The following is a 66449-nucleotide window of genomic DNA, read 5'->3' as shown; positions in this document are numbered from 1 at the left end:
TCATAGACTTACACAGAGAGTGGATTATCTGTGACACAAATAATTCAGTTTATTTTATTTTATTTTATTTTTAAATTTTTTGTTTATTTATTTGAGAGCGACAGACACAGAGAGACAGATAGAGGGAGAGAGAGAGAATGGGCGCGCCAGGGCTTCCAGCCTCTGCAAACGAACTCCAGACGCGTGCGCCCCCTTGTGCATCTGGCTAATGTGGGACCTGGGGAACCGAGCCTTGAACCGGGGTCCTTAGGCTTCACAGGCAAGCGCTTAACCGCTAAGCCATCTCTCCAGCCCAATAATTCAGTTTTATTTCTTCATTTGTGCTGCTCTAACATGAAGTGATAATTTCACTCTTGGTGACTGGGGCTCCAAAATGTGCAATTTGTGTGAACCAACACTGCACATGTTTCCCAGCTATATTTAGTGGCCAGGTGTCCTAGTTTGCAATCTGCCTCAATGGGAGTCCCGAACCCAGCAAGTGTTCCAGGCCCTTGTACAAAGGGAATACTACTCCATTTAAAACTGAAAACGTGCCAGCAATGGTGGCACATGCCTTTAATCCTAGCACTTGGGAAGGAGGATTGCCATGAGTTTAAGGGCACCCTAAGAATACAGAGTGAATTCTAGATCAGCCTGGGCTAGAGTGAGACTCTTACTCAAAAAAATGAAAGCAGAGCAAAACTGAAAAAGTATATTAAATCTATAAACTAATCTTTACCGATTTGCCATAGTCCAGAGCTTGTTTGTGATTTTTCTCCAAGCTTCACAAGCTAGGAATACAAAACACCTTAATTTTCTAGAGTAGGCATCAAAAACATTGCAAATATCATACATTAATAACTGGAGTATTGAAAATTTGACTCCACAAAGGTCAAGACAAACTTCTTAACTTTGTACAAGAGATTCTGGACAGGACCCAGAGTTAGAATGGGAAAAATATGATTTACAGGTGACATAATTATGTGTAGAAAACTAATCTGTTACTAGAAATCTTACTTGAGCAAGTTTACAGGTTGCAAGGATAATAAAAATTATATTCTAGTAGAAATTGAAATTAGGAAAAAAAAACATAGTAGTTACAGTCACATCAGTGTCAAATACTTTGAAATCAATTCAAGATGTGCAAAGTTCACATAGAAAACTATGGATCAGCAGGGTGTGATATCATGCACCTTTAATCCCAGCACTTGAAAGGCAGAGGTAGGAGAATCATGGAGAGTTCAAGGCCACCCTGAGACTACACAGTTCCAGGTCAGCCTGTATGAGAGTGAGACCTTACCTCGAAAAACCAAAAAAGAAAAATGAAAACATACTGGAGAGATGGCTTAGCGGCTAAGACACTTGCCTGCAAAGCCAAATGACCCAAATTGGATTAGCCAGGACCCATGTAAAGCCAGATGCACAAGGTGGGACATGCATCTGGAGTTCATTTTCAGTAGCTAAAGGCCCTGGTGCACCCATTCTCTCTCTCCTCCCCCCCCCCTCTCCTTGCAAATAAACAAATAAATAGACTTAAAAACACAAAACACTACCTACACATGGCCATCATAATAGGAGGAAAAGATCATGACATCAAAATAAAAGAGAGATTGAGGGGGGAGGGGATATGATGGAGAATGGAGTTTCAAAGGGGAAAGGGGGAGGGAGGGCATTAATATGGGATATTGGTTACAATCATGGAAGTTGTTTAAAAAAATTAAATACAAAAGTAGAAAAATGCCAGTTCTAACTTAATCAGTTTGTAGATTAAATATGTTTCCAAATCTAGATCTGGGTGATTGTTACAAAGATGTTTATGTATTTGAAAATTCAAACTATAAAAATTTGTGATGTCTTGTGTGCTAAATAATGTGTAATATATATATGAAAAAATAAGTGCTAAAGAAATAATTCATTGATGGATATCAAGATATAAAAACAGCTAAATAAATCACTGATTTTTTTGCAGTGACATCTCCAGTGCTTTTGTTTGTTTTTCTTTTTTTAAATATTTTTGTTTATTTGTATTTATTTATTTATTTATTTATTTGAGAGCAACAGACGAGGAAGAGGCAGGCAGAGAGAATGGGTGCGCCAGGACCTCTAGACACTGCAAATGAACTCCAGGTGCATGTGCCCCCTTGTGCATCTGGCTAACGTGGGTCCCGGGGAATCAAGCCTTGAACTGGGGTCCTTAGGCTTCACAGGCAAGCGCTTAACCACTAAGCCATCTCTCCAGCCCTGTTTGTTTGTTTTTCGAGGTAGGGTCTCACTGTAGCCCAGGCTGACCTGGAATTCACTGTGGAATTTCAGGGTGGCCTCGAACTCACAACAATCCCCCTACCTCTGCTTCCCAGTGCTGGGATTAAAGGTGTGCGCCACCACACCTGGCTTTTTTTTTTTTTTTCTGAGGTAGGGTCTCACTCTAGCAGTTCAGGCATACCTGAAATTCACTATGTAGTCTCAGGGTGGCCTTTAACTCGTGGTAATCCTACCTCTGCCTCCTGAGTGCTGGGATTAGAGGCGTGTGCCACCACACCTGGCAGTACATTGTTTAATTAAAAATATTGTTATTTATTTGTAAAGAGACAGAATAAGCAGGCCAAGGCCTCTTGCCCTTACAAATGAACTTAAAACATGCAGCACCATGTGCATCAGGCCTTACATGGATACTGGGGAATTGAGCCCAGGCCATCAGGATTTGCAGAAAAGCATCTCTCCAGCTCCCAGGTCCATTTTCATAATGCTATTCCTCCACCCTATAAGTCTGGGTGTACACAAAGGTGCCTGTAGTTTTAGTGAAACTCAGTGACTTCTCATGCTGATTACAAAACCAGTAAGCACAGCCTGAAGATGGAAGGACGGCAGCCACCTGCAGCAGGCTGTAGCTAGCACCGTAATGAACCTAAAAGCCGTGCCCTCCAGTAAAGGAAGCAGGGGGGATATCCAGGGAGCCTCCACACAGTACTCTAAGAAAGCACTTCCTGAGCGTGTCAGGATTACTGTGTACCTTGCTGAAAATGTATAATTTGAGGTCATAATTAATCATAGATGGCACACAAATTCCTGAACATGCTAAGCTCAAGACCATGGAACATTTGAGAAAAAATGACAGGAACCTTCCAAACATGCTCAACTGTGGGTCATACATGACAGAGGGGAACCTTCCCAGCATGCTCACCCGTGTGTCATACATGACAGGGGGGAACCTTCCCCGCATGCTCACCCGTGGGTCATACATGACATGCTAGGTCAAGCAGATCTCCCTGGGGGACCTGAGGGCCCTTTTCTAAGCATTGAAGTTGTTTCCTGATGTCAGGGACAGACTGGGACAGGAAATGGGTATTGAGAACTATCATGCCCTCTTGGGAGCAGGGCCGAGGCGAGTGTATGGGTGAGTGCCTCAATGAGGCGTCCCATAAACTCCGCTGGATTTTCAGTAGGCCTCTGGGTAAGTGTCCGGAGTTTGTCAAAATTGACAAGCTTATGGGATGCATTTGGAGGCCAGCCAAGAGGCAGAGAATCATTCCATCACAGGCCATCCTTACCGGGGAGTTAGCAGGAGCATGGTATTCCCAGAGTCCTCTCTGGGGACAGCAAGTGTCCCCACTGTGAAAGTATTATTGGTTACAGGGCCTCATCAGCATGAGCCTGAGCAGCCACCCAGACACATTCTCGTTCATCAGGAGGGAGAGTGGAGGACAGAACTACAAAGAGATCATGCCAGGTGAGGTCACAGGCCTGGGCGAGGCGGCGGAATTCCTTGGTGTAGCGAGTTGGATCAGTGGAGAAAGACCCTAGACGTTTCTCAGTCTGGGATACATCAGACATGGAAAAAGGAACTTGAACATGAACAATTCCTTCAGCGCCTGCGACCTCACACAAAGGGTGCATTCCATTCCTGTGAGAACGAGGACATTGGGTAGGAGGGGGTGGGGAGTGAGGATATGGGAGATGGTGGGGGACACAGAGATGGTGCAGGGGGTAGATGAAAGGAGGGAGGAAGGGTGTGGGCATCGGGCAGCAGGTCAGGAGAGGCTGAGGGAGCTGGAGGAGCTGGAGGAGCTGCTGGGGCCAGATCACCTACGGCGTTCAAGTTGAAAGCAGAGGGTGAGAATGAGTATGGGGGGGGCTGAATTGGAGTGCACTTTGAGACCTTGGCTAAAAGGGCCTGGTGAGAAGGACAGGTAGAGCAGAGAGAAGGCTGGGCATGCAGAGTGAAAAATGCTTGGATATAGGGTATTTTGGACCACCTGCCTGTACACTGGCAGAAGTTTTCTAAATCAGTGAGAAGTTGGAAATCAAAAGTACCATTCTCAGGCCATTTGGACCCATTGTCCAGTTTATACTGCGGCCAGGCAGAGTTGCAGAGAAAAATTAGACAATGAGGTTTGATGTCGTCCAAGAGTCATAGAGGTTTTAAGTTCTTAAGGAGACAGGCTGGGGGGTTGTGGAAATTGGTTTGAAGGTTTTATTCCCCATGGAGGTGTGAGAGTATAGTGAAAGGGCTGCTGAGAAGACACAGAGAAAGAGCAATACAAAGGTGGGGGGAAGAAACCAGAGCTTAAGCTTGGTTTTCACAGGATACCAATATGACCCCCTGGCCCATTAGGGTGAACGGGGCATGCACCTTCTATGTGGGCAGAAGCCATACAGGTCACAACTGTCGGCTTTTTAGCCTGTTAGTGGGCAAGAGGGGTACCTGTGCTCCCAATGGCAAAAGTTGCTGGCTGTGAAAGGTTAAAGTGGCAGGCAGTGGAAGATGACAGCTGAACAGGGAGAGAGGAGGGAGGGAGAGGGAGTGCCCGCGATGGTGCAACCGAACCAAAGGTCACGCCTTAGGGTAGGTAGACCAGAGCGTGAGAGACCCGAGGTTTCAGGAGTGAGTCTTTCTCGAGACCTGGGGTTGGGTCCTAGTGGCAAAGAAGTAGCCTGGCATGCTGGCATGGCTCCCATGAGGAGGGGTGAAACCCGAAAGCAGCCAACCTGGGAGGGACACTTACAGAGAAGAGAGGAGACAGGGAAGGGAAGAAGAACAAGGCCAAATGTGTGGTGGGTGTGAGAGCCTGTATCAGGCAGAGGTGGTCCGAAGCCTTCAGAGAGTCGAATGGTGGCTAAGTGGTCTGGTCAGGGCAAAGGAGGTCTGACCACTGAAGAGGGCAACCAGAAGCCTTCCCATCTGAGTCAGGACACCCGATGTAAGGTTCAGGAGCAACCAAGATCATGGAGACCACTATGAGGCAAAGATGGAGGTTTTCATTCGGGAACAATAGCTTCCAGAACTGACTCCCAAGTGTGGGGCAGTCCAATTTAAGATTACGGATAGTGCGCTATATAGGGCTCTTCAGTTGGGGGAAGGTGAAGGAGGGAAGGAACTCCTTTGTTCTTTGCATTAGGCATAGGGTATGAGACCAGAAGTGACCAGGTGGGAGATCAGGGGCAGGAATCCTAGACGTGGGGCACTGTTAGGCAAGGAAGGGATAACAGCTGGGCAGTTTCTGGAGGAATGTGGACAATCCACTTCCTTGTGTCTGTCGCCATCCTATTGTCTGTGGGGACTCATTTTTGGGAAGCCCTTCTTGAACTAATAATAACCTTGAAAAGTAGGTTCCTTCTCCAGTCACCTCTTTCCAAAAGAGTTTGCATTTCTATGATACTCTTTCCTCAGGCATCCTTATTATTGTTTTAATGTAAAGCAGTTGGGTCATCTTCCTTAAGATTGCTAATGTGTTTGATAATAGCAGCTTCAATAACCTAAGACCAGTCTCAATGTCTGTAATTTTAACTTCCTTATAGTTTTCCAGCTTAAAAATCTTAAATCTCTCAATCCAATTATCTTTAGCCAAGCACATCAGTCCATTATAAATTTAACCTTGATCAAACTTTCTGGGCCTGGGCAGTGGAACGCAGCCAGCCCTTGTGCCAGTATCCCAATTCCAACAAAGTTCTCTGCAGTCTTTCCTTCCCATTAGAAAGCTCATAAACTAAGCCTCGAAGTTCAACACTGTCTGCACTTAGCATTCTCAAACTCGTATCAGAATAGTCCATAAAACTTGGCTTACCACTCCAGAAGACATCTTCAGTTGCAAGCACCAAGTCCATGGCTATTCCTCCAAAACAAAGGTTCCAAAAGATCAACATTCACATGGTCAGGTTCATCTAACCCCACTCCTGGTACCAACTTCTGTAGCAGACAGCTTCAGGTTCACTGACATGAACTTCCATACCAGGCACAGTTATGGAGGAAGGGATTTATTGAAACTTACAGATCCAGGGGAAGTTTCATAATGGCAGAAGAAGCTGGCCTGCTTTCACAGGACCAAACAGAGAGAGAGAGAAAGAAGCACAGGCCTAAAAGCCAAAAGCCACACAGCACAACACACTTCAAGAACTCTAGCAAGACACACTTTGCATATCTTAAGCTGAAATCTGAAACCCACCACCACACCTTAAGATCTGCCCAGTGACACCACCTCCAGCCAGGTGGCTGCAGATGCAAATAACAAACTAATAAAACACTGAATATATTGGGGGCCATCTATGCAAACTACCACAGACTTCACTGAGGAAGAAAATGACTAAAGGTCGCACCAATCTGTGCATAATCAGAACATTGGAAAGCCTGAAACTTACTCTTTGAAAACATAATGGGTGTGTTAGTAATTGTTTGAAGGGTGTTTCTAAATATGGTTTCAGGGGCTGGAGAGATTGCTTACTGGTGAAGTCTTTTGCCTGTGAAGCATAAGTGGACCAAGTTTCACTTCCCTAGTACCTACATATGCCAGATGCACAGGGTGGCATATGTGTCTGGACTATGTGGTGGCTAGAGGCCCTGGTGTGCCCATTCTCCCATTCTTTCTCTCTTTCTCTGTCTCTTTCTGTCTGTCTCTCTCAAAAAATATATAAAATACAAGATAAAAAAGTAAATATAGTTTCAAAATTATTTATTTTATTTAGCTTTAAATCAGAAGAAAATCCTTTTACCTGGAATGTTGGTCAGATACATATATGTACACACACACACACACACACACACACACACATTCAAGTGATCCCTGCATTCCAGACTCCCAAGTGCTATAACTATAGACCCATGGCCCCAAGCCAAGCTTGTAATGTTGTTTCTTGTTGTAGAAGCGATTTTTGTTTTCATAAATACTTCATGTAAATATGTGTGAATTTGAAAAATATAAATTAATTGTTGTACTTTATGTTCTGGAATTTCTGTGAGTTCACATGAACTTGGGAATTGGAGGCCAGCCTGAGCAGTGGAGCAAGATCTTATCTCAAAACAAACAGCTTTGTGTGTGTGTGTGTGTGTGTGTGTGTGTGCGCACACACACACACACACACACACATGTTTATGCACACAAAACTGTGTCAGTGTCTCTTGCTGCTGCAGGCAAATACCCATCTGGTTTTATGTGGGGTGGCTTTGCAAGCTAGTACCTTTAACAGCTGAGACATCACTCCAGCACCCTAGCCTCTTTGGACTTTTATTACATTCTTATTTTGTATTTTTCTGCCTTTATTTCCTTCTTTCTTTCTTCCTACCTTCTTTCCTTTCTCCTTCCTTCCTTCCTTTTTTTCTTTTTCCTTTCTTCTTTCTTTTCTCTTTCCTCCCTTCCTTCCTTCCTTCCCTTCTTTCTTTCTTTTTTTCTTTTGGGCAGGATCGCATGGAGCCTAGGTTTCCTGTGAACTTCTTGTAGCAAAGACTTTTTTAAAAAGCATTATTGACAACTTCCATAAGTATAGACAATAGACCATGATAATTCCCTCACCCCTTTCACCTTTGTCACACCACTCTCCATCATATCCCCTGCCTCTTTCAACTAGTCTCTCTTTTACTTTAATGTTATTTATCATCTTTTCTTCCTATTATGAGAGTCTTGTGTAGGTAGTGCCAGGCACTGCAAGGTCATGGATATCCAGACCATTTTGTGTCTGGAAGAGTATCTTGTAAGGAGTCCTACCCTTGATGAAGAGCCTTGGCAATTTATGTAGCTAAGATTGAACTTGAACTTCTGATCCTCCTTCCTCCTCTTCCAAATGCTGGGACTCCAGGTGTTTACCCTTAAGTCCTGTGGACTTTTATTTTTTTATTTTTTTGTTGTTCATTTTTTATTTATTTATTTGAGAGCGACAGACACAGAAAGACAGATAGAGAGAGAGAGAGAGAATGGGCGCGCCAGGGCTTCCAGCCACTGCAAACGAACTCCAGACGCGTGTGCCCCCTTCTGCATCTGGCTAACGTGGGTCCTGGGGAACCAAGGCTCGAACCGGGGTCCTTAGGCTTCACAGGCAAGTGCTTAACCGCTAAGCCATCTCTCCAGCCTGACTTTTATTTTTGAAGTTATGTTGCTTATTGAACTGTGGTTCAATGTCATATGAGTATTGTTGGTGAGATTATAATACTTGACTGATGGACAAAGGTATTAGGAAATGGAGTTTAGGAACCTTTGATTCCCCAGAGGCTCCTCTAAGTGACAGAACCATGTTTGTTTTGCTATAAGATAGTTCGGCCGAAGGGTTCAGGTGCTGGCCTAGATAGTGAAGCATTCATCCTCATCCAGAGGGAAGTTAAGTCTTCACTCCGGAAGGTCTGATAGAAGAGTCTTTGTTCAGCAGGGGCTGGCCATGCCAGGACAACCAGCCAAGTCACCCAGGTGGGTGCTTTCTGCCACTGCAGTACCAGCGTACTTGGAAACTTGAGTTCCATCTCATGGACAATCTTCAATCGAGCCTATATAATGAGACTGCAAGTGAAACTCTGGACAGATAAGTAGAGGCGATTGTCCCCATTGGCAATATCCAAGCCTATAGTCACATGTCGCAGCTGGGAGGGTAATTGAGGCAGCACCCTGACCGCGCGGGGGTTGACAGCAGCAGCCTTGTTGAGACTGTCCAGACTTTGTCCTGAGAGCTTGTTGTACTTGGCTGGCTTTGATCTGGATCCTTTGCCTGCATTAAACAGAACTGCCAGGGTTAACAGCTGCCAGGGAGTTTTCCAAGCAGCAGTTTTCTTCAGCAGGCCTATCCATCAACAGAAGGTGGTTTGGGAACCCCTCAAACTGGCAACTGGTGTGTCACCGGTCTTTAGGACTGCGCCCTCAAAAATATGTCAGTTTAGGCTGTGGTGGTACACATCTTTTTTTTTTTTTTTGGTTTTTGAAGGTAAGGTTTCACTCTAGCCAAGCTGACCTGGAATTCACTATGGAGTCTCAGGGTGGCCTTGAACTCACCGCGATCCTCCTACCTCTGCCTACGGAGTGCTGGGATTAAAGGCATGCAACACCATGCCCGGCTGGTGGTGCACATCTTTAATCCTAGTACTGGGGAGGCAAAGGTAGGAGGATGGCTATGAGTTAGAGGTCAGCCTGGAACTACAGAGTGAGTTCTAGGTCAGCCTGGGCTAGAGTGAGACTCTTTCTGATAAAAAAAATAAAAATAGGGCTGGAGAGATGGTTTAGCGGTTAAGTGCTTGCCTGTGAAGCCTAAGGACCCCGGTTCGAGGCTCGGTTCCCCAGGTCCCACGTTAGCCAGATGCACAAGGGGGCGCACGCGTCTGGAGTTCGTTTGCAGAGGCTGGAAGCCCTGGCGCGCCCATTCTCTCTCTCTCCCTCTATCTGTCTTTCTCTCTGTGTCTGTCACTCTCAAATAAATAAATAAAAAATTAAAAAAAATTAAAAAAAAATAAATAAAAATAAAAAAAAACTAATTTAAGAAAATAAAAAGAGAAAAAAAATTAAGAAATTGTTTTAGAACTGGAGAGATGGCTTAGCTAGCAGTTAAGGCACTAAGGACCCAGGTTCTATTCCCCAGTGCCCATGTAAGCCAGATGCACAAGGTGGTACGTGCATGTGGAGTTCATTTGCGGTAGCTAGAGGCTCTGGCACTCTCTGCCTCTTTCTCTCATAAATAAATGAAACATTTTTAAAAAAGAAAAACTGAATAAAAAAGCAAAAAAAAAAAAAAGCAATGAAGATTTAAGAGTACCTCAGTTTAACTGTAGGCAATGAGATAAGAAAAAAGGTCAAACTAGTTTCTTCTGCTATTTCTAAATACGATAACATTTCTTTAAAAAGACACTAAGCAAACACAAACATGTACTTTACGCAAGTCAAAACCACAATGTGACTTCATGTCTAGTAGAAAGGTTATACTAATAGAGACAGATGCTAATTGAGCGTGGGGGTGTAAGTGGGGTGGGGTGGGGAGACTGGCAGGGGTGTATAAGGGTGCAGCTACTTGCGAAAATAGTCTGGGGTTGGAGAAATGGCTCAGTGGTTAAGGCCCTGGCCTGCAATGCCTAATGACTTGAGTTCGATTCCTTGGTCCCCACCTAAAACCAGATGCACAAAGTGGTGCATGCATCTGGAGTTCATTTTGCAGTGACTAGAGGCCCTGGTGCACCCATTCATTCTCTCTCTCCCCCTCTCCTTGCAAATAAGTAAATAAGATTTTAAAAAGAAAACGGTCTGGTAATCCGTCCCTCAAATGTCTAAGCAGGGAGGCATGAGACCCAGCAACTAATTCTGGTCCTAGATCTAGAAAGAGAAATTCAAATATATGTCTACTCAAAAACTTGTATGTGAATGGGTGCAGGATTAATTTTAAGAGCAAGTAATAATACCCAGCACAGACGAGTGGAAGAAGCAATGTGGCCACACAGTAGGGTATTACTTGGCAATAAGTGAGATGAAATACAAATATATCACACGCGATGGACCACCTTAAGGCCATGCTGAAAGATGCCAGACGAAACAGCTGCATGTTACGTCCGCACTTACAGGTGCCCAGAACAGAACCTTGCCCAGTGCCGCTGGCCTTAGATCCCAGCATTAGGGATGCTGAGGCAGGAGGATCACCGAGAGTTCCAGGCCAGCCTGGGCTTCACTGAGGACCTGCCTCAAAAAGCCAAGAAAGAGGGCAGGGGAGGTGGCTCAGCAGTTAAGTTGCTTACTTGCAAAGCCTGATGTGGTTCAATTCCTCAGTATTCACAGGATGCCAGAGGCGCATGTCTGGAATCTGTATGCAGAAATTCACAATTAAATGAAGACTTTGAGAGACACATACACACAGAGAAAAAGAGAGGTAGAGACAGGGAGGGAGAGGAGAGGAGAGAGAAAGAGCGATAACCAGAACAGGCAAATATATAGTGTCTAGGCCTGGGGTGTGATTAATGAAAGATGACAGAGTTTTGTGTCAAATTGGTGGTAATGACAGTTGCACAACTCTCTGTCAAAAACCACTGACCACTTTAAATCGCTGAATTGCAAGCTTAGGATGCGTGAATGAAATCTCCCTAAAGTGCTAGAGGGATAGCCCATCGGTTAAGGTGCTTTTGCTTGCAAAGCCTAATTGCTGGGTTCGATTCCCTAGTACTCACATAAAGCCAGACGCACAAAGTGGTGCGGGCATCTGTTGTTCGTCTGCAAGGGCTAGAGACCCTTAGGCACACCCATCGTCTCTCTTTCCCTCTCTCTCCTGGAAAAAAAAAAAAAAAAATCAGCCGAGAGTGGTGGCGCATGCCTTTAATCCCAGCCCTAAATCATTTAATTGTACACTCAAAAAGGGTAGATTTAGGCCCAGCGTGGTGGCGCACGCCTTTAATCCCAGCACTTGGGAGGCAGAGGTATGAGAATCGCCATGAGTTCGAGGTCACCCTGAGAGATAGAGTGAAACCCTTCCTTAAAAACAAACAAACAAACAAAAATCTAGGCTGGCCCTGGTAGCAAAAGTTTACGCTTTTAATCCCAGCACTCGGGAGGTAGAAGTAGGAGGATCACTGTGAGTTCGAGGCCACCCTGAGACTACAGAGTGAATTCCAGGTCAGCCAGACCTTGCTCGAAAAACAAAACCAAGCCACCACGACGAGGAGGACAAGAAATCCGCAGAAAGCCGGCTTGTTTTGTGGTCGTCAGGTGCACTCCTATCTGGGCGAACCGGGAATATCGCAGGGCCGTTTCCAGCGCGCCTTAGGGTGGCAGAAAGCGAAAGTGAGCCGGGACCATTTTCTACGGAACGCCGGGAGCGCGCGACATGGCTGGCACCTTGGGATTTCAGAGTGGGCGCTGAACGAGACCCCAAAGCTATCACTTGCGTGCCAGCCGGGGGCGGGGGTGGGGACAGCGAACTGGCGGGAACTGGGGTCTGGAGCGCCGGGGCGTGGGGGGGGGGGAGGGCGGGAAGGGGGAGGGGGGCGATGCCACCTGCGCACACCCAGGGTCCCCCCCCCCATGCCCAGGACGCGTTCCATCGCGTGGGTGGCGCACCCCGGGAGCGCGCGGCAGGGGGCGTCGGTGGGGACCGGGTCCTGGGCGGGGGCGTGGCGGCCGAGCTCGGCCCCCCTCCCGGGCCCACGGCGGCCTCCGCGCAGCCCCGCCCCCGGGGCTCCTCCTCTTCCCCCTCCGCCCGCCGCCGCCGTCCCGCCCTCGGCTGCAAAACCCAAACAAGTCGCCGGGCCCGCGCTGCGCGTGACCGATCGCCGGTCGCCCGGAGCCTGCGCCGCCCGCGCCGCGCCGCGCCATGCTGCTGCTGGCCGCCGCCTGCCTCGTGGCCTTCGTGATGCTGCTCTACATGGTGTCCCCGCTCATGAGCCCCAAGCCCCTCGCCCTGCCCGGAGCGCACGTCGTGGTAAGCGGCCTCCCGCGGCCCGGCTCTCCACCACCCGAGCCGCTCGTCCCTTCCCTCCGGGCCATGGTGTCCACCCCCCCCCCCCCCCCCCGGCGAGGTCCAAAACGGACAAGTGGGGAAGGACGGAGGGAGGGTCACCAGCCGGACGTGCATCCTGGCCCGGGGACCGAGCGCCTGGCCTCCGGGACCCGCCCTCGACCTCCGTGATAATCTGGCTCTTCCCTGGGCTGGGTGAACCGGGGCAGAGCCAGCCAGCCCGTACTTGGGGTTCCAGGAGCCCCCAGAACATCTCTGGGATGTAGATGTTTCTCTGGGAGCCCTCCCCCACCAAAGCATCTCTAGGATGTGGGTATTTCTAATGGATAGAGCACAGAGTGGGTATATCTCTGGGAGCCCCCTCCCCAGACATCTCTAGGATGTGGGTATTTCCCAGCGAGCCCCCAGAGCATCCCTAGGATGTGGTATTTTGGTCCCTACTTTTCCTGATGGGTCAACGGAGAAGGCCTAAGAACTTTAGCAAAGACAGCCGTGGGCGGCGTGCAGGGCGCGGACGCGATCCGGGTTGGGGGACAGCCCCCGAGGAGCTCTTGGGACCCAAGGCCTGTGCGAGTGACCAGAGGGATCCAGGGAGTGACACCGAGCTCAAGGTGGGCTGGCCGTGTTGGGCAGTGAGCGGCTGGAGCACTTCTGAGCGCCGCTCCCGGGCCATCCGGACTCTCTTTTCAGAGTCGGAAGGACGAGCAAATCACATGGTCAGGGAGCTAAGACTACGGGGGATGTAAAGGATTTGGTTGGTTTCTGGGCAGCCGAAACTCGTGCGTTCCGAGCTCCCTATTTTGCAAGCATGGCACCTTTCTCAAACCCCAGTGCGCTTCCTCCCTTGTGCCCATGACTGGCGTTCTCTGCGTACTTACCTGCACCTCAGAGCCGCAGACCCACCGTGGCAGGAGCTGAGTATGGACAGCCACTCCCAGAGTTGGCAGCAGGAGCCCCCTGTGGTCCCGTAGGGTCACTTGGGTGTCCGCTGCCATCTGAGTCCTCATTCAGCTGTCACCAGAGAAGGTGATCGTTTACTTCAGTGCGTTTTAAATCCGAACGCGCGTTGGTGGGTGAGAAAACGTGTTTCCTTCCATTTGTATTTTGCAAAACGGTGTTAGTTTATTTCCAGCTGTTGGTATTCACTGCACGGAAAGAGAGATCAGTGTAGGTTCATCACAGAGAGAAAACGAAGAAACTAAATTATGAAGGTTTCACCTCCCAGGAGAACTCAAAAGCCCGGCTTTTTACAAGTTGAATTTATTTAAGAACCTGGGCAGGCGGAGGATAACTTGAGAAGGAAAAGGAAGGGAAGCTCAAGTAAGAATGAAACTTTGGATTTAGTATTTACAAGACAATCTCAGTTAATACTGACGTTAGTCTTTCTGTTCCCCTCATCAAGATCACGGGTGAGGCGAGTTCTGTTGAGATAGACCAAACGTTTCTTTCATTCTTTCTTTTTTATTTTATTTTATTTATTTTCTGAGGTAGGGTCTCTCTCTAGCCGTGGCTGACCTGGAATTCACTATGTCATCACAGGGTAGCCTCGAACTCACAGCGATCCTCCTATCTCTGCTTCCCAAGTGCTGGGATTAAAGGCGTGTGCCACCACGCCTGGCCAAACATTTCTTTTAAAAAATTTTTGCTTATTTATTGGAGAGCAAGCGAAACAGATTGAGAGAGAGAGGTGAGGAAGAGAGAATGGGCACACTAGGGCCTCCAGCCACTGCAAACAAACTCCAGATGGCATGCACCACCTTGTGCATCTGGCTTACCTGGGTCCTGGGGAATCGAACCTGGGTCCTTTGGCTTTGCAGGCAAGCACCTTAACCGCCAAGCCATCTCCCCAGCGCCAAACATTTCTTTAAAAAAACATAATTTCGGGGCTGGGGAGATGGCTTGTCGGTTAAGTGCTTGCCTGTGAAGCCTAAGGACTCCGGTTCGAGGCTCGGTTCCCCAGGTCCCACGTTAGCCAGATGCACAAGGGGGCTCACGCATCTGGAGTTCATTTGCAGAGGCTGGAAGCCTTGGCGCGCCCATTCTCTCTCTCTCCCTCTATCTGTCTTTCTCTCTGTGTCTGTCGCTCTCAAATAAATAAATAAATAATGAACAAAAAATATTTTAAAAAATAATTTCGGGCTGGAGAGATAGCTTAGCGGTTAAGTGCTTGCCTGTGAAGCCTAAGGACCCGGTTCGAGGCTAGGTTCCCCAGGTCCCATGTTAGCCAGATGCACAAGGGGGCGCACGCGTCTGGAGTTCGTTTGCAGGGGCTGGAAGCCCTGGCGCGCCCATTCTCTCTCTCTCCCTCTATCTGTCTTTCTCTCTGTGTCTGTTGCTCTCAAATAAATAAATAAATAAATTTTAAAAAAATTTCATTTGAGACAGAGGATAAAAGGCAGACAGAGAGAGTATATGAGTGTGCCAGGGCCTCTTGCCATTGTAAACAAACTCCAGATGCATGTGCCACTTTGTGCATCTGGCTTTACTTGGGTACTGGAGAATTGAACCTGGGCCATCAGGGTTTTCAAGCTAGCACCTTTAACTGCTGAGCCAGCTCTCTCTCCAGCCCCCAACATTTCTTATCCAACATCTTGTTTTAATATTATAAATGATAAATGGTGTGTGTGTGTGTGCACATAAATATCACATCAATAATGAGAGCGTGGCATGAGTAATTCATGTTATGTTATCGTCATGTGACATGCCTTTTTAAAAAATATTTTTATTTATTTGCAAGGAGAGAGAGAGTGCGCGTGCACGCACCAGGGCTTCTTGCCAGTACAGCTAAGCTCCAGATGCATGTGCCAGTGTGTGCATCTGGCTTTACATGGGTGCTGGGGAATCAAAGGCAGGTCATTAGGCTTTTCAGGCAAGTGCCTTAACCACTGAGCCATCGCACCAGCCCCCATCTGCCTTGTTTAATATCCCAAGAAGAGTAAGTGTGATTTCTTTGAGGTTTGTTACCAGGAGAGGGAGCTGATCCGTCGCCGTGTCTGCCAGCGTTCCCGGACCGCCCTCTTCTCATTCAGCGCAGCTTCGTGTTTTTAGGGCAGTTCTCATGCTGCCGCTCGCTGTCTAACTGGTAGAGAAGCTGAGCCCGTCTCCCATGCTAGGTGCTTACTGCAACCCTCCCTGTTTTGGATGACTGAGAGCGGCTCCCTGGGCATCAGGCAAGCTCCTGGCGCCCTTCCTCAGAACTGTATGATGTGGTTAAAAATACAGAAATAATATCTGCAATGAATAGAAAGAGGTAGAGAAAAAAAAAATTGGGACTGGAGAGATGCCTTCGTGGTTAAGGCATTTGCCTGCAAAGGCAAAGGACCCCACGTTCGATTCCCCAGGACCCACGTTAGCCAGATGCACAAGGGGGCACATGCATCTGGAGTTCGTTTGCAGTAGCTGGAGGCCCTGGTGTACTCATCCCCCCCATCCCCCCCCTTCTCTGTTAAGTCTCTATTAGGAGCAAGTGAGGGCTAACGAGAAATGAGGGCTGTCTGCAGGTCACATGCACATACAGCATTTGCATGTGTGGGTTTCATGATGATACTCACATCATAGTATGGGAAATGTTCATTCCAGTATGGTTTACATGGAGTAGTAAAATATTTAAAGTAATCCACATGTCTGACTATAGGGAAATGGCTAACTTTATCTTTCTCCTCTCTCTTCCTTCCTTCCTTTCTTTCTTCCTTCCTTTTAAATTTTCTTATTTTATTTATTTGAGAGAGAGAGAAAGAGATAGAGAGAGAGAGAAGGAGAGAGAATGGGTGCAGCCAAGTTTTTAGCCACTGCAAAAGTACTCCAGATGCATGTGTCAATTTGTACATCTGGCTTATGTGGGTGCTGGGGAATCCAGCCTGGGTCCTTTGGCTTTGCAGGCAAGCGCCTTAACTGCTAAGCCATCTCTCCAGCCTGCCTGCCCTCCCTCAATCCCTCTTTCTTCCCTAGTCTGTGCCTAGGTTTTTTGGGTTTTTTTAGTATTTTTATTTATTTATTTGAGAGCAACAGAGGGAAAGAGGCAGAGAGAGAGAGAGAGAGAGAGAGAGAGAGAGAGAGAGACAGGGAGAGGGAGAGGGAGAGAATGGGCACGCCAGGGCCTCCAGCCACTGCAAATGAACTCCAGATGCGTGTGCCCCCCTTGTGCATCTGGCTCACGTGGGTCCTGGGGAATTGAACCTGAGTCCTTTGGCTTTGCAGGCAAGCACCTTAACCATTAAGCCATTTCTCTAGCCCAAGTTGTGATGTAACTCTTTAATGCAATACTGTGAAGCCTTTTAATTTGTCCACTTGATAGGATAACGTGTGTGTGGTGTGTGTAATTGAAGTTCACACCCAGCACCCTCACACATGTTAGGCAAGAGTTCTACCCCTGACCAGTACTCCCAGCTCTATAACACAGATTTTTAGACCTCAGCTTTCATAGATGTACAGGTAAGAAAGGAAGTTAATTTGGATTTGGAGTCTGAGGCAGACTGATGTATTTTTTCTCTGCTAGAGTTAGAGGCACATCCCCCTTGGTGAACTTGGACAATTCTGTTAGATGGTAGTTTGTAGTTCAGTACTGAGAACAGCCCTGGCAGGAGACCCTGCCAGGGATACTCCTTCATGCTCGTACCTACTCCAGACATGAACTTTGGCATGCAGAAGCTGCATACTTAGAGGTTTTGCTCATTTGTATGATTTTTTTGGAAACAAGTATTTTTTTTTTAATTTTAATTTATTTATTAGAGAGCACGAGAGAGAATGGTCACACCAGGGCCTCCAGCCACTGCAAACGAACTCGAGATGCTTGGGCCACCTTGTGCATCCGGCTTGCGTGGGCCCTGGGGAATAGAACCAGGGTCCTTAGGCTTCAAAGGCAAGCGCCTTAACTGCTAAACCATCTCCCCAGGCCCCACAAGTATTTTTTTAAATTAATTAATTAATTAATTAATTAATTTGACAGAGAAACGGGGGGGGGGGGGAGAGAGAGAATATGGATGCACCAGGGCCGCTAGCTACTGCAAACAAACTTCAGATGCGTGTGCCCCCTTGTGCATCTGGCTAACATGGGTCCTGGGGAATAAAATCTGGGTTCTTTGGCCTTGCAGGCAAACACCTTAGCCACTAAGCCATCCCTCCAGCCCACAAGTATTTTTAATAAACTTAATGGCCCGTGCTTCAATGCTCTTACTGTTTTGGTCCGCAGGTTACAGGAGGCTCCAGCGGCATCGGGAAGTGCATTGCCATTGAGTGCTACAAACAAGGCGCGTTTATCACTCTGGTCGCAAGAGATGAGGTCAGTCCTTAATGCTGATGTTCTTTCTCTCTGTCTCCCTCTCACTCTTTCTTACCTTCTTTATTGGTTTTTTGAAGTAGGGTCTCACTCTAGCTCAGGCTGACCTGGAATTCACTATGGAGTTTCAGGGCGACCTCAAACTCATGGTGATCTTCCTACTTCTGCCTCCTGAGTGCTGGGATTAAAGGCGTGTGCCACCACTCCCAGTTCTTTTAATTTAATTTATTTACTTGAAAGAGAATGGGTGCACCAGGGCCTTCAGCTGCTGTAAAGGAACTCCGGACGCATGTGACCCTTGTGCATCTGGCTTACATGGGTCCTGGGGGATCGAACCTGGTCCTTCGGCTCTGCAGGCAAGCGCCTTAAGTGCTAAGCCATCTCTCCGGCCCTGCTGATGTACTTCCTCACCTTCCGCCTGGGAGGCTGCGGGAAGTGTCTCGGTATCCCACCTGTGCTGGCAGGGGCTCTCTCCCTGACTGAAGGTGTGTCAGGGCCGATGACTTCTCTGGGGAAGCCTTGTCAGCTCCATGCACGCGTAGGCACTTAGAGCCGCTGGCGCATCGGGCACCACTCTCCGAGGCAGCGCAGGTCTGGAGCGGAGCGGCATGCTGCACCTGGCTGGGGAAAACGAGCTTTGCAGTCCGCGCAGTACAGGAGCCTGCGCCAGACGGTGCCCGGTGCCGAGGTGTTCATCTGCCGATTCCCCCGTAATTTACATAAGGCGTGATAGGCGCCTGTGATGAAATCCACGCACTCAGGGACGTCTCATCCGTGCGCGTATATGTACAACAGTGTTTTTTTTTTTTTTTTTTAATCTCAGAAATATAATATTGAATGAAAAAGAAAAAGAAAGTTTGAAGATATAGCAAACAGTATTATTGTATGGCTATTCCTCTGAATTTAACATTCACTACTGGACGGAGGGGGGAAGCTCAATGAATCTTACAAGGTTCAGGAAGCTCATGATACTTACAAGGCTCAATAAGCTCAGAAGGTTTGTTTTGTTTTCGAGGCAGGGTCTCGCTCTGGCCCAGGCTGACCTAGAATTCACTGTGTAGTCTCGGGCTGGCCTTGAACTGATGGCAATCCTCCTACCTCTGTTTCCTGAGTGCTGGGATTAAAGGCATGTGCCATTATGCCCAGCAAGGCTAGTTTTGTTTTGTTTTTTTTTTTTTACTATTTTTATTTATTTGTTTACAAGGAAAGAGAGAGAATGGGTGCACCAGGGCCTCTAGCCATTGCAAATGAACTACACACGCATGCACCACTTTGTGCATCTGGCTTTACGTGGGTACTGGGGGATCGAACCCCAGTCATTAGGCATTTCAGGCAAGGACCTTAGCCTCTGAGCCATCTCTCCAGCCCAAGGCTAATTTTTGATGTCACACCCATGAGCGAGCAGGCAAGAGGATGGTGTCGCAGGTGATGGGAGCCCACACAGGGGCCCATGTCACATGTCACTACAACTGAACGTGCCAGAGAGCCTTTGGCATTGAGAATTTCTGTTTCTAATGTAGGTTGTTTTTTTTTGCAAAGTCACATGTTTATCTTTACTGATAGAATGATGCTATTTTGTCATAGACACACTCAGGTTTGGAAAGTCTATTTATCCTTTGAAAAGATGAGTTTTCCACCTCTTGTTCTTTGTGTGTGTGTGGTGTATGTGATGTGTGTATGTATGTTGGCATGTGTGGGCACACATGGGGGTGCATGTATGTGCCAGTGTATGTGGAGGCCACAGGTGGATGTCGGGTGTCTTCCTCAATCACTGCGCCCTTGTTTTATGAGAGAAGGTCTCTGCACCACACCTGGCGCTCGTAGATTCAGCTGGTCTGTTCAGCCAGCAAGCCCCAGCTGTCCTCCTGTCCCCGCCTCCCCAGCCCGAGGGCTTCAGGTGTGTGCCACCAACCCTGGCATTTTACGTGGGTCCTGGGGGGGGGTCCCTGCGCAGGCCTTCATCCTTGGGCAGCAAGCACTTTACCCACGGAGCCATTATCAACCTTGTTATTTATATGTGTTATGTTATTTATTTTCTTTGAGGCAGGGTCTCTTCTATCCCAGGCTGGCCTTGAAGGTACTGTGTAGCCAAGGATGACCTTGAACTTGTGATCCACTGCCTCCAGTGCTGAGATTTTGGGCATGTGCCAACTTGCTTGGTTTACATGGTGCTGGTAACCAAACCTGGGGCTTTCACACGCCAGGCCAGAACTCTACCAATTGGGCCAATATAATTGATTTGCTTCATTGTCCTATCCTCTTTTGTTCTTTTGCAGGTCTCATAACATATTTAAGTTATTTCTTGACAAATTTGGATTCTGTAAACGAATATATTTTCTTGAGCATAGACAAAACAAAATGGAGATCTTGGGAGAATTTACTAAATTATCTGACTACCTTAGCTGATCTGAAAACCATTTTTTTAAAAAAAGTATTTTATTTATTTGAGAGAGAGAGAGAGAGCACGTGCGCACACACACCAGGGCCTCCAGCCACTGCAGATGAGCTCCAGATGCATGCGCCCCCTTGTGCATTGGGCTTATGTGGGTCCTGGAGAATTGAACTGGTATCCTTTGGTTCTGCAGGCAAATGCCTTAACCGCTAAGCGATCTCTTCAGCTTCTGAAAACCATTTTTGAAAGTAGTCAGACATAGGTTTACTCAGTCCATCTAAAAAAGTAATTGTTATTTAAAAATATTTTTATTTATTTGATGGGGCTGGAGAGAGATGGCTTAGTGGTTAAGTGCTTGTCTGTGAAGCCTAAGGACCCCACTTCAAGGCTGGATTCTCCAGGACCCACGTTAGCCAGATGCACAAGGGGGCACATGCATCTGGAGTTCGTTTCCAGCAACTGGAGGTCCTGGTGCGCCCATTCTCTCTCTCTCTCTCTCTGCCTCTTACTTTCTCTGTCTCTCGAATAAATAAATAAAAATAAAGTAAAAAAGAAAAAAAAAAAGAAATAGCGTATTTGGGGGCTGGAAAGATGGTTGAGTGGTTAAAGGCAATTGTTTGCAAAGCCTAAAATCCTGGTAATCCAGGACTCAGACCCCAGCACACACTTAAAGCCAGATGAACAAAGTGGCACTTGCATCTGGCGTTCGTTTGCACTGGCATTTTAGAAGTAACGATCACACCACCAAACAGAATGATGAAAGAGGTTTCCAAATACGCACTCCTCTTAAGCACTTGTTTAAAGTTTCAGAAGCAATTGAGCTGAAGTCTCCTCAATGTCCCTGGTGTGCCGCACTCATTCTTAGTCTGCACCTTTCGGGCTCCGAATCTCTTCCTCTCTCAGGTTCAGAGCTAAAGTGAGAAGTAGCACGTTTGAAAATTCATTGCAGAGGAAGATAATAGAAAAATAAATGAACCTCAGCACCCTAATTCCGTATCTGTATGTCGGCTGCTGCTTGATGTCACTACTAAGTAAGGTTAGATTAAAACCTCTGAAAGAGGGCTGGAGACATGGGTCAGTGGTTCAAGGCACTTGCTTGCAAAGCCTGATGGCCTGGGTTTGATCCCCTGGAACCCACATGAGGCCAGATGCTCAAAGTGGCGCACGCATGTGGAGGTTGATTGCAGTGGCTGGCACATATTCGTTCTCCGTGTGTCTCTCATTCTGCTTGCAAGTTAATAAATAAATAATACAAAATGTCCATTAGGACTTTCTCTCGTTTGCAGACATGTAGGTGACTGGCAGATCTGATTTTTCTGTGTTGCTTTCAGGACAAGCTACTGCAGGCGAAGAAGGAAATTGAAAAGTGTTCTATTAATGATAAACAGGTAAGGTCCTTCCACTTTTCTTTTTTAAAAGAATATTTTATTTTTAGGAAAAAAACCAAAAAAAAGATTAAAAAATATTTTATTTTTAGTTATTTATTTGACAGAGAAGGGGGGAAGGGAGGGAGAGAGAGAGGGAGAGAATGGGTGTGCCAGGGCCTCCAGCCACTGCAATTGAACTCCAGATGTGTGTATCTCCTTGTGCATCTGACTAATGTGGGTCCTGGGGAATTGAATCTGGGTCCTTTGCCTTTGCAGGCAAATGCCTCAACCACTAAGCCATCCCTCCAGCCTACTTTTCTTTTCTTTTCCTTTAAGTTTTCTTTTTTCTTCTTTTTTTTTGAGATAGGGACTCACTAGCTCAGACTGACCTGAGCTTGAACTCACAGCCATCCTAATTCCTCTGTCTCTCAAATTCTAGGATTAAAGGTGTGCACCAGGACACTGAGCTAAAGTCCTTTCTTCTTTGTTTCTTTCTTTTTATTTAATTTTTATTTATTTATTTGACAGAGAGAGAGAGAGAGAGAGTGGCAGAGAGAGGGAGATAGAGAATGGGTGTGCCAGGGCATCCAGCCACTGCAAACAAACTCCAGGTACATGTGCCACATTGTGCATCTGGCTTATGTGGGTCCTGGGGAATCAAACCAGGGTCCTTTGGCTTTGCAGGCAAATGCCTTAACCACTGAGACATTTCTCCAGCCCTCTCTTTCTTTTTTCAAAATAGGGTCTCACACTAACCCAGGCTGACCTGGAATTCACTATATAGTTCCAGGGTAGCCTTGAACTCACAGTGATCCTCATACCTCTGCCTCCCAAGTACTGGGATTAAAGGTATATGCCACCATGCCTGGCTTAAAGTCCTTTCTTTTTAAAAATATATTTATTTGAGAGCGAGAAAGAGGGAGGGAGGGAGGGAGGGAGAGAGAGAGAGGGAGAGAATGGGCTGCCAGGGCCTTTAGCTGCTGCAAATGAACTCCAGATGCAAGCACCAACTTGTGCATCTGGCTTATGTGGGTCCTGGGGAATTGAACCTTTGACGTTGCAGAAAAGTGCCTTAACCACTCAGCCATGTTTTCAGCCCTTAAAGTCCTCTCATATAGGATGCATTTTCTGTTCTGAGCAACATAGTTGCATAAATGGAGAGAACAGGGTTACTTCAACAGTGAGTAGACCATTGATGGCATATGAGTATTTCCTGATTAAAATACATATTAGACTTTAAAGAATGCTGCACAAGAGAGACCATGCTAAAGATAGGAAGAGAAAATTAACACTTTGAGGTGGTTCTCCAGTCTCCACGAGCATGCCATGCACACCCATGCCCACACACACACACACACACACACACACACACACACACTAAAATGAAATAAAATAGCAAAATTGTTTGAAGTGTTGAGGAGCTCAGGTATTACAAAAGGTATATAGATGGCTGCAGATAGCTACAAATGGCCAAATAACAGTATTTTAGAAAATGATTTCATTGCAATTACTTCTAATTTTTTTTTTGATTTTTCGAGATAGGGTCTCACTCTAGCCCAGGCTGACCTGCAATTCACTATGGAGTCTCAGGGTGGCCTCAAACTCATGGCAAATCACCTACATCTTCCTCCTAAGGGCTGGGATTAAAGGCGTGCGTCACCACACCCGGTACTCAAATAAAACATTTTAAAAATAGGAGTACATTGATTTAAAAATAATGAATTTAGGGCCAGAGAGGTGGTTTAGCAGTTAAGGTGCTTGCCTGCAAAGCCTAAAGGCCCAGGTTTGACTCCCAAGAGCTCTCATAAGCCAGCCACACAAGGCGATGCATGCCCACAAGGTGGCACACGTCTGGAGTTCAGTTGCAGAGGCTAGAGAACCCTCGAGTGCCAAATCTGTCTCTCTCAGGTAAAAATAAGTCAATATAAATGAATAAATAAAATAAATAAAAGTAAATTAGTGTTGACAGACCAGGCACAGTGGTACTTGTCTATAATCCAAGTGCTCAGGAGCCTGGTACAAGAGGATCAGTATGAGTTTAAGCAGTGTGAGCTGTATGGCGAGCTCAAGGCCAGTTTACACTGCATAGCAAACCACTCACAAGAGACAAATGAGGGGCTGAAGGATGGCTGAGTCAGCCAGTGCTTGGCGCTCAAGCATGGCGACCTGAGTTCAGATCCCCAGCATCTGCGTACAGGCTGGTGTGGTGGCGCACGCCTGTCCCCCTACACCAGGAAGCAGACACAGGAGGGGCCCTGTCTCTTGATAAAGTGGGGAGTGACTGAGGAAGACATGCAGTGTCGTCGTTTGGCCTCAACATGTACCCGCACACACGCGTACAGATGTGGGGGTGGGGGTGCTCGTTCATTTTGACGTTGTGTATTTCTGATCGCTTGTTTCCCCTCACAGGTGGTGCTTTGTATCTCAGTTGATGTGTCTCAAGACTACAATCAAGTAGAAAATGTCATTAAACAAGTAAGAGGCTGGGGTGATTTCAGTTCTCTGCTTGACTTTCTAAAAAGTTATTTATTTGAGAGAGATAGAGGGAATAGGCACGCCAGGGCATCCTGCCACTGTAAATGAATTCTGGACACATGCATCACTTTGTGCATCTGGCTTTATGTGGGTAACTGGGGAATACAACCCGGACCATCAAGCTTTGCAAGCAAGCACTTTTAAGTGCTGAGCCCTCTCCCCAGCCCCGACTGTTTGACTTTATTTTATTAAATTTAAATTTTTTTTTTATTTGAGAGAGACAGAGAGAAAGAAGCAGAGAGAGAGAGAGAGCGCGAGCCGAGAGAGAGGGAGAGAGAATGGGCGCATCAGGGCCTCCAGCCACTGAAAATGAACTCCAGATGTGTGTGATCAACCAGAAACAGTAGTATCCAGTTCCTTTGTGAATCTGAACTTTGAAATGGAGGAAGACTATGAAATAATTGCAGAAAATAAACAAAATCCAGTCTCTGTTCCATCGTAGAGTGACAGGACTATAAAACGTTTAACCCTAAACTTGTACCAGGAACTTTGCACATTTTCTGTTCATCGGGACTTAAAGCAGTTATTTAAATTTTAAGTTACCTGGGAAGGGAAACTTATGTTCTAGCTATCAGAGTCAGATCTGAGGTTTGGGTATGTGTACTATGCTTTTGCTACATGTCAATTTAGTGCTTTTTGTTTCTTTTGGTATTGCTGGGGATCAAGCCCAGAGAGTTGAATTATTTATTAAGATTATTTTGTATATTTAAGAAAACAAGATAGGTTGTTGATTAATGATACTTGAAGCTGATTATCATATATATATATATATATGATAATATATATATTATATATATAATATATAATATATAATATATATATAATGTATATATATATATATATATCATATATATATATATACAAATTAAAATGAAGGTTCCCTCCCAGATTTTAGTATGCTTTGCTTGCATTTAATATACATAACCATTAACTTTACACTAAGGATGGTTCAATGAGTGTGTAATAACAGATGCAAGATGGAAGCAGTTTGAAATTTCTTTCATCAAGAATATTTTGTGGAGTCAGGCCTTTAATCCTAGCACTCGGGAAGCTGAGGTAGGAAGATCACCCTGTTCAAGGCCACCTTGGGAAAACAGAGTGAATTCCAGGTCAGTCTGGGCTAGAATGAGACCCTATCTGGAAGAAAAAAAAGTTTCAATATACTATTCCTAATATTGATAGGCTTCCATTTAAAATTTATTTATTTGAGAAAGAGGCACAGAGAGGGAGAATATGGGTGTGCCAGGGTCTCCAGCTGTTGCAAATGAACTCCAGATGCATGCATCACTTTGTGCATCTGACTTATGTGGGTCCTGGGGAATTGAACCTGGGTTCTGGCTTTACAGGCAAGCACCTTAAGCGCTGTGGCTTCCATTTTCAATACAAGTCACTAAATCTTATATTCTTTTCAATAGTTATTCTAGAAATATGTTTACTAGTGTGTTTGTAAAATGTTGATACCTACTGATCACTTTTTAAGCTCTTCATGCATCCTATTTTCAAAACAGCTAAGGGATGGAGAACTGGTGACAATATTTTGTCATTCACCATTTTGAAGTAGAAGTTGGACAGTTGAATCATTTGTCTATTTCCATATTTGATTATCTACTTAGGTAACAAATTTTAGGAAGCTAATTTTGAAAACAGAATTCTAAAATAATATGTATAGAACCTTAGAAATTATCTTTTTAATTTACTGATTTGTAACGAAGGGCTGGAGAGGTGGCTCAGCCATTAATGTGACGACCTGATTTGTAACTAAATGTAGATGAAGAACCGTGTGAACAGTGTAGAGATGTTGATCTTAAAAGCTTTCTCAGACATTGATGATTATGTTAACAGCTTTCTAAAAGCTTGAGGTTTTCAGTCTTCAATTTGTACCTTAAAAATAATTCTAAGCATACATATAACACATTTTGGAAACCTATCAATGAAATGCTTAACTGGAAGTTGAATTTTTTTTTAACTGAAAATTGAAACTTCAAGTCATAATTTTAGTTCACTTGAAATTTGGAGAATTTACCAAGAAAGAACTCTTCTTATGAGTCTTTAGTACTATGGACTCATGATATAGTGATTTATAATTTGTGACAGTAATCTTTTCATTCATGGACATAAGTACATAATTTGGTGCTTAATAGATTAATCTTCAGATTACATAATCAACGCCACATTAAATTATAGTTTACTAACAGCTGTAAGGCCTGCTGGCCTGACTTCTTCCCCATTTGTTTTTGACTTTGAAATAGTACCAACTCAGATAGGATTTGATTACAAAATGAATGCAGGTTTGCCCAAAGGTAGACTCTTCCCCTTTAAAGTTCTAGTATGTAAAAGTTTACCTAGAAACTTCCATCACAGCAGAAGGAAGATAAGTGATTTATGAAAATTTAATGTTTCTTGAATTTTACTTTTGTTGTTTGTCCCAAAGTAGCCAGTTTGTAATGTTTATAGTTGTTCACTGTGCCTTAAATTTTTTATACTTTTGTTTATGCAAACTATAAAATTTCCCACAAATGTAAAAAAAAATTTTTTTATTTATTTGAGAGTGACAGACAGAGAGAAAGAGGCAGAGAGAGAGCAAGCGAGCGAGCGAGAGAAGGAGAAAGAATGGGCACGTCAGGGCCTCCAGCCACTGAAAATGAACTCCAGATGTGTGTACCCCCTTGTGCATCTGGCTAATGTGGGTCCTGGGGAATCGAGCCTCAAACTGAGTCCTTAGGCTTCACAGGCAAGCACTTAACCACTAAGCCATCTCTTCAGCTCCCAACTGCTTGACTTTTAACTGAGTCTTACCCTTTTGCTTATGTGTCGTGGAATTGGTGAATGTTCCTATAAGTTTCATGTATTTATCCTCCTTGTCTTGCTACCTATTGGTTTGTCCTTCTCTCTCATAATGTCTGCCTTGGGACATTTTTCTAGGCCCAGGAGAAGCTGGGTCCCGTGGACATGCTTGTCAACTGTGCAGGAACGTCGTTGGCAGGAAAATTTGAAGAACTCGAAGTTAGTGTTTTTGAAGTAAGTAAAAGTGTCTGTCCATGTATGAAAAGTAGAACATGCTTTAGGTGTGGACTCAACACTGAAACAGGTGGATGCATCTGCCTGGTCCTGGCAGCTTGGGAAGTCCGAGAAAGTCCGACATGCCTTTGGTCCTGGGTGAACGCTATCGAAACTCAAGAGTTTAGACAGGTCTCTAAACCTCAGTTTTTCCAGTGAGAACAGAATATCAAATGTGGCGTAGATGAGTGATTCATGGAGGCCGTATTTAAGACAGCACTAGGTAGACCAGCTGTGGCGGATGTTTGCATCAGTTTTCAGCATTATTAACAAGGAGCAAAGCGGGGCTTTAATCCCGGCGCTTGGGAGGCAGAGGTAAGAGGACCTCCATGAGTTCAAGGCCATCCTGTGACCACATAGTGAATTCTAGATCAGTCTTGGCTAGAGTAAGACCCTACTTCAAAAAACCAAAAAACAAAATAAAATAATGAGCACTCAGAAAGATAAGAAGGGGCTATAGGCTGGGCATATGGCTCAGCAGTTAAAGGCTCTTGTTTGCAAAGCCTTCCGGGCCAGGATTGTTCCCTGCCCCCAGTGGCAAGAGTCTGGCATGTGTGTGCGCGTGTGTGCGCACGCGCACACACACACACACACGCATACAATCTCTCTCTCTCAAATAAATAAATAAGTAAATAATATTTTAAAATTTTAAAAATTATTTCTTTATTGGAGCAAGAGGGAGAGAGAAGCAGATAAAGAAAGAGAGAGAATGGGCACACTTCTTGCCACTGTAGATGAACTCCACATGCATGCACCACTTTGTGCATCTGGCTTTATGTGGGTACTGGGGAGTTGAAGCTGGGTCCTCAGGCTTTGCAAGCAAGTGCCTTTAATTGCTGAACCACTGCTCCAGCCCAATAAATAATATTTTCGAGACAAAAAGGGGCTGCAGAGATGGCTAACCAGTTAAGGGTGCTTTCTGCAGTAGCATAAAGGCAGAAGGGGACCCGAGGCTGCCATTTAAACGCTGGGCCTGGTCGTCACCCCAGTCTTTCAAAGGGGAGCAGAGGCTAGGGAGTCTCTGGAGCCCCAAAAGCTCCAGAATCAGTTAAGACTCTGGCTCAAAACCAGACCGGGCAGAAGAAAGATGGAGTCAGATGTGTGACCTGCTTGGCTCCTTCTAGGAGTCCTCCCCTCTTCAAAACAGGCCAGCAAATGGGGTGCCACACCATACTACACACACACACACACACACACACACACACACACACACACACACCACGCCCTTGCTTTTCTTAACCTTGAATCAAGATCAGAAGACGTATCTCATTTATATTTTAACACAGGCTTACCAAGGAACCTCAATTAGTCATTTAGTTCCACACCAAAGAAGTGGGCATTAGATATGAAATCTAAGTGCAAGACATTTTTATACTTGGCAGTACCTCAACTGTCTTTTTCTTAACTCTCTGTTGAGCTTTCTTCATGGTAATGGATTTGGAAAGCTTGACTCAGTGAAGTTAAATTACTTTCCTTTCTTATGGAAAAAGAGACTGCTGAGCTGGGCGTGGTGGTGCACGCTTTTAATCCCAGCACTCAGGAGGCAGGGGTAGGAGGATTGCCATGAGTTCGAGGCCACCCTGAGACTACATAGTAAATTCCAGGTCAGCCTGGGCTAGAGCGAGACCCTACCTCGAAAAACAAAAACCAAAACAAACAGAAAACAAGAGAAACTGCTGGACCCGTATTGCGACTGTCTTGCTTCTTGCAGATTGTGGGAAGGCACCTGTCATGGGATACTTTTTCCCCCAGGAAGACACAAACACGCATCTGCTCATCCCAGCTAGGGCTCAGACGACAGGCCGAAGTACAGTTGTCCCAAGATCAGTTTTGGCGAGCCGATAAGTTTATGGGGGTTACTTACAGAATGGGGTGAGAGGTTTCTTATGGGAGCTGTGGAGACCCCAAGGCGGTCACACCACTGAGATGTCTCATCCCATCCTGGAAGGCTGCGGCTCCCCTTGGCCGGGTCGGTGGGGCTCCCTACGCCCCGCCCTCGGTCTTAGAGTGAGGTCCAACTCACAGAGCCTGGGGGCCCCACAGCAGCTGTGCCCCGGAGAAGCCCCGTCCCAGTGGGGATCATGACCTCCCCATGGCCGCTTCAGTAGCATTCCCGGTGTCAGCTTTCCTCCTGGGGTGCTCCTCGCTCCGCCCCAAGGTGACTCGAGCACAGCTGCGTCACTGGAAAGCCACCCTGGCTTAGGTGGTGGCGCGCTGAAGCCGCGTCTCTGGAGCTCACGGCACAAACTGCAGGCAGCCCGGCTGGAGAGCCCCGAGCGCACTGTGTGACCCGCAGGCAGTCTTTTAGATCTAGGTTCAGAATTCTCTTTAGTTATTTATTTGCAAGGAGAGAGGGAGAGAACGGGCTCACCAGGTCCCTCTGGTAGCTCAAACAAACTCTAGATGCATGTGCCACTTTGTGCTTCTGGCTTCATGTAGCTACTGGGACTTGAACCTGGGTTGTCAGGCTTTGAAGGCAAGTATCTTTTTTTTTTTTTTGGTTTTTCGAGGTAGGGTCTCACTTTAGCTCAGGCTGACCTGGAATTCTCGAGGGTGGCCTCGGACTCACGGTGATCCTCCTGCCTCTCTACCTCTCTAGCGAGTGCTGGGATTAAAGGCGTGCACCACCACGCCCGACTGAAGCCAAGCATCTTAATCTCTGAGCCATCTCTCCAGTCCCCTAGGCAGTTTGCCCCTGATAGAACCCTAGGGTGGGGTCTTGCAACCTTTTCCCCAGACTTGTTGACGCCCTGAGCCTCCTGAGCTTCCGTCCCCTCCCAAGGAGGGAACGTTTCAATTCAGAGGAAATTGCTATACAGCGACCCCTTGAACTCACCAAGGTACTTCAGAGTTGCAGGATGGCCACGGGGGAGGAAAGAAACAGACTGTCTTAAGGCTCCTTGTGTGATTGGGCCATACCAGAGCACAGTCAGAACCTGACCCCATCTGGAAGGAAAGGAGGCAGGCATTTGGAGACAAATAAGAGCTGGGTGAAGAATCCATTTAGTGGTTGTGGTCCAAGCCATGACGTGATGAAGCAAGATACTTGGGAGATAGCCAGGCTGATAGGAGGAGGTAGGTGTGTGTGTGTGTGTGTGTGTGTGTGTGTGTGTGTGTGTGTGTGATGAGTATGTATGTGTGCATGACACTTAACGATGGTGCGGAGTGACAGTATTCGGATTCTACTCACAGGGGGTGAAGAGTGGATTACGGAACAGGTAGCGACACGGTTTGAAGCTAGGACCCTGGAGGTGAGATGTATCCGTGGCAGGAGGAATGGGGGATATTTACGTGCGTGTGTGTGTGTGTGTGTGTGTGTGTGTGTGTGTGAGATGGGATGCCATTATAGCCACATGGATGTTTTATGCAGATGTGAGTATGAATGAAGGAAGCCGAGCGGGTGGCTAGGTGAGTGTGTGGCCTTGTCGACGACGAGGAAATACACGACTCGTGAGGTCACAGCTCAAAGCTGGAGGAGAGCAGTAGGTCCCATGTGACTCCACTGGGAGAGGCTGTTGCAAGCGCACCGGGTCCATTCACTCCGGACTTCGCTCCTTGTCTCTTCCCTGTGCCCATGTCTCGGTATCTCTTCCTCATAATAAACCTTACGACACTCTTAAACACTGAGTACTTTACACCTGGTAGTGACTCACCAAGCCTTACTGGTTCTGGGGCACCCTGATATATTTCTCTTCATTTTTCTTTTTCTTTCTCTCTCTCTCTCTCTCTCTCTCTTTTTCTTTAGTTTTTCAAGGTATAGTCTCGCTCTAGCCCAGGCTGACCTGGAATTCACTATGTAGCCTCAGGTTGGCTTCAAACTCCTACCCTGGCCTCTCAAGTGCTGGGATTGAAGGAATGCACCTCCACTCCTGGCTCACTTTTCTTTCTTTCTTTCTCTCTTGTCTCTCTCTCTTTTTTTTTAAAAAGTATTTTTATTTATTTATTTATTTGAGAGCGACAGACACAGAGAGAAAGACAGATAGAGGGAGAGAGAGAGAATGGGCGCGCCAGGGCTTCCAGCCTCTGCAAACGAACTCCACATGCGTGTGCCCCCTTGTGCATCTGGCTAACATGAGACCTGGGGAACTGAGCCTCGAACCGGGATCCTTAGACTTCACAGGCAAGTGCTTAACCGCTAAGCCATCTCTCCAGCCGTTTTTTTTTTTTTTTTTTAACAGGCCTGCACCAGCACACCTGGCAACTTTCTTTCTTTTTTTCTTTAGTGAGCAAAAGAGAGAGAGAATTAGTGCTTCAGGGCCTCAGCCATTGCAATCGAACTACAGACGCTTGCACCACCTAGTGGGCATGTGCGACCTTGCGCTTGCCTCACCTTTGTGCATCTGGCTAACGTGGGATCAGGAGAATAGAACATGGGTTCTTAGGCTTTGCAGGCAAGCGCCTTAACTGCTAAGCTATCTCACTAGTCCTTCACTTTTCTTTTTATTGGTTTCTTTTTTCCTTTCTTCCTTCCTTCCTTCCTTCCTTCCTTCCTTCCTTCCTTCCTTCCTTCCTTCCTTCCTTCCTTCCTTCCACTCTATCTCTCTTTCTTTCTTGAATCAGGGTCTTACTGTAGCCCAGGCTGACCTAGAACTTACTTTGTAGCCCAGGCTGGCGTCAAATTCATGACAGTCTTCCTACACGGTTTCTCAGGTGCTGGGGTGCAAGGCGTGTCCCACTACACCTGACCTTAGTTTCTGGGGGTTGAACCTTGTCCTGTCATAAGCTGTGACTATTTATTTGTAAGGTTTTTTTCTTTTTTATATATCCTCTCATCTGTTTCGTGTGTCTGTTTATTTCTTCTAAGAGGACGATGACTCTCTTGTGATGGTGGCTTTGCTGGTATATCAGCTCTGTTTTTATTTCAGGGCACCTAGCGGAGAATTGTGTGTCTGTGGGTCGAGTTGTTTGACTTGGGACCCTCTGTAGGGGTGGTGGTTTGAGGAATGTCTTGGGGCTCGTTTCGGGGACAGTATATAGAGGTCTTTTTTTTTTTTCCTAAGTTGGTTATAAATTCTGAAGGAGAGTCTAAGACTTCTGTCTGGGACATGTGTGCCTGTCCCTAGTGTCCTAAGAGTGTTGTTGGTGAGGAGAAAAGTCTCTGTGCTCAGTGTCTAGACAGGTGTTCCAGGTAAAGTGAGTTCTAACTCACCGTATCTAGACTGATTCTCTCCAGACAGTAACTTCTGTCTTCTGCAGAGCTGGAATTGGAGCATAGGTTCGCTCTAAGGCAGGGAGACCTTGAGGATCCAACTGGTTTATTTATTTATTTTTGCTATTGTCTTGTATCAAGAGTTTTAAAAAATGAGTCAAATTTTTATTAAATTTTTTTCCATTTCTTTACAAATTTTTATTAACAACTTCCATGATTATAAAAAATACCACAAGGTAATATCCTCCCTCCCCCCACTTTCCCCTTTGAAACTCCATTCTCCATCATATCCCCTCCCCCTCTTGATCAGTCTCTCTTTTAATTTTGATGTCATGATCTTTTCCTCCTCTTATGATGGTCTTGTGTAGGTAGTGTCAGGCACTGTGAGGTCATGGATAGCCAGGCCATTTTGTATCTAGAGGGAGCATGTTGTAAGGAGTCCTACCCCTCCTTTGGCTCTTACATTCTTTCCGCCACCTCTTCCGCATTAGACCCTGAGCCTTGGAAGGTGTGATAGAGATATTGCAGTACTGAGCACTGTGGTCATTTCTTTCTATCACCATGATACCTTCTGAGTCATCCCAAGGTCACTGTCATCTGAAAAGAGAAGATTCTCTACCCAAAGTGAGAGTAGCATTAATATAAGGGTGTGAACATTAAGAGAAGTGCTTACTGGGCAGTTTGATAAGCATAGTATATACATTTAGCCAGACAACAGCTGGGGAGGTGACTCAGTGGTTAAAGGTACTTCCTTGCCAAGTCTGAAGGCCTGAGTGTCATTCCCCAGTACCCAGTACCCAGAAATCCAGGTGCCCGACGTGGTGCATGAGTCTGGCGTCTGTCTGCAGTGCAGGAGACCCTGGTGCGCGTGTGTTCTCCCTCTCCCACATACATAAATGAAAATATTTTTAAAGTACATATTATTCACTTGTTTGTTTGAGACAGCTCCTCACAGTGTAGCTCAGGACAGCGTGGGCCTCCTAAGTGCTGGGATGACGAGAGCACACCACACCAGGTGGTACTCGCTGTTTAGAGCGAGCAGTTCGCAGGTGCTGAGCATGTTACGATGCTGCATAATGACCACCTATAATTCCAAGACGCTTTCATCTCTGCAGAGGGAATCCCCGTAACTAATAAGCAAGTGTTCTTTTGTATCTGGAAACTTTCTTGTATCATTAGTTTTTTTTTTTTTAATCAAACATTTTATTATAAAATGTTAATTATAATATCAGGTTACATCATTGCATTTTTGTACATGAATATAATGTATTTTATCACATTCACCCCTATTATCCTTTCTTGTTTCCCACCACTTCCCTTTCTTCTTTTACTTTTTTTTTTTTTTTTGAGGTAGGGTCTCACTCTAGCTCAGGCTGACCTGGAATTCTCTATGTAGTCTCAAACTCATGGTGATCCTCTTACCTCTGCCTCCCAGTGCTGGGATTGAAGGTATGTGCCACCACGCCCAGCTTCTACTTCTACTTTTTAAAAAATGTTTTTATGTATTATTTGAGAGAGACAGGAAAAAGCAGAGAGAGAGAGAGAGAGAGAGTGAGTTTGGGTACACCAGGGCCACTGCAAACCAACTCCAGATGCATGCACTACTTTGTGCATCTGGATTTATGTGGGTACTGGGGAATTGAACCTAGGCTGGCAGGCTTTGCAAACAAGTGCCCTTAAAGGCTGAGCCATTTCTCCAGCCCCTACTTTCACTTTTTAAAAACATTTTACTGACACTTCCATACATATAGACAATATACAAGGATCATAATCTTTTCCCACTACCCTCCCTTTTCCCTTTCCCAAATCCCACCTCCGCTCAATCCCTTCTTTCCAACATTTTTATTTTAATATCATCATTTTTTTTTACCCTTTGATCTCATGTAGGTAATGTCAGCCACTGGTGAGGTCATAAATAGTATGACCACTTTGTGAATGAAAGACAGTTTTGCAAAGCACTCCTCCCCTTCATTTGGCTCATAAATCCTTTCTTTTTAAAAAAATATTTTAGCTGGGTGTGGTAGTGCATGCCTTTAATTCTAGAATTTGGGAGGCAGAGGTGGGAGGATTGCCATGAGTTCGAGGCCACCCTGCAACTACATAGTGAATTTCAGGTCAGTCTGAGCTAGAGTGAGACCCTACCTCAGAAAACTAAAACAAACAAACCTACCCACATACATCATACATACATACATACATACATACATACATATACATACACATAATTTATTTGCAAGCTGAGGGGGAAAGAGACCCATGGCCTCATGCCACTGCAAACAAACTCCAGATGCATGGGTACCTTGTGCTTGTGGCTTTATGTGGGTACTGGGGAGTCAAACCCTTGTTGTCAGGCTTTGCAGGCAAGCACCTTACCTGCTGAGCCATCTCTCCAGCCCTGGCTCTTAACATTCTTTCCACCAACTCTTCCACAATGGTTCCTGAGCCTTGGAGGGTGTGACAGAAATGTCTCAGTTAGTAGCATCAGGGTTGGTAGGTTTGTTTTAGGATTGTATTAGTCCTTTGCTCCTTTTTGGTTTTTGGGATTTTTGTTTGTTTGTTTTGGGTTAGAGTCTTGCGCCAGCACAGGCTGACTTGGAACGCACTGTGCAGTCTCAGGCTGGCCTTGAACTCATGGCGACCCTCCTACCTCTGCCTCCTGAGTACTAATGGTGTGCATTATGCAAAATAAAATAGTTATAGTTACAGTCTAAACATTCTGTCTTCTGCTTTTTGAAACCGTAAAGCTTAAATCTTTCCTTCTCTCTGGTGCTTCTTGCTCAGCACACTGTAAAGTTCCTTAATATTCTTTCATGTTAACGTCATGACTTATGAATAGGCCCCAGACTGAGCTGTCTGGTTTATAGGATGTTTGAATGAGACTGTTAATTCAGAAGTATGTCTGTACAAGGATCCTTTCCTTTTCAGTTTTAAGAACCTGCAGGATGAGGAAAGTGTGTGCTTTTAGTACTTGTGCAAGCTCTTTTATTTTTTTAAATTTATTTTATTTATTTGAGACAGAGAGAGGGAGAAATAGAGAGAGATAGTGTGTGAGAATGGGCGTGCCAGGGCCTCCAGCCACTGCACACAAACTCTAGATGTATGTGCCACCATGTGCATCTGGCTTATGTGAGACCTGGAGAATTGAAATGAGGTCCTTACGCTTCGCAGACATGTGCCTTAACTGCTAAGCCATCTCTCCAGCCCCTTGTGAAAGCTCTTTACCCATCACAGTGGAAGAGCTCATGTGTGTTGAGTGTTTACTGTGGGCCAGGATCCACAGTGCTTAACTTGTGGGTTTTTTTCCCCCCTTTTAATCCCTACCATAATATCCTGAGGTAATTCCAAGATTAACCTCGTTTTCAGCTGAGAAAATGAATCTGGTCTGCTTCCATCATTCATGACAGAGGTAGTGAGTGGTGGAACCAAAGGCTTAAACTCCACGTCTATATGGTTAGCCAACATACTGTTTTCTTTCCTTTGGAACTATGTGGGGCTAGACATATTTAGAAGCTCTGTCCTGCTAAAACTGCTTTTCAAAAAGTATTTCCTGCAACACTGTACTTTAAAAAATATATATATACAGACAGAGAGAATGGGTGTGCCAGGGCCTCTAGCCATTGCAAACAAACTCCAGATTCATGTGCCACTTTGTGCATTGGGCTTTAGGTGGGTCCTGGGGAATTGAACCTAGTCATTTGGCTTTGCAGCTTTGCAGGCAAGTGCCTTAACTGCTGAGCCATCTCTCCAGTTCCAATACAGTTTACTTTTTAAAAAATATATATATTTTATTAATTTATTTATCTGAGAGAGAGAGAAGAATATGGGTACGCCAGGGCCTTTAGCCACTGCAAACGAACTTCAAATGCATGTGCCTCCTTGTGCATCTGGCTTACGAGGGTCCTGGAGAATTGAACCGGGATCTTTTGGCTTTGCGGGCAAACGCCTTAACTGCTAAGCCATCTCTCTAACCCAGTTTACTTTTTGTAAGAAGAAAAGTAATTTTTTTTTTTAAAAAAAAAACTATTGCTGGCCATGGTGGCCCATGCCTTTATCTCAGCACTTAGGTGGATTGCTGTAAGGTCAAGGCCAGTCCAAGACTACATAGTGAATCCCAGGTCAGCCTGGGCTAGAGTGAGACCCTCCCTCTGGAAAAAACATATTTATTTGTAAGCAGAAAGAGGGAGAGGATGAGAGAGGAGGGATGGGTTCAACAGAGCATCCTGCCAATGCAGATGAACTCCATATGTTGTTACATTCCACTTTATGCATCTGGCTTTATATGGGTACTGGGGAATTGAACCTGATCCCTTAGACTTTGCAAGTAAAGGCCTTTAACCTCTGAGCCATCTCTCCAGACAGGAAAGCCAGCTGTGACCACGTTCCGGCAGAGGTGGAATGACTGTCACTGTGAGAAGGCCAGACCAAATTGAAATCAGCTGGGGGAGGGAGAGGGGGAGGGGGTCCTAAGTGACACGTCTCCCTTACAGTGTCATTCGGTCATCCGTTCAACACGTCTGCTGGGCTCCCTTGTCCAGTGAAGAGAGGATGTCTGAGAGAGACAGAATTCCCATCGAGCCAGGCTCAGTTAAGACCTCCTCACCCTTTCCCCTCTCCCCACAGAAATTGATGAGCGTCAATTACCTGGGCAGCGTGTACCCCAGCCGGGCAGTCATCACCACCATGAAGGAGCGCCGCGTGGGCAGGATCGTGTTCGTGTCTTCCCAGGCCGGCCAGCTGGGGCTGTTCGGCTTCACGGCCTATTCGTCGTCGAAGTTCGCCTTGAAGGGCCTGGCCGAGGCGCTGCAGATGGAGGTAACGGCTGGTCCGGAGCGCGGGGCTCCCTCTCCGCCCACCACCGGCAGCTGGATTATTTGCACGAGGCTGCCAAAGTATAGATTTGACCGTAGTGTCAAAAAGGAAAACCGACGCAGCCCTAAGTTCTGCAGTTAAAATTTCATTTATTTATTTGCAAGGTGAGAGAGAGGGCATGAGAATCGGAATGCCAGAGCTTGCTGCCTCTGCCAATGAGCTGCAGACCCAGGCGCCACTGTGCATCTGGCTGTCCGTGGGTGCTGGGGACTTGCCCCCGGGCTGTCAGGCTCTGCAAGCAAGAGGCCTCAACTACGGGGCCGTTTCTCCAGCCCACACAATTGCCATTTCTTATTGCGTAGATTGCACTTACGGCAGAGGCAAAGTGATGTGAGATTTTCTCTGGTGGACATACATAGTGCTAGTGATAGATTCATGGTGTTAGTGGTCTAACGCGTGAGTTAGCCAGGGATGTCAGCCTGTAAGACCATTCATTGGTTTTAAAAAAAAAAAAAAAAAAAAATGGTCTTTGTGACTAAATAATAAAATGAGTGAATGTTAGCTAAGCATCGTGGAGCATGCTGGTTTTCCCAGCATTGAGTCTGTGGTGGCAAGGTTGAATGTTCAAAGCCAGCCTGGGCTCCACAGTGAGACTGCAGCTCAAAAAAAAAAAACAAAATTAGTAACTGTTCAAGGGAATTGTTTGGTTGTTTGGGTGGGGGTACTAACTAGTTTTGGAAGAAGTCACTTAGCTTGGTCTCTGATTCTTAACCTTTTAATTTTTATTTATTTACTTATTTGCAAGCAGGGAAAGAAAGACAAAGTAGGATGGGTGCAAATGATCTCCAGACGCATGCAGCACTTTGCATCGGACTTTACATGGGTCCTGGAGTATTGAACCCGTGCAGGCAGGTGCTTTTAACCACTGAGCCATCTCCCCAGCCCTCCTTTCCTTTTAAAATGAGAGGCTGGAGTAACAAAAAAATCATTTGAGTCTCTTAATACTTACATTTCCACATCTTAAATGTTGAAGACACTGCGTGCCTTTTGTTTTCAGTTACTAGAGCCTTTTGTTGAAGAATGGTATAGCTTAGTTTCAGAATGTGCTGGTTACGGTGTGAACCATCTCACCACTCAGTTGTGTGAAGTAGATGTCTGTGTTGTCACACAGGGCTGCTTAGAAAGTGTCACCTAAATATCCCAAACCACATGCTGAAAAAGGCAAGGTTGTAAGAGCCACAGGGTGGGTAGAACTACCTTAAGGCACAGCCAGTCCCCACCAGAGACTGACCGAGGCCTTAATTAGCAGATAGTGGACACCAAGGACTCTACTGAGGAAGGCTGTCAAGGAATTGGTGACAGGTTAGAGGGATACAAGACTATAATCTATGTGTAATATATATATATGTGTGTGTGTGTGTGTATGTGTGTGTATATATATATATGTAATATTTATACACATATATATGAAAAAGAAAAAGTCAAGGTGGGATTTGTCTCTTGCTGTGTATATTAGAATATAACACTACCACATGATGTTAAAGTCCAAAGACCATATCTAACTCTTTTTTTTTTTTTTTTTTTTTTTGAGGTAGGGTCTCACTCTGGTCCAGGCCTACCTGGAATTAACTATGTAGTCTCAGGGTGGCCTTGAACTCACGACGATCCTCCTACCTCTGCCTCCCAAGTGCTGGGATTAAACGTATGCACCACCACATCTGGCTTTCTCTCTTTTTTAAAAAAAAATTTATTTATTTGAAAGCAGAGAGAGTGGGAGGGGGGGAGGGTGGAAGGAAGGAAGGAAGGAAGGAAGGAAGAGAGAAAGAAATGGCTTGCCCAGGCCTGTAGCCACTGGGCAGGCTGAGGTGGAGGTCTTTGTGAGTTGAAGGCCAGTCTGGAGCTACAGTGAGTTTCAGGTCAGCCTGGGCTAACGTGAAACTCTACCTAAAAAGAAAAACAAAGGTGTCATTGAAGCTGAGGAGATGACTCCACAGTTAAAGAGCTAAAGGCATTGGACTGTAAAGCCTACTGGCCTAGGTTCAGTTCCCAGCCACTCATGTGAAGGCAGACGCAAAAAAGGTGGTGTGACACTCTGTGGTTCACGTGCCATGGCAAGGGGTTCTAGGGCACACATGTGCATGCGTGTACACACACACACACGCCTGTGTGTGTGTGCAAATAAATGTTCTTTTTAAATGTCATCACTTAATCACAAAACGAAATATGTCATGGAGTATAGACTGCTGTTTTATTGGGAAGATAAATTGCGTCTTTAGAATCTACCTGGTTCAAAGGAGAACTTGCATCAAACCAGTTATTTTCCGTAGACATTAACAGTTGGCCCTTGGGGGCGCACACCGGGTAGGTGAGACTGGGCACACCAGGGCCTCTAACCACCGCAAACGACGCTAAATGCATGCGACACTTTTTGCATCTGTCTGGGGTATCAAACCCGGGTCGTCAGGCTTTGCAGGCAAGCACCTTGACTGCTGAGCCATGTCTCCTGCCCAAAATTAAGGTGTTTTCGTTGTTGTTGTTTATTTCACTATGTAGTCATAGGCTAGACTCGAATTCATAGTGAGATCCTCCTACTTCCTCCTCCCGAGTGCTGGTCTTAAACACATGTGTCACCACACCTGGGTTTTTCTTGCCTTTTCTAGATCAGAGAGGGGTTCCCACTGCGGTCGGTGGTCATTCACGGACAGGATCACCCCAGTGGCCTGATGACCACCTTCTAAGAATTAGGGTGGCAGGTTGGGGGGAGTTAGATCACACGATCATGTCTCATTTACTAAAGGTGCCACCCTTGTCTGTGTGCATAGGTGAAGCCTTACAATGTCTACATCACCGTGGCCTATCCCCCGGACACGGACACCCCCGGGTTGGCTGCAGAAAATAAAAGTAAGGTCAGTATTCCTTCGCGCCCTGTTCTCTTGTGGAAGACAACCTCAAACACCGGTCCTTGCCTTGCACCTTGAGGGACGCGTGGTCTCTCTCGTTTGCCGCCCTGCACGTGAGCCCGGCCGGCCTGTGGGCTTTCAGACTGGCCCCTCTCCACCTCCCGCTGACTTGGGAGAATTGGGATCACAGTCACGCACACCACTTGTGTCTGGCTTCACGTGGGTTCTGAGGGTACAGACTCTGATCTCGGAGCTTGGGCAGCAAGCTTTGCGACCCCGAGCCATCTTCCCAGTGCTGCTTTGTGTCTTTTTATTTATTTATTTTAATTATTTATTTATTTATTTGAGTGCAACAGACACAGAGAGAAAGACAGGTAGAGGGAGAGAGAGAGAATGGGCGCGCCAGGGCTTCCAGCCTCTGCAAATGAACTCCAGACGCGTGCGCCCCCTTGTGCATCTGGCTAACGTGGGACCTGGGGAACCGAGCCTCGAACCGGGGTCCTTAGGCTTCACAGGCAAGCGCTTAACCACTAAGCCATCTCTCCAGCCCCTGCTTTGTGTCTTTGATGCACCCTCCTCCTGGCTTTCCTCGCCCTTCTGCAACTTATGGTCCTTCACCGGTCAGCAGTGTTTACTGTGGGGAACGGAGACTTCTAGCCATCTTTAGTATTATTATTGAGAATTTTAATTAATGAACATATTGCAAATTGGTCATATTCCCATTGGATTATACTCTTTAAAAAAAAAAACCACATTCTATTTATTTATTTGCATGCAGAGAGAGAGAAGGAGGGAGAGAGAGAAAATGGGTACCCCAGAGCATCTAGCTACCACAGACGAACTCCAGATGCATGTGCCACTCTATGCATCTGGCTTTACGTGGGTCCTGGGGAATCGAACCAAGGTCGTTAGGCTTTGCAGGCAAATGCTTTAACTACTGAGACATCTCTCCAGCCCTGGGTTATACTCCTATCTACACCACCCGCCCCCCTCCTCCCCGCCTGCCAGATGTTTTTTAAAGAACAAAAAGCTAGGATTTGGGGTTGAAGCCTCAGTGTTGCCTTCTAAGTGCCTCCTGTTTGAGCATTCCGTCTCTGCCGCCTCCATTGGACATTTAAGACACTGCTAGTGGCCCTTCACAGGGCCTGGGTTGAGCCTGACCCGGCCTCAGTCATTTCCGGGGGGGTGTTGGGCAGAGTGGGAATACTGTCCTGAGAGAGGTTTGCTCAGGACAGAGGTCCAGCCTCTGTCCACACCACCAGGCAAGTGGATTCTTCCATAATGGTACCCACCAGTGTGTTCCCACGACAGCTTGGAAAGCCTGGCCGGCGCGCAGGCTGTGCTGGGCTCCACGGAACGGTGGGCTTCCTTGTCTTCAGTTAGCAGAGGAGAATGAGTGCTCCGTCCAAACCACACGGAGATGGACTTGCAATCCAGTCGGGCCTTACTCCTTGAGAGGTAATAAGTCAGGAGCCAGGAGTGGTGACGCACGCCTTTAATCCCAGCACTTGGGAGGCACAGGTAGGAGGATCGCAGTGAGTTCAAGGCTACCCTGAGGCTAGAGAGTGAATTCCAGGTCAGTTTGGGCTAGAGTGAGACCCTACCTCGAAAAACCAAAATAAAGGTAGAAAAATCAGAATTACGTGTAAGTTGGGAGCCATAAGACTTATTTTTTTTTCTTTTTCCTTTTAGCTTTTCAAGGTAGGGTCTCACTCACCTGGAATTCACTTTGTAGTTTCAGGGTGGCATGGAACTCAAGGTGATCCTCCTATTTCTGCCTCTCCAGTGTTGGGATTAAAGGCATGTGCCACCATAACCAGAAGCCTTAATTTTTTTTAATTTTAATTTTATTTATTTACTAGAGAGAGAAAGAGAGAGAATGGGCATGTCAGGGCTTCTAGTCACCACAAACGAACTGCAGATGTGTGTGCTACTATGTGCATCTGGCTTACATGGATTCTGGGGAATTGAACCCAGGTCCTTAGGCTTTGCAGGCAAGCACCTTAACTGCTAAGCCATCCCTCCAGACCCCCTTACTTATTTTTTGTTGTTGTTGCTTTTTCATGGCTGGGTCTCAAGCTAGCTCAGGCTGACCTGGAATTCACTATGTGGTCTCAGGGTGGCCTCAAAACTCACGGTGATCTTCCTACCTCTGCCTCACGACCCCTTATTTACTTTTAATGGGCGTTGATGTGCACATTTTTTTCCCTTTTAGCCTTTGGAGACTCGACTTATTTCAGAGACCACAGGTGTTTGCAAGCCAGAACAAGTGGCCAAACAAATTGTTAAAGATGCCATCGTAAGTAACTTCCTTTTTGTTTCTGTACTTTTCCAGGTTATGCTTTCTGTACTTTTCATAGTAATAATGCACTTTGGAAAGATACTTAGGGACTTATTTAAAAGCAGAATTTACTGCTGCTTTTTGTACAGTTCATCACGTCTACCATTTGTCTCTACCTTTCTTTTTTTTATTATTAAAAAAAGCAAGGTATAGTGGCTCACACTGTTATTATTTTTAAATTTTATTTTATTTTTTGAGAGAGAGAGAGAAAGAGGAACATATATAGAGAGAGGAAGAATGGGTATGCCTTGGCCTTCAGCCACTGCAAATGAATGCCAGATGCATGCGCCACCTTGTGCATCTGGTTTACATGGGCCCTGGAGAATTGAACCTGGGTTCTTTAGCTTTGCAGGCATGCACTTTAACTGCTAAGCCGTTTCTCCAGCTTTCTTTCTTTATTAAAAAAAAAATTTGGGCTGGAGAGATGGCTTAGTGGTTAAGCGCTTGCCTGTGAAGCCTAAGGACCCTGGTTCGAGGCTCGGTTCCCCAGGTCCCATGTTAGCCAGATGCACAAGGGGGTGCACGCGTCTGGAGTTCGTTTGCAGAGGCTGGAAGCCCTGGCACGCCCATTCTCTCTCTCTCCCTCTATCTGTCTTTCTCTCTGTGTCTGTTGCTCTCAAATAAATAAATAAAAATTAAAAAAAAAAATTTTTGTTTAGTTATTTATTTGCGTGCAGAGAGACAGTGGGGTGGGGGAGCAGAGAGAGAGGGAGAGAAAGAATATGAATGGAGTCTCAAACCTGGGTCATTAGGCTTTACAGGCAAATGCTTTAACCTCTGAGCAGTCTTTCCAGCCCCTTTTTAGTTTTTTTTATTTATTTATTTATTTATTTTTTGTTTTGCTTTGTTTTTTGAAGTAGGGTCTCACTCTAGCCCAGGATGACCTGGAATTCTCTGTGTAATCTCAGGCTAGCCTCATACTCACAGTGATCTTCCTACCACTGCTTCCCGAGTGCTGGGATTAATGTAGAGGCACCATCATGCCCAGCTATTTTTTAAAATATTTTTATTTGTGTGTGTAAGAGAGAGAGTATGCATGTATAGACGTGCCAGGGCCCCTTGCCAGTGCAAACAAACTCCAGGTGCATGCACCACTTTAACTCTGGCTGGCAGGCTTTGTGAGTAAACCACTGAGCTCTCCTCAGCCCATCTTCAAGGTATTTGATCATCCCCGATTGCTCCTCCCATTTTGACAAGAATCATCTGAGGTGTCTTTCAGATTTTTTTTTCTGGTGACCACATTATACCTATGAATTATTGGCTAGCCCAGACAACTTTATTATGTAGTCTATATTTCTCAATGCTTTCCATGTTAAAAATTTATGGTATAGTTTTAGCCGGGCATGGTGGCCCATGCCTTTAATCCCAGCACTCGGGAGGCAGAGGATTGCCATGAGTTCAAGGCCACCCTGAGATGACAGAAGTTAATTCCTGGTCAGCCTGGACCAGAGTGAGACCCTACCTTGAAAAACCAAAAAAATTTAAAAATAATAAAAATTATGGAATAATTTTAAAGATCTTTTTGGAGACTGGGGAGCATAGCTCAGTGGCAGAGCGTTGGTCTAGGGTGCGTTGGGCCTTGGTCTTGCTCCTGTCACGAGCCATTTCAGGGCTGGCAGTAACAGAAATCGCTTAGATTCTCATGTGTGCCTTTGGGGAATCTGTTCTTTTGATGGAACCATTTACAGAAAATCCAGGGTTGGAGAGATGGCTTAGTGGTTAAGGTGCTTACCAGCAAAGCCTAAGAACTCATGTTTAAATCTCCAGGTCCCACATAGCCAGACACACAGTGATGCAAATGCATAATGTCTCACAGGCATACAAGGGAAAGCATGTGTCTGTAGTTAGTTTGCAGAAGGCTGAAGGTCCTGGTGCACCCGTTTTCTCTCTTTCTCTTTCTCTCTGTCTCTCAAAAATAAAACAAAGAACATCCAACTTTACACAGGTACATAGTTGGGAGAGAGAAAAGTATTTTATTAGACTTTTCACACAATTATGAACATCATTTTCTTTTTCTTTTCTCTTTTTTATGAGTGAGCGGGAGAGAAATGACATGCCAGGGCCTCTAGCCACTGCACCCCCAGACACACGTGCCACCTTGTGCATCTGGCTTATATGGATACTGGGGAATCGAACCTGGGTCCTTAGGCTTCACAAACAAGTGCCTTAACCACTAAGCCATCTCTCCAGCCTTTATTTTCTTTTTTGATATTAAACTCAAACTTGATGAATGGTGGTTTCTTAAAGGTTGGTTGCAGTGCTGAATTTAGAAAGCACATCAATGAACATTTTGTTCTGTGTGACATTATTAAAGTGCACCGGCCTCTCTCGTACTCTGAATAGACCTTTTACCCATTCATCATTTTGTAGCATGCACTAAGTCATGTGGAAAATATGGGATCGTTGGCTTATGAAATGAATGTCCTATTTGTCAAATGTCACTGCTGAGCTTACCATGAAACCATGTATTGGGATCCATAGTCTCATGCTGGTGAATACAAGTGTTCATAGATCTTAATTTTTCCTTAAAAGCTCAGATGTTATCAGTGCCCACAAACCCATCAGCTTCTTTTTCTCCACGCAGCGGCCTCTCTGCAGTCATTCATCATGAGTCTGCCATGTGCCCAAGCTCTGGCAGCTGTAGGGTGCCAGCTAACGGGTATTTCACAGCTTTGAACGGTCCACAAGGGCTTTTCTTCGAGACACCCAATTAAACAGAAGGACTCCATTTGAATTTGTGGCATAAAGCACAGCTGCCCCCCCTCTCCCTTATTCTCTGGGGTGATGATGGTCCAAGACCCCCCATGGATGCCTGGAACTCTGGATGCTACTGAACCCTATATGTACTGTACCTTCTCATGGATACCTTCCAGTGAGAACGTTTCACTTACGGACTGAGCATTTGGGTACACTGAACAAAGAAAGGAATGGCTCGTGTTCTGATAGAACAGAGCTGGACAGTATGATATATCATTGTGCTACCCAGAACAGCATGCAATTTAAGACATGAATAGTTCACTTCTGGAATTTTCCATTTAGCTTTCCAGACTTTGGTTTGACTACAGATAACTTAAGCTGAGAACAAGAGGGACCTTTTGTATTGAGAAGGCGGGTCAGCAAGGGTTGTGACTTAATCAAAGAATCAGAGCTTCTGCTTTTTCAAGGACATTTTAAAGTAAAACACACTTAAAAAAATTAAACAGATATTTAGGTGTTGCATTTTCTCCTGCTTCTCTTTCAGCAAGGGAATTTTAACAGCTCCATTGGCTCCGATGGCTACATGCTCTCCTGCCTGACCTGTGGGATGACCCCGGTCACCTCCATCACCGAGGGACTCCAGCAGGTGAGCTCCCCTTGGCCAGTGGGCAGGTGGTAGATGGACGGATGGGCGAGACAAGAACTGTCTTCTTAGACTTCTTCAGGAAAAGGCTAAGAGGAGATTAGGTAACTTCATTTCAGAATGAAGTTTGGGGGCTGGAGAGATGACTTAGTGGTTAAAGTGCTCGCCTGCAAAGCCCGAGGACCCAGGTTTGATTCCCCAGGAGCCATGTCAAGCCAGATGCACAACAGGGTGCATGAGTGTGCAGTTCACTGGCGGTGGCTAGTGGCCCGGACATGTGTGTTTGCTCTCTCTCTCTCTCTCTGCCTCTTTCTCTCTTCTCTCCCCCTTTCTTTCAAATAAATAATTAAATTTTTTTTGAAAAAAAATGGAAGAATGAAATTTCTCTCTTTCTCTGCCAGCAATAAGTAGATAGGAGTTGGCCAAGAACGTAGCTAAAGGGTTGCAGGCCGGGAAGTTAAAGGCTGGGCTCTGCAGGCAGATGACGTTCCCTCTGGGTTTTCGGAATGCTCGCCTGCGTTCCAGGGTGGGTGACCATGAATGTCTTTGTCTAGAGTAGCTTAGGTAGACAGCTTTGTCTGTAGATAAGGAGATAAAAGATTGGCAACCCTTTTCGAGGTATATTTAGTCACCAATCCAATCGTTATGCCGAAGAAGACATAAATCACGGATTAGGGCTGCCTCACCTTTATGACGCTTATAGTTTTACCCAGGATGTGATAAAGTTTATGGCTCCTCGATGCAGGTGCTAGAGCCCGGAGAGTTGGGGTAAGGGGCTCGCTAGCCTCAGGGTGTTTGCGGGGCAGTGGGAGAGACGGTGGGTGGTGGGTGGTGGTATCGAGCGTGGTTAAAGCTATAGCAGAGGCGAGGTGCAGTCATGGGTGTTTGATAACGGAAGTCGGCGGGGACAGCAGATGACTTCCTGGCCTCTTTTCCGGAGGGCTTTTCTTAAGCCTCTCTTCTTCTCCCTTTGAAATATCCCCAGGACCACTGAGCAAAGATGAAATTCCAACTCATGGCACAAGCTGACCAAGCTGCCAGTCTTTCTGTTCCCCCCGTTCTTTCTAGAATGCTTTCTGTGTCCGTTATCCCCACGTCTCCTTTCCCAGGTGTGTGCAGAACCTGTCCCTACTTCAGCTCTGTGTTAGCCTGCATCATCAGCGCTTTTCTGTTTCCAATGCTAGTATTAATTTACAGAGAGAGAAAGAGAGAATGGGCACGGGGTTACAGAGAGAGAAAGAGAGAATGGGCACGGGGACGGCAGGGCCTCTTGCCTCTAATGAACTCCAGACGTATGTGCCACTTTGTGGTTATTGGACCCTCAGGCTTTGCAAGCAAGTACCTTGAACTACTGAGCCATCTCTTATGCCCTGTAAATGCTTTTCCTGAGGGTTAGCTCCATTAGTTTTGCTGTTGCTTTTTATTTATGTGCGTGTGTGTGTGTGTACACCAGAGTCTCTTGCTCTGAAGAAACACCAGACACTTGTGCCACTTTTCATGTCTGGCTTTATGTGGGTACTAAGGAGTTGAACTCAGACTAGCTGGCATTGCAAGAAAGCTTTCTTAGCCTCCGAGCCAGCCCTCTAGCCCTATTGCTTTGTTTTGAAATAATAGACTGGTTGTTGCTTTTTGGTTTGCAGCAACCTTACTGGAAAGCACAGAGTCCCTATGTTATCCACGTCAAGCACCACGGTCCGCATTGTTACTGACACCCCAGTTAGCGTGGACCCTCGTTTCTGCCGATAGCTTATGCTGACACATTCATCAGCTGGGCCTGCCTGTGCTTGGCTGCTCTTGCTGTCGTGCTTGTCTGTGGCCTGCAACACGTGTGTAGCATCTGGTCCTCTGCCACAGGGTCGGGCCAATAGCGTCACTCCCTAAAGTTCCCCTTTGGGACATTGTTTTTTCATCCCTTTCTGATCTCTGGATGGATTCTCTTTAACATTTTTTTTTTTTTTTTGAGAGAGAGAGAGAGAGAAAAGAGGTAGATAGAGAAAGAATGGGTGCACCGGGCCCTCCAGCCACCACAAACGAATTCCAGAGGCATGCACTGCCTTGTGCATCTCCCTTAACTGGGTACTGGGGAATGGAACCTGGGTCCTTAGGCTTCACACACAAGCACCTTAACTGCTAAGCCATCTCTCCAGCCCTCAACTTTTATTTATTTATTTATTTATTTTGAGTTAGGCTGACCTGGATGGAATTCACTGTGTAGTCTCAGGCTGGCCTTGGACTCAACTGTGATCCTCCTACCTCTGCTTCCTGAGTTCTGAGATTAAAGGTGTGCGCCACCACATCCAGCTTTAATTGCCAGTTTTTAGACATGTATATAATGTGTTTTGATCATAATCCCTTCCCATTACCTTCCTTGGTCCCTCTCCCCTCTCTTTCTCACCGAATCCCTTCTTTTTAGAAGTAGACTCTTCTGCTTTCATACTGTCTCCCGCCCCCGCCCCCACTCCACCGCCACCCATGGCAGAATGTTGACGTGTCCGGTGTGGTTCAGGTCTTGTGCAGGTAGTGACAGTCTCTGTCGAGTCATGAATATAATGGCTACTTCCTGTTTTGATATTTTTATTTATTTGCAAGCAGAGAGAAATGAGAGAGGGAGGGAGGGAGAAAGAGAAGGAGAATGGGTGCACCAGAGCCTCTTTCTGCTCTAAAAGAACCCTAAGCACGTGCACGCCTGAGCTGGTAGCCTTTGCAAAGAAGCACCTTTAACCACTGGGCCATCCCCCAGCCCTCCGCTTTATGTTTTAAGGCTCTCCTTCCCAGCCTCTGGCTCTTTCCACCACCTCTTCTGCAGTGTTCCCTGAGCCTTGGAGGGGGTTTGCTACAGACATTTCTCTTTAGCCCTGAACCCTCAACAGCCACTGCAGGAAACCCTCTTGCAGTCACCTTCTGCACCGGTCTTTGAGGCTGTCACCCTGTTACTTTATTGGAGCCTCTCCGGACTAGCCCGCTCTCTGAAGACGGCACTCCCACATCTCTGCACACCCACTGCACTGCTGATGCAGGAATTTGGGGGTTCCTTGACAATATACCAATATATTTATTCTCAGAGTCTTATGAATTTGAGGAGTGAAGTCCACAGACCAGAGGATACGGTTCAGAAAGATTTTATTATAGCATAGAGCTTTAGAGGGAGAGCTCTAAGTGAAGGGAGACTGAAGGAAGACATAGGTGTTGCCCAAGGAGGCAAAATAGGGTTTGGGGAGTCCCAAACTTAAGAGGAGGAAGCAAGGCAGAGCTCTTGCCTAGGGAGGCAAGAAGGGGTTTGAGAAGCCCACCCCAAGCCTCAAGTTTGATTTGTTCAATGTTTAAAATATTTTTTATTTATTCATTTGCAAGCAGAGAGACAACACAAGGGGAGAGAGAAAGGGAAGGAGGAGAGACTGAGACTAAATGGACACACAGGGTCTCCTGCCGCTGCAAACGAACTCCAGATGCATGTGGCCCTTTATGCATCTGGTTTTACCTGGTACTGGGGAATTGAATTTGAGACATCAGGCTTTGCAAGCAAGCACCTTTAACCACTGAGCCATCTCTCCAGCCTACAAAGTGTTTTGGAGTTTTTTTGTTTTGTTTTGCTTTGCTCTGTTTTTATGATCCCTTTGAATGGGAAGCTGGGTTAACCAGTTAGTCTTGATATCCAGTGTCTGGGGTCAGGATTTTTGGAAAGGGCAGTCTTCTCAGAAGGGAGTGGAATAACTCCCTCAGGGACAGAGATAAGGAGAGGCCAGACCCTTCTGACGTCTCTGACCTGTAGCAAACTGTAATGACCTCGATTCTCCCCTGCAGGCCCAAGGATGATCCCTGCACTTAGCCAGGCCATTAGGGTCCGTCACCTCTAAGCTGCCTTGCCGCTTGCTTTCTGTCACCTGCATTTCTTGGTTGGTTCTTCCTGTCCTCGCCTTCTCCCTGGCTTTTCTGCGTGCCGCCTCTTCCCACCCTCATTGTGCCGCGTGAATTGTCTGGTCGTGCAGCTTAGGTCCATATTTGAAAAGATAAGTTTTGTGACTTTTTAAAGTGTTTTTAACAGCTGAATGTCACCTGAGTTTTTTCCCTTTTCTTTAAAAAAAAAAAATCTTTTGGGGGCTGGAGAGATGGCTTAGCGGTTAAGGCGTTTGCCTACAAAGCCAAAGGATCCAGGCTCTATTCTCCAGGACCCATGTAAGCCAGATAATAATGAAATAATAGACTGGGGGCGCATGCATCCGGACTTCATTTGCAGTGGCTGGAGGGCCTGGTGCGTTCATTCTCTCTCTCTTTCATAAATAAATATATGAAATATATTTTAAAAGCCTTCTCTAGGCCGAGCATGGTGGCAGATGCCTTTAATCCCAGTGCTCGGGAGGCAGAGGTAGGAGGTTCACCATATGTTCGAGGCCACCCTGAGACTACATAGTGAATGTCAGGTCAGCCTGGGCTAGAGCGAGACCTTACCTGGAAAAAGCAAAACCAAAGCAAAACAAAAAACCTTTTTATTTTCTTTCAAATTATCTTCAGCCTTTCTCTGCGTGGTGTTCATTTACTGTTAAATTCTGTGTTGTGCTGGCTTTAGTGAACTCTGTCAGGGTGTTAGGAACACCAGGGCTTGGGACAGTCCATCTTTAGGAAAGAATTCCTGAGGAGCCTGGGACCTGCTGGTCACCACGGGGCTGGCATAGCTGGTACCAGGATTCCCTCTCACTTCTTGGTGGTTCCGGGATATAGTTTTGCCCCTCCTTTGGTGGGATCTCTTGCTTCCTGAATCACATGACAGAGTCTGTCTCCTTGGAGACCCCCTCACTTTTTTTTAACCTTGTTTTTTTTTTTTTTTTTCTGGGTACTTGGGAGGTGAAATTTTTGAGACCTTGCATTATGTAAAATTGGGCAACTTTTCTTGATCCCACTGGAAGTTGCTTTGGTGAGAATCTGTTAGTGGAAAGGGTGAGTGGCTATGGTTAATTACCTCATGATTACCTTTTGATTCATTGTCTTTCCGTTTAAGAAGTAAACTCTAGCCAGGGGCCAGCCCTTCCTATAGTGGCAGCTACTTGGGAGGCTGACACTGAAGGAATACTTGAGTCCAGGAGTTCAAGACCAGCCTAGGCAATGAAGTGAGACCTGTCTCACCTGTCTCAATAAATAAATAAGCTCAGAGACGACAGGGATATTATCTTTGTTGCCCATTACTCTCAGTACTTGGTATTTGAGCTCACTGGTCAGAAAATAAATCTTAGCCAAAGAAGCCTCGATTGTAGCTTGGCTACTTGGAATGCTGGAATGGCTCTCTTCCATAGCTATTAATAACATTGTGTTTAGAATGCCTGTTTGGGGGGCTGGAGAGGTGGCTCAATGGTTAACTTGCTTGCCTGCAGAGTCTGTGGTCCTGGGTTCGATTCTCCACATAAAGCCAGGTGTACAAAGTGGTGCATGTGTTTGGAGTTTGCAGTGACTAGAGGCCCTGGACACCTGTATTCTCTCTCTGTCTGCTCCCTGCCCTGTCAAATAAATAAAGTATTTTTTAAAAGAATGCTTATTTGGAATTTACTCATTTGGACAAATATTGCTATCTCTCAGGCAGGCTCAGTGTTGCTCAGTGGAGCAGAGCAGACCACAGTCTGCCCTCAGAACGGACTGACATTTGGAGTTTTCATTACATGTATTTTCAGAGTAGACTAGATGTGTCCCAAAAACTGTCTACTAGAGACCCAAATACTTGAAATGGGGCTGGAGAGATGGCTTAGCGGTTAAGGTGCTTGCCTGCAAAGCCTAAGGACCCAGGTTCGATTCTCCATGTCCCACGTAAGCCAGATGCAGAAGGTGGCGCATGCGTCTGGAGTTTGTTTGCAGTGGCCAGAGGCCCTGGCGCACCCATTCTCACCCTTTCTCTCTCTCTCCCCTCCTCTCTCTGTCTGTAATAAATAAATAAAATGAAAAGAATGTTTTTTTCTTCTCAATTTTTATTAACATTTTCCATGATTATAAAAAATATCCCATGGTAATACCCTCCCTCCCCCCACTCTCCCCTTTGAAATTCTATTCTCCAGCATATCCCCTCCCCATCTCAATCAGTCTCTCTTTTATTTTGATGTCATGATCTTTTACTCCTCTTATGATGGTCTTGTGTAGGTAGTGTCAGGCACTGTGAGGTCGTGGATATCCAGGCCATTTTATGGAGCCCTACCCTTCCTTTGGCTCTTATATTCTTTCTGCCACCTCTTCTGCATTAGACCCTGAGCCTTGGAATGTGTGATCAAGATGTTACTCAGTACTCCAGTCACTTCTTTCCAGCACCATGATACCTCTGAGTTGTCCCAAGATCACTGCCATCTGAAAAGAGAAGATTCTCTACCCAAAGTGAGAGTAGCATTAATATAAGGGTATGAATATTAAGAGAAGTATTTACTGGACCATTTGATAAGCATAGTATATACATTTATCCAGACATCAGCAGTTGTTACACCCCTAGGGCTCATAACTACCCCGGTTTTATGAAAAGAATATTTTAAAAAATACTTGAAACAGACTACTGCACTGCACGGCCAGATGAGCTGACCAGTCCCTTTGCTTTCCAGGTCGTTACCATGGGCCTTTTCCGCATCATTGCACTGTTTTACCTTGGAAGTTTCGACAACATAGTCCGTCGCTGCAAGGCTCAGAGAGAAAAAGCTGGCATTGTTGATAAAACTGCCTAATTCTTACCCCTCAGACAAGAGACGGTTTCTGAATCACGTGAAGAGCTTGCTGCTACAGTGGGACCCGATTTTTTTGGCCTACAGATTCTTGTCTTGTTTTTTGAGTGTGTGAGATTGGACCAGTGCCCTGCAGAAACGCGGCTGTAAGCAAAGGGGTAGAAATTCAAGTCCAGACAATGTTAGGAATACTATGCAAATACACAGTGGCAGACCTTTTGATTTTCTGGGCTCTGAGGTGAAACGGTGGTAGTGTGAGAACTCTTAGATGGTAAACAGGGTAAAAAGACAGACTTCCAGAATGGTAATTTGATTTTTTTTTGGGGGGGGTACTTACTCTCCCTACCCCTTTGCCCTAGAGATCTAATTCAGAAATGTACTTTGTGGCACAAAAAAAGTTTGGAGAGGTTTTTTATTTTATTTTATTCTAAACTTTCCACAAAAGGCAGTTTTTGGTGTCTTTCTGTTTGTTTCCTTTTTGCTTTGTTTTCAGTCTGAATGTCACCAACGTCTTGGTGTCATGTTCAGGAACCTCTACTGCTGGTGAAAACCCTTGACATCTCTCTCTTTGATCCCATTACGCTACCAAGGGGGATGAGAGAGACCAGTCCAGGGGCAGGGCCGGAGGCGAGCGGTCCTGGAGGCTAACGCTCGGGCCGGGGAAGCAGCCTCCTTACGTGCTCTGCGAAGAGAAGTGGAAGTCACGGACGCTCCCAGGATCACGGTGTCTTCAATAGCCGCGGTGCCCCGAAACCCTCAGTTCCCCTCCCCTGCCGTGTCTGCTGCAGGATCGTCCTCTCCCTCCCCTCCCGAGTTTGCTTCTCCTGCTGTCCTACTTTAAGATGAAGACCAGCTAAGATTTTTTTTGGACTTGACTTTTTAAATTCAGTTCTTGAATTCATTAAAACAGACAAACAACACTACAAAGTGTGTCCTTCTTATACTAGTAGCACACATGTAGCTCTTAGGAAAGGCTGACAATGATTGTCTATTTCCCAGTTTCACTTGTCAGGAAAGAAACGCGTGGTGCGTTTTGGCCAATCCTCGTGCTGGAATCCGGAGGATCGGTCCTCGGACGCGGACCGCAGCAGTGCTTTCATGCCAAGTGGGAGGGAACTCGCCTGTCTAACTGTGCTGGCCGGGCCTGGAAGCCCTCCTTTCCTGGGAATGTGCTTTCCAGGTTGCGGGTTTCGTTCCATGGATCTCCACACCAAGTGCCTATGATGAGTCGCAGCTAGCATCCTCTGTTGTTTCCTGTCCGTCGTTCCTTCTCCTCGAACCCAGAATGACGACTACCTTCCTCTTCTCATTTTACCCCTGTTTCTGGCATGTCCACGAGCGCATTCCAGTCCATCCCAGTGGGAAAAGACCTTGACTTTTAAGAAAAAAAAAACTTTCAAAATGTGGAACTAGATAAATAAGAGCAAAAGCAACCAAATACTTAGAAATTATTATTATTTATATGGGACAGAATCTTGGTGATCTAGGCTGGCCTGAACTCATCATCCTTCTGCCGCGGGCCCCCGAATGCTGAGATTTCAACTGTGCACCACCACATGCAGCAAGCGAGGCACTTTATTTTATTTTATTTAGCCTTGGCGTTTTTGGAGCTCTTGACTTCAGAGTGACTGAGATTGGTTTGTAGGATACTTAACGACCCGAGGAAGGCGGATCTTAGCTGCTGGTAGCAGAAGGCATCTGGTTCTTGAGCACACACGTTTCTTGGAGTGATTTCGACTCTGAAGAGAAGTGGGGGGGGTGATACCGCAGTGGTCCGAGGACTCCTCTTCCAGGCTGACCCAAACAGGTTAGCAGGTTGTGTGGGGTCCCCTTGTGCAGATGCCAATATGGAAGAGCGGCTGTATGTTTCCAGTTCACCAGAATCAATTACGTTGGTATCTGGATATTTTCCTGTCTCCTTCTTATAAATGTCCCTTCAATGCTGCTGGCACCTTCTACCACCGGTCCGTATTAAAATCTAGAACAAGATGGTGCCTGACCTAATAAAATTAACTATTTAGCAGTAATTTTGGTATATATATATATATTTTTTAACGATCCTCAGTGAGAGAATTGCTACTACAGGTAATCTACTATCTGAGCAAGTGTTTGGTGGCAGGGGACAGTGTCCCAAATTCAGTTTACATGCAGGTGTAAGAGCAGATTTGCAGAGATCAGGATGCCTTTTTGTCGAGAGATGTCAAAGCCACCCATCCCAACTTGCTTACTCCAAAACGTTTAGAATGGAGTGTTTCTCTAAAGTCGGTTCCATCCTTCGTTCGTTAGAAAAGCTTAAACTGATGTGAGAGCATTGTGGCTCTTCTTTTTTTTTTTTTTTAATTTTATTTACTTATTTGAGAGCAACAGACAGAGAAAGAAGCAGAGAGAGAGAGAGAGAGAGAGAGAGAGAGAGAGAGAGAGAGAGAATGGGCGCGCCAGGGCCTCCAGCCACTGCAAACAAACTCCAGATGCGTGCACCCCCTTGTGCACCTGGCTAACGTGGGTCCTGGGGAATTGAATCTCAAACAGGGGTCCTTAGGTTTCACAGGCAAGCGCTTAACCACTAAGCCATCTCTCCAGCCCTTTGTGGCTCTTCTTTATACCATAGTATGAACCTGTTTGTTAAGTCCACCTGAAAATATATCAGTGGGTTTGATCAGCGTTATCACCCAGACATTCTGCAAGTATTTTGAGCTATCCAATATATATCTCAGAATTGCTTTTGAAAAACCCAACCATTATGAACTTTGAAACACATTGGCACAAAAGGGTTTGGAGAAAACATTTAGGTAGTACTCTGTAAAGCTCTGACTTCACCCAAAATGTGAATATATTACAAGGAAAACTGTTTTGGCTCAATTCTTGTACAACATGTTTTTCTGCTCTGGAAAGATCAGGGGTGAGGGGAGAGGAGGGGGAACGGAGAGTCCCTCAGTCCATTTGTTAAGGAAACTATCAACTTTTTAACTCCCCCCCACCTTGGCTGAGAATTGAACACACACTGAGCCAGAGCTCTTCCAGTGGGTTATGCCCCAAGCTCTGGAATAATAGTTCTGTGGAAATGTTGAACTTCAGTTCTGAAGCGCCTGTCTTGCTGGTTTGGGCTGTACTATTTTATTGTAATGTGTTTGTGTGTTTATTTGAAAATTAGTGTTATTTAGCTATATGAATTCAGACCTTCTCTCATGGTCCTCCAGCACTGACAAGGAACAGAAAGCAATCCTCACTTGTGTTTACAAAGACAGAAATCCCATGACTCCATGGAAGAGGGCTTTCCTTGATATGTGTGGCCGTGGGTTTGATCCCCTGCACAATTAAAAAAAAGAGAGAGAGAGAGAGAGAGAGAGTTGGTCTTTCCAATAGTTTTAAAATTTAGTAATTTGCATAGTTACAAAGAAAAGTTAGCTGGGATGGTGGTGTGTACCTTTAATCCCAGCATTCAGGAGGCAGGGGTAGGAGGATCACTGTGAGTTTGAGGCTGCCCTGAGACTACATAGTGGATTCCAGGTCAACCTGGGCTAGAGGGAGACCCTGCATGAGAAAAAAAAAAAAAAAAAGAAAACATTTAGAATGCTGTTGGTGGTGGTCTCTACATCAGTTATTGTAATAGTTGGACATACCTGCCTGGATTTGTTAAACCATGTGTCATTGATACCTTGCAGGTAAAACTTTAAAGCTGTAATATTTACATGAAGAAAGCATTTCATTCATAGTGTTTGACTTCAAAGCATTGTTTCTTTTTGTCTTTCAAGAGGAGGACAATACCCTAATTTTCCCCCTGAATTACGTTGTATCCAATTTTACTGTGTTACGTTCCAAATTACACTTGTGTCATTCACTGGAGCCGCTTTGAATAACCTTGCTTTTTGCTGTAAAATGCTTGGTGTCTTTCTCATGTCCCTCAGTTCTTAGTAACTCGGCTTTGAAGAGAACCAGGTGGCCGTCCCGTGCCGTTTGGACTGAATCTGATCGGATTGTAGGTTCGTGGAGTGACTGGACGTGCTGTTTGGAAGAGGAGATAGTTGCCATTGTAGTTTACGTGCGTTTGGCGAGACAGCTCGGGACATTTTTAAGCCGACGAGAGAACCCCTGGCCCTTTCAGAACTCCTGCCGCTTGCCATAGGAGCTTTGGTGGCAGAATTGTAACCAAATTTTCATATCTTGTATTTCTGAATCACAACAAAAAATAAATGGGGAACAAGCTTTACAGATCTGAGAATTTCTTTTTTCTAGAAATGTGGGGGAGAGGGTATTTTTTTAAAAAATAAATTTATTCATTTATTAATTTGAGAGAGAGAGAGAGATTGAACTGGCATGCCAGAGCTTCTTGCCCCTACAAAACAAATTCCAGACAAATTGGCCACTTTGTGCATCTGGCTTTACGTGGGCACGTGGGAATTGAACCTGGGCCATCATGCTTTGCCCAGCCATTTCTTCAGCCCCAAATGGGCACAACAAGACCTCCTACAGCTGCAAATGAACTCCAGATGCATGCACCACTTTGTGCATCTGGTTTTACGTGGGTACTGGGGAATGGGGTCGTTAGGCTTTGCAGGCAAGTGCCTTAACTGCTGAGTCATTCTCCAGCCCCAGAAAAATCCTTTCTTGATTTCTTCTCTCCTGACTTTATAATCTCCGTTTTGACTCGTTCCACAAGTATTTGTTGAATACCAGCAATGAGCTTAGTAGGAGTAATTCTGCATAATTTTGTGATCACCCTCCTGGAGATTACATGTTTCCTTCCCCAGCTCTGCTCCTTCATCCTTCTGATGTCTCTGCTATACCTGTATACATCTTCCTGATCAAAAAGAAACCAGCACCCCATTCGCCTTTTGGCTAAAAGCCTTCGAACTGTATGCCACAAAGACTTGAATGTCAAGTGCCTTTTTTTTTTTTTTAGGCGGGGAATACACCAGGGATCACTGATCCCTGACATCAAATAGTTTATAATCTAGTAGAGAAATGTGACAGAAATTGCACTGTGATTGGTAGTAGATACGATTCAGTCAGCACGGCTTATGTTGAGAAAAGGCACAAGTCAGTGGAGAATGCATTGCAGGTTTTGCTCACTAAAGTCATGCACACATCTGTGAGGAGCAGGGCTTGCGTCTGCCTCTTGAGCGAGGGTCTGTAACTAGCCCAAGTCGGTGGAGCCTGGACTCCATGTCGGGTGTCTGGCTTTCGGGATCCCAGCCTTTGTGTAGCAGACCACTCGTAATCCTACAGGTGGAGGCCAAAGGCTGATCGGAAAAGGCAGGGCTGCCTCCACAAAGCACTTGATCTGAAACTCAAGGAAGGAATATGATTTTGCCAGGTTTTCGGAAAGGTTGGATACTTTTCAAAGTGAGGAACAGCTACGTGAAGGTAAAAAGTGTCAGAAACATGTCAGAAAGCAGCAGAAGTTAATATACCTATGAGAAGGGAAGGGAAGGGAAGGGAAGGGTGGATAGGCTTGTCATATAAAGGAGTCAGACTGTAGCCTTTGGAAAAGTTAAAAAAAACAAACAAACAGAAATGGGGAACAGCAAGATGTTAGTTTCAGAAAGATCATGGCGTCCCTTTGTAATTCTGTTTTGAGGTTGCCTAGTCCTTAGACATTGAAGTAAATAATCCTCATTAGTTGTAAAGATATTCTGAGGATACATACTATGCATCAAATTGTCGCCTCAAAAGAGGTGGAAGCCAGGCTGTATGGCTCGTTCCTACGATCTGAACACACAGGAGGCTAAGGATTGGAGAATCACCGCGAGTTGGAGGTCAGCCTGGGCTACAGAGTGAGTTCCAGATCAGAGGGAGAAACTGTCTCAAAAATAAATAATAAGCCGGGCGTGGTGGTGCACACTTTCAATTCCAGCACTCGGGAGGCAGAGGTAGGAGGATTGTCCAAGTTTGAGGCCACCCTGAGATTACAGAGTGAATACCAGGTCAGCCTGGGCCAGAGTGAGACTCTATTTTGAGCAAAAATAAATAAATAAATCGATGTTGAAGTAAGTCTGTTGTTGTTTGTCGAGGTAGCCCCGGCTGTGGGCTAGAGCGCTGGCATTAAAGGCTTGTGCCACCATGCCCAGCTTAAGTAAGCCTGGCTTCTACATGGTATTGTGTGAAGGCCCCGAGTTGGTGGAAATTTGTCATGGAAGCCCTGGGAAACAAGCACATTGAGTCGGAGATTTCTGTTCTCATCAGCGGTTGACATCGGAGAGATGCTGTGCATTCCGCCAAGTTGCACAGAGGCAGGAGAAGTGAGTTACTGCCCACAAGAAAGAAATTCACCAACGCCAGGGCTCTTGATGGTTCTGGTATTTCAGTTTCAATCCGAGGAGAGCTGTAGATGCTCGAAACACACAACTCCCTGCCCTTGGCCTTGTTAAACCGTAATACCAAGTTCTTCATTTGAAAGGCACGAAAGTAAATTTCCTGTGCTTTCTTTTGTAAACCAAAAGTAAACATTTTTGTTGTTTTGGTGGTAGGGATCAAACTCAGGGGCTCTACCACTCCGATGCACCCTGGATCTTGCCCGTTGCTAAACCTGCACACCACTGTGATCTGTTTGTTGTTCCTTGCCTGATCAAGGTTGTTTAATTATTGAGATGGTTTTTTGAAGTTTGGGACCCATCGTGAACTAGTCAGGTGAGTTTCTGAGTTAGCTAAGGCTTACTGGAATAGATCTAATGAAAGTGTTTCCTGATTAACAAGGATTGGGGAGTACCGAGCAGACAGCTGGGTGTGATTAAACAGGAGAAAAAAGGGTTCCCAGCCTGAATGAACTGGGAACAGAGCTATGTATGTGTGTTTGGGGGGGGCAGCGTTTTATGGCTCTATTCAACACAGGAGTTTATAATGTATAGGATACTCGAAATTGGAAGCTAACATTTTGGATTACATATTAAAACAGATTACTTTACAGTATTTAGTCTTTTCCTGTTGCAGGCTTAGGGATACCACTTCTACACTCCTCTCTCTCTGTTTCTCTCTTTTTCCTTTGATACAAGGCATCATGTTAGTGGAGGATGACTTGGAACTTTTGATTTTCCTGTCTCTCCATCTTTCAAGTGTTGGGGTTACGGGCAAGTGCCACCACACATGGTTTTTCATTTTGTTTATGGATTTATTTCTATTGCACATGAGATTGTTGGTTTTTTAAAATATTTTATTTAATTGCAAGGAGAAAGAGAGAGGGAGAGAACACCAGGACCTCCTGCCATTGCAAAGAAATTCCAGATGCACACACCACTTTGTGCATTTTGCTATATGTGGATACTGGTGAATCCAACTCAGGTTGCTAGGCTTTGCAGGCAAGGACCTTAGCCACTGTTTTTAACTTAAAATAATAAAAAATGGTTATGTTTATTTAACTCCCCACTAGTTAGCATTTCTCTTTGTCAGTGGTTCCCCCTCTCATTTTAACCTTTTTTTTTTTTTTATTTATTTGCAGAGAGAAAGAAAAGAATGAGTGTGTCAGGGCCTCTTGCCACTATAAACAAGTGTCCGACCATGTGCCGCTTTGTGCATCTGGCTTTACGTGGGAACTGGATCGTTGAACCCAGACTGCCAAACTTCGCAAGCAAATGTCCCCGCTTGCTTCCCAGCTACCCTCTCTCATTTTGAATAAAGCTTAATATAGGCTGGAGAGATGACTCGGTGGCTAAGGTGCTGGCCTGCAGAGCTTAAGGACCTGGATTTAAGTCCCCCAAACCCACACAAAGCCAGGTGCACAAGGTGGCACATGTGTCTGAAGTTTCATTTGCAGTGGCTAGGGGCCGTGATGTGTCCATTCTCTCTCTCTCTGTATCTGCCTCTTTACGTCTCTCTCTCTCTCTTAAATAAATAAATAAATAAATAAATAAATAAATGTAATAGCATGGAAGATTTGCTACATACTTATCTTAAACATTCATATTTCACATTAGAATGCTCTTTTTGAATCTCATAAACATAGGGTACATTTATATTGAAAACAACTTTGTAAAGTAAGTACAAGCCAGCAGGTGGCGACACTGGCGATAGAAAGGTTTTCCTTTGACATTCCAGAGAATGAAGAGCCAAGGCAGGCCTCCCTTGGTAGAGTTTCTGTTCCCTGTGTCTTGTCCCTTCTCTACCAGGAGACGGCATACTGGTGGAGCTGGCAAAGCGTGGTCCCTGCACTCTTGCCAGGTGAAAACCACCTCAGAAGGAGAAAAGTCTGTGGTGCATTTGTCTGAAAGGTCTCAGTCACAGATCTAGCCTAGGGCCGGAGCACAGGCCAGTCCGGAGGCTGTTGGTGGTCATGGCCAAGGTGCCCTGTAAGGAACCAGTCTGGGGAAAACCCTTCAAAGGGAGGCTGTGGGAGCAAAGGAAGTATGAGGAAGTTTTTCTTTCTCAGGGAATAAGGGCTCCATTTCCTCTTGGCTGTCTGCTTTGCAGAAGTACAATTTCTTCCCCAGTCCTGCCCTGTTACTTCCTCACCCCGAGGCAAGGGCTTTAAACTTCTCTTCAGAAATTTTAGGGGTTTAAGAGAATGCTCCGAGAAGATCTGTAACGCACGTGCTGCCGGCCACGTCTTGGGTGAGAGAGGACTGTCCTAGCCGTTGGGAGGACGGCAAAGAGCGGCTCCCTTCCTCCCCTCTTACCTGGATAAGAGACCTGTTTGTACCAGGCACCATTCTCACAGCCAAGAGGGTTGTCTGACATCTGGTGAGGTGAGGCCAGTGGGAAAAAAAAAAAAAAGTAAAAATAATGTGGTGTGATTTTTCTTAAGAACAAATGCTTGATTCTAGACTAGGGAAGAGAAAACATAAAAGATGGTGTCGGAACATATTTGTACTCGTTGTGGTGATCATTTTTGTTCCCGTGACCACAACCATGTGGTGTGTCTATGTATTTGTATCAGAGCTGTTGTGCTTTCAGTAAGCATGCCCTGCCCCCCCCCCTTGGTACTCTATTTATCAACAACAAAAATAATCAAACATTTGCAGGTTATCTGCACGTTTCTTGTTCTCTTAGAGAGAGAATACTGGTCACTTTAAAAACATGTATTTCCTCGTGTGCACATAGGTCTGTCCCTGTCCTTTGAGAAAGTAAGGCCAGATAGGATCTGCCATTAGTCACAGGCGAGGACATTAACGGCCCCAGCCTGAGGAGTGTGGGCTTGACAGGTGCTGGACGGCGGTCCAAGGATGGTTCTAAACAACTCCACCCACCCTGCCCTTCTTTCGCTGGCCCACAAAGGGTTTGGTCTGCCCGTGCTCTGCCAGGTGGGCTGGGAAGGTTGAAAAGAGCCGGGTGAGTTCTGCATGGATACCCGGGTAGTAACTTAAAAGTAAGGCCATGCTTGGGACTTCTCTGGAACATTCCTCAATGTGCAGAGCAGTGGCCTCTCTTCAAGGTGGGTCTGCAAAGGCGTCTGTCCCCTCTCTGGCATACCAGCGCCGGTGTTCTGATAGCAGAACGGCCCGGAGCGCTCGTGGGACCCCGCGGGCTCAGCAGCCACGTGGGGCAGCACAGAGCGGCAGGAAGCCAGGACCGGACAAGTGTGGACAACAGCTTGTTCGTTTGTGTGAATGCATCATGTTAGTGGAGGATGACTTGGAACTTTTGATTTTCCTGTCTCTCCATCTTTCAAGTGTTGGGGTTACGGGCAAGTGCCACCACACATGGTTTTTCATTTTGTTTATGGATTTATTTCTATTGCACATGAGATTGTTGGTTTTTTAAAATATTTTATTTAATTGCAAGGAGAAAGAGAGAGGGAGAGAACACCAGGACCTCCTGCCATTGCAAAGAAATTCCAGATGCACACACCAGTTCTAAAGAGCCCGTGAAGGTGTGTATACGCCACACACAGAAAGGGACATGCAAACTGTCTACACACCTACACACACCTTGAAAGGGTCCATAAGATTGTGTCAACACACGCTATATGAAAGGTTCGCGCGGGCCTAGAGAGAGGGCTTAGCAGTTAAGGCTCTTGCCTGCAAAGCCTAAGAACCCAAGTTTGATTCCCCAGAACCTATGCACCAGATGTACATGGTGGTGTATGCATCTGGAGTTCGCTTGCAGGGGCCAGAGGCTCTGCTGCACCCATTCGTATTGTGTTGCTCTCGTAAATAAATAGAGAAAAAAAATTTTTTTAAAAGGTTCATGCAGAGGCTGAAGGTGCTTGCTTGCAAAGCCTGATGGCCAAGGTTAGATTCCCCATTACCCACATAAAGCCAGATGCACGAAATGACGCACGCATCTGGAGTTCCTTTGCAGTGGCGGGAAGCCCTGGCATGCCCATTCTCTCTCAAATAATAAATAAATAAATAGCTCATGCATTGTGTGTGCACTGCACAAACCCCAGAAAGGGCTCATATGAGTGTGTCCACAGCATACACAAGGTCAGAAAGGTCCATGCGCCTATGCACACTTACATACGCGGTTCAAGGATCCTTGCAACTGTGTGTGTACACACACACACACACACACACACACACACACACACACACACAGTCCATGCATTTGTGCACACCACACAAGGCTAGGAAGGGCCGTTGCGGCTGTGCACGCGTGCTTTGAAAGGGTCCATGTGACTGTACTCACTTTACACATGCAGTTGAGGGCTCCTTATAATTGTGTGCATACAAGGGCTCGTGCGATTGTGCTACACACGTGGTTAGGAAGGGTCCGTGCGATTGTGATACACACACACACATACACACACACACACACACGCTGTTGTCCACACTTGTCCGGTCCTGGCTTCCTGCCGCTCTGTGCTGCCCCACGTGGCTGCTGAGCCCGCGGGGTCCCACGGACCGGGCCCCGGCCGTGCCCCACGAGCGCTCCGGGCCGTGCGCAGGCCGGAGGAGGAAGGCCCCGGGCACACCCACCGTGCCGCGGCCGCGCGGGAGGCCTGCACCGTCCGCGCCACCCACGGGCCGGGGCCCAGCAAGAGGGGGGGGATGGAGGGGAAGGAGGAGGGGTGGTGGTGGTGACCGCGGAAGGAGCGAGCGAGCGAGCGAGGGAGAAGAGGACGCCCGCGGGGCCCAGGGAGGAGGTGGGCCGCGTGCCCGGCGCGCCATGTGTCCGCAGCGGGCGCTCTCGGCGGTGGTGGTCCCGGGAACCGCTGTCCCCTCCGCCGTGGCCACGATGCCTTTCACCCCGGGCCTGGAGGAGGAGGGCACGGCGGCGGGGCGGCTCCGAGCGAGGAGGACTCTTTCTTTCTTCTTCTCTCTCTCTCTCTCTTTTTTTTTTTTTTTTGAATGAACGGTGACGTGCGGACAGGAAGCCAGGCGGTTTGCAGGGAGAATGAAGTCAGAGGCCGGACCCCCCCCCCCCTCCGCCCCCGCTCCGCGCCCGCCCCCTTCCTCCCCGCCCCCTCGAGCCCGCCCCGAGCCCGCCCGCCCGCCCGCCCGCCGCTCCCGGGTCCCCGCCGAGCCGCCTCCGCCGCCAGCCAGCCCGGGGTGCCCGCGCGCGCGCCGCCCAGGAGTCCGTGCGCCCGCGGGGAGGTGGGGGGCGGGCCGCGGAAGACGGGGGTGTCCGGGGGTGCTGATGGTGGTGGAGAGGTAGGGGTGGGGAGAGAACTTCGTAGCAGTCATCCTTTTTAGGAAAAGCAGGGGAGGGGGGGGGAACATAATCAAGCCCTCCCCCGCTCTCCACGGCGCACCACACACGGCGCGCGCGCTTCCCTCCGGGGGCCCCCGTCATTGATCCGGCAGCTTTTTTGGAAAACGCATTGGCCGTTCGGAGTTTAAATCAGAAGAGGATCCCTGTCCTTGTCACCCCCACCCGCCCCCCGGCTGCAACCACCACCACCACCACCACCAGGTCCTTCCCCACACCCTCCCCCGAGCTCTTCCAGCGACCCCTTCCCGCGTCTCTCTCTCTCCTCCGTGGAAGGGGCGAAGCAGCCGTCCGTCCCCCCCCACCACCGCCCCCGGTGCATCCAGATCCACGCGTGCGCCCGCGCGTGTGCACTGCCGACAGGGAGGGGAAATCGCACGACTTCTGCAAATGTTCGGCTGGAAATTGTAATTCATCTGCCGCCGCCGCCGCCACCAACGTCGCCGCTGCCTTCTTTCTCGCTCGCTCGCTCGCTCCTCTCTCATGCTCCGGAGAGATCTCTGATTCCGGGATTCCTTTTACGGACTGACATTTCTGAGAAGCAAGAGCCTGGGAAACAAGCCTGGAATCCTCCCGATTTGTACCCCACCCACCCACCCACCCACCTCTCACCGCCCCCCCCCCCCCACCTCGGCTCCTCCTGATTCATTTGGAAGTTTCAAAGCGGCGAGAAAACGGGAGACTGCTGAAGATTGGATGGGAATCGTTGCCTTAACGCATTTGTTTTTATTTGACAAGATTTTTTTTTTTCTTTATGAAAAGGAATTTTGACAGAGGAGCACGCTGTCCTTTTAAAAATACAAGTAAGTTCTTTGCACAGGAAATTGGCTTAATGTAACTTTCAGTGGACGCATTTGAGAATTTTGACTTTTCAAAGTGTATTCGAGCGAATTTGCAGGCAGCCTGATGCATTCTTTCTAGCTGTGTAACTTGTGGTGGGTACGCCCTTCTTCCACTCCGTGTATTAAGGAAAATGCACCTGATTTTAACTTACTAGTTTTTTTTTTTTTAACCCCACTTTTAACCTTTCAGCATCGCGGGAGGAAGTAGACTGGTATTAACAATACTTCATAAATAATGTGCCTCGTGAAATAAAGATCCGAAAGGAATTTGAATAGAAATTTCCTGCATTTCATGCCAAGGGGGAGACACCAGAATCAAGCGCTCCTCGTGACCGAAGACACCCCTCATCCAAGAATGCTAAGAACAGCCAATAAAATAGCAGAATTGTAACTATTCTCTCCCCCCCCCCCCGCACCCTCGCCTTTGGGGCCGTGGGGCGGGAGCTGTTGGTGCCCGCAGCTTTTCCTCGGGCAAGGATGGCGCACGCGGGGACCACCGGGTACGATAACCGGGAAATCGTGAGGAACTACATCCACTATAAGCTGTCGCAGAGGGGCTACGCGTGGGATGCTGGCGACGTGGGCTCGGCGACCCCGGGAGCCACCCCCGCGCCGGGCATCTTCTCCTCCCAGCCTGGGAACGACACCACATCGGCCGTGCCCCGGGATCCAGCAGCCAGGACCTCGCCGCCGCCGGCCGCGGCCGCCCCCGCCGGGCCTCTGCCTGGCCCGGTCCCACCTGTGGTCCACCTGACCCTCCGCCAGGCCGGCGATGACTTCTCCCGCCGCTACCGCCGCGACTTCGCCGAGATGTCCAGCCAGCTGCACCTGACGCCCTTCACCGCGCGGGGGCGCTTCGCCACGGTGGTGGAGGAGCTGTTCCGGGACGGGGTGAACTGGGGGCGGATCGTGGCCTTCTTTGAGTTCGGCGGGGTCATGTGTGTGGAGAGCGTCAACCGGGAGATGTCACCCCTGGTGGACAACATCGCCCTGTGGATGACTGAGTACCTGAACCGGCACCTGCACACCTGGATCCAGGATAACGGAGGCTGGGTAGGTGCATGTCTCTGATGGGACGGGGCTGGGGGGCTTTTGGGCCTGGGGGTGCTGAGATGCCCCGGTTGGGGTGTGGGGTGGTCTCTGGGTTCAAAGGTGGACCGTTAAGCCAGTGAGATAAAAATCGGGTTGCTAACTTTTCCTCTCCAACCTCCACCCCACCTTGCTCTGGAACGGAGCGCAACCCTGGCCAACCCACTGCCCAGCGGTGGGATGTCGAAACACGTTTCAGCCTAAGGATTTGGGCCTGCGTGGGACCCCCTTCAGGGCTTCTCAGAGTTGCTTGGTCTGAGGAGCTTGTTGAAATTGGAGGGGGGGTTGGGGTGCTTCAGAGACTGCTCAGCAAGCAGAACTCCAGGGTTGGGTCTGCACCTTGCGCTTTGTAAGGTTGCCCAGTGAATTCCTCTGTGCCCCAACATTTGAAAACGGTTGCCCAACTGGATGAACACTCCCCACCAGAGAACCGAGGCACGCT

At 46.6% G+C, this 66449-nt stretch overlaps 3 protein-coding genes across 3 annotated transcripts in view; 2 read left to right on the top strand and 1 right to left on the bottom strand.

Moving 5' to 3' along the window:
- Positions 1 to 8344: 8344 nt before the first annotated feature.
- LOC123455113 lies at positions 8345 to 12509 on the bottom strand. The gene is made up of 6 exons (XM_045135294.1): positions 12468 to 12509; positions 12255 to 12417; positions 11822 to 11956; positions 11369 to 11466; positions 10943 to 11007; positions 8345 to 8940 (listed from the first exon to the last, which is right to left on the bottom strand). Exons 1-6 carry the CDS (start codon positions 12507 to 12509, stop codon positions 8700 to 8702), a joined length of 744 nt encoding a protein of 247 aa, XP_044991229.1. The 3' UTR covers positions 8345 to 8699.
- Positions 12492 to 53961, top strand: Kdsr (3-ketodihydrosphingosine reductase). Its single transcript, XM_004654791.2, has 10 exons — positions 12492 to 12615; positions 17840 to 17929; positions 21650 to 21706; positions 24095 to 24160; positions 27143 to 27238; positions 37047 to 37238; positions 40058 to 40141; positions 42351 to 42434; positions 45718 to 45819; positions 52380 to 53961. Exons 1-10 carry the CDS (start codon positions 12508 to 12510, stop codon positions 52497 to 52499), a joined length of 999 nt encoding a protein of 332 aa, XP_004654848.1. The 5' UTR covers positions 12492 to 12507; the 3' UTR covers positions 52500 to 53961.
- Positions 53962 to 64810: 10849 nt separating this feature from the next.
- The window catches only part of Bcl2 (BCL2 apoptosis regulator), a 223062-nt gene continuing 221423 nt past the window's right edge, over positions 64811 to 66449 (top strand). Inside the window, exons 1-2 of the mRNA XM_004654790.2 lie at positions 64811 to 64879; positions 65109 to 65971. Coding sequence (XP_004654847.1) covers positions 65396 to 65971 — 576 coding nt within the window. The 5' untranslated portion in view covers positions 64811 to 64879; positions 65109 to 65395. The remainder of the gene's footprint in view (positions 64880 to 65108; positions 65972 to 66449) is intronic.

This window comes from Jaculus jaculus, chromosome 15 (genome assembly GCF_020740685.1).
Source record: "Jaculus jaculus isolate mJacJac1 chromosome 15, mJacJac1.mat.Y.cur, whole genome shotgun sequence".
NCBI lineage: Eukaryota > Metazoa > Chordata > Mammalia > Rodentia > Dipodidae > Jaculus > Jaculus jaculus.
The sequence above is the reverse complement of the archived record's forward strand: the minus strand, read 5'-3'. Positions and strand labels throughout refer to the sequence as shown.

What these genes read in the sequence shown, in the direction of transcription:
- Kdsr (XM_004654791.2), top strand. Translation starts at nt 12,508, where the DNA reads ATGCTGCTGCTGGCCGCCGCCTGCCTCGTGGCCTTCGTGATGCTGCTC. An exon ending in GTTCTATTAATGATAAACAG is followed by an intron (nt 21,707 to 24,094) that starts GTAAGGTCCTTC and finishes TTCCCCTCACAG; the next exon opens with GTGGTGCTTTGTATCTCAGT. An exon ending in CCGAGGCGCTGCAGATGGAG is followed by an intron (nt 37,239 to 40,057) that starts GTAACGGCTGGT and finishes CTGTGTGCATAG; the next exon opens with GTGAAGCCTTACAATGTCTA.
- LOC123455113 (XM_045135294.1), bottom strand. Translation starts at nt 12,509, where the DNA reads ATGGCGCGGCGCGGCGCGGGCGGCGCAGGCTCCGGGCGACCG. An exon ending in GGTTTTGTTTTTCGAGCAAG is followed by an intron (nt 11,467 to 11,821) that starts GTCTGGCTGACC and finishes TTTTTTTTCCAG; the next exon opens with GAGAGAGAGGGAAAGAGAGA. An exon ending in CTTTGTGCGTCTGGCTTTAT is followed by an intron (nt 11,008 to 11,368) that starts GTGAGTACTAGG and finishes TTCTGCATACAG; the next exon opens with ATTCCAGACATGCGCCTCTG.